This window comes from Hermetia illucens, unplaced genomic scaffold, assembly GCF_905115235.1.
Source record: "Hermetia illucens unplaced genomic scaffold, iHerIll2.2.curated.20191125, whole genome shotgun sequence".
Lineage (NCBI taxonomy): Eukaryota > Metazoa > Arthropoda > Insecta > Diptera > Stratiomyidae > Hermetia > Hermetia illucens.
This window is the reverse complement of record NW_024037037.1, coordinates 65499-137587: the sequence shown is the minus strand read 5'-3', so window position 1 is coordinate 137587 and position 72089 is coordinate 65499. Positions and strand designations below refer to the sequence as shown.

Sequence of the window (72089 nt, the reverse complement as noted above, 5' to 3'; positions counted from 1 at the left end):
ATGAATGGTCTTGGTTAGTACTTTCCGACTCCGGTCTCAGTTTTGACATTTGTTGGAAAGGTGGGGAACGCAGGGGTCGAGAGTGATGATCTCTTTAACAGAAACATTCTCAGAAACTACTCAACTGAAAAATCTATAAAAAAGTCAAGAAGCTGCCACTTTATGGTGCCTAGCTTCCGAAAAACCAATTCGATATCCCTAAAAGCTGTCTGGCGTCCTGACCTACGCCATCGCTCCATCTTAGGCAGGGTCTGCCTTGTCTTCTTTTTCTACCATAGATATTGCCCTTATAGACTTTCCGGGCGGGATCATCCTCATCCATACGAATTAAGTGACCCGCCCACCGTAACCTATTGAGCCGGATTTTATCCACAACCGAACGGTCATGGTATCGCTCATAGATTTCGTCATTGTGTAGGCTACGGAATCATCCATCCTCATGTAGGGGGCAAAAAATTCTTCGGAGGATACTTCTCTCGAACGCGGCCAAAAGTTCGCAATTTTTCTTGCTAAGAACCCAAGTTTCCGAGGAATACATGAGGACTGGCAAGATCATAGTCTTGTACAGTAAGAGCTTTGACTCTATGGTGAGACGTTTCGAGCGGAACAGTCTTTGTAAACTGAAATAGGCTCTGTTGGCTGACAACAACCGTGCGCGAATTTCCTCATTGTAGCTGTTATCGGTTGTGATTTTCGACCCTAGATAGGAGTAATTATCAACGGTCTCAAAGTTGTATTCTCCTATCCTTATTCTTCCTGTTTGACCAGTGCGGTTTGACGTTATTGGATGGTTCGTTTTCGGTGCTGACGTTGCCACCATATATTTTGTCTTGCCTTCATTAATGTGCTGTCCAAGATCTCACGCCGCCTGCTCGATCTGGATGAAGTTTGAAAGTTTGTACTTAAGAGGAACATGGTTGAAAGTTATTGCCACTGCTCAGATGACATGACAGGAACCAGATTACAAGTCAACCGTCGCCTGTCGCTGCTTTGTCAACCACTTATATTACATATTAGGCAGCATCTGTACTATAGCTACCAGCGTGGAGAACCGAAATCTTGTTAGCCGTTTCCTCATCTTATATGTGCTATTTCTATCTGTCATTAGCAACTTTCATTTCGTACAGATAGAAGAAGATTGCTTACAAATTCGTTTATACCAGAAGAATCAACCCAAAGTGGCAGCCAATGGCCGCGGAAAACAGCTGACGACCTGGCATAGACAAGAGGCAGAAAAGTCAGAACTCTCTCTCGATCTAGATGGACGAGGCCTATAAGGGCAATATCTATGGTAGAAAAAGAAGGCGAGGCAGACCCTGTCTGAGATGGAGCGATAGCGTAGGTTAGGACCCGAGACAACTTTGAATTGGTGGACCTCCTCGCAAAACCGGGATGTTTGAAGCTCCTTATTAAGACAGACTAAGACCAAATACCGGTTGTTCCGCCGTTGACGATGAATAAGAAAACTGTATTTTTGATCTTGTAGTCTTATATTGTAGTAATAATGGTGTATTTAAATTGAAATAAATGGAATACATTGTGAATTAATAGTTTTTTTTGGGTTTCACAAAAAGAGTTCCCAAAAAAATATAAATTTAAACGTTCAGCAGTTCAAAATGCATGTGTCAGAACCAATAATTTGTTTCCCAGTTGTTTACCCGATAAGGCACCGCTGAAACGGAAATAAGGAAATTATTTTGCTTCAAAGGAAAAGATTTTCCCAGCTCCTTGTAGGAGCTATACACGCTACGCCCCGGGGCAATATAACAAATATGCAAGATACTTTGAAGTACTGCATTTAATTAGATTCCCTTTCACAATCTTGTCTCCACAGAATTCTGAAGCATCATCGAAGTATTCGAATCTGAGCATTCCCATATGATGCAACAAGTGTCAGGACTGCAGGCACATATGCATGTCACTTAAAGATAATTACAGAACAATTTGGCTAAGTCATTTTGATTCTATTCCAAAGCATCAACAAGTCCCAATTGTATATCTGATTGGTTGGATTTAGACTAATTTGTTGTATTAATGAATGGATAAACTGGAAACATGATGGAAGACAATTTAATCACGTAATTGAGTACTTCAGCTATCGAGTTAATTAATGATTATGAGATATGTGCGATATAATCTCCTTTTGATATTGATGACATCCATGTTTCGTTATCGATCTTGATGTGTGCTAATTTAATGAGAAATGAATGATTAGTAATTGCGACCTCAACTGCTATGTACATGGGATCCATTTTATAATATTTTGAAAACTTCACGAAAACATGCACTTATTAAAATGGATTTACGCTCTCCCTATATGTCGTATGTCAGCCTATCCATTTACTATGTTAACACATTCAGAGACCACGCGACACTTTGTGCAATAGCAATTTATTGGGATTGCGATTAGTTTTGAATTCATTTCTTTGGTTTGACTTGTCAATCCAATTCAAGCCTGTCTCACGAAACTTTAACATTTCAAAATAGACATTGCTTCCTGTGGGTTCTAATTTGGCATGATTCTGGAAAAGGCAACGAAGTAGGTGGACCACTCACAAAAATATATATGCACATGATCAGAATTCCAAATTATATCTTTTATCGCAATTTGAATCGTTCCTTACTACTGAGACTAGGGAACAACATTTTCGAAACATTTTTCAAAAATGATCGTTATTTAATTTGAGTACTTTAGTAACCGTGGCTTTCTAACATGTTCAATATTTTGCTCGCTTTGTCCAGTGACAATCTCATGAAAGAGTGCATTCGCTACTATGCAGCATTTCTTTATTTTTTCATGTAAAAGGCACCTTTTTGCTTCTTTAATATACTCCTTCCAATGTCCTAACTTCCATCTCAACCTTCGTTTATATGGGAGAAAATTAAATTTTATTGGCCGAACGAATTTTGATTTTCAAAATTTTGTTTGCAAAACCTGCCACCCGATATTTTTCCGCGTTTCGGGCTCACGTATCGGCTATGGACAAGCGAAGGTTTCTTAAATGACCCGTCAGTTACCGAAATGTTCAAAGGACCCCCTTGCATTCCCGCGGCTGGCCAGCATAGAGCAAGTGTATGTCGACAGAACACTTCGATGGAACTTCAGGATTTGCGAGCGGGCTTTCAGGATCACGGTGATGATCACGGTTTAGGCCAACAATTATTGTCCCTGTTCATGGATGGCCAGAAATACTTTGTGGTGACTGACCGATCTGTTGTCCGAATGGTTGGGTGCGCTAAATCGTGAACAGCGTGAAATACTTCCTTTCAGAAATTAGCCGGAATACATAGCCCTGGTCCTTTGTCTGCGGTCTCGAAGCATATGCTAGATGTCTAGCCGAAGATAGGAAGCTCCCTATAATTGAATTTGTCCTCAAGGTCTCAAGAACTGCGTCGTCTTTCTGCGCCTCGGCGATTGCCGGAAAATTAACGGTGGCGAGGATGTTGACCTCTGTAACAGCTGACAAAGTGTTAGCAACCACGTTATCTTTTCCAGACACGTGTTGAATGTTAGAAGTGATCTGGGTGATAAAGCTATAGTGTCCAAGTTGGCGAGGGTACGCTTCATCGGGCTTTTGTTTCAAAGCAAAAATGGGTGGCTTATGGTCCGTGAATAATGCCAACGACCTACCTTCAAGGAAATACCAGAAGAATTTAATTTCGATGTACGCGACTAATAACTCAGGATTGTAGTTACTATTGAACTATTGAACTATTTAGAGAAGAAGCTCAATGGCTGCCAGATTTGGTTCACTTTTTGGTGAAGAGCAGCATCTACGGCCATGTTTGAGGCATCGACGAGTACAGCTAAGATTCCATCTTGCTGAGGGAATTCCAGAAGTGTAACATCCACCAGCTGTTGCATGGTGGTCTCAAACACCTGGATAGCCTATGGGAACCACACAATCAGACGGGAGTGTTTGGGTTTCGACGACAATAGAAGTTTAAAATGCCCAGATCCTTAACAGTTTTTGGAAGCGGGAAACTGAAAATCGATTGCACCTTGACTGGGTCCGTTTGGATTCCTTCAAGGGTAATCAGGAGAAATCTCACCTGTGATAGTAAACATTTGAATTTCTCAACGCTAAGAACTAGACCAGGCTGAAGGAGACGTTAAAAAATGCACTCGAGGTGTTCTAAATGCTCGAACTCAGAAGAAGACGCAACCAGAACATCATCCAAATCTACGAAACAGAAGTTGAGGTTTCGTAGCACAGAGTGGATAAATATTTAAAAGGTTTACGCCGCGTTGCTGTGAACTCGAAGAGTCCGAAAGGGGTACACATCGCCGTTTTCGGAATGTCTTCAAGAGCCACAGGTATCTGACAGTATGCCTTGACTAAGTTCAAGGTTGAGAAAATATGGTAGTTTGCAATAAATTGCGTAACATCATGGAGGAGTGGGATTGGGTATGGGTTTGAAATGGTCTGAGCCTTTGGACGTCTGTAGTCACCCATTCGCCATTGGGTTTAGGGACGAAGGACATCAACTGTCTGAAAGCCAACAAATACCCTACTTAAGAAGTTCTTCGGAATTTTTCCGCTCAACTGTGCGCTCCTGCGGTGGTAATGGACGCACCTTAGAGCAAAATGGGGGGACAGTAATGTTGATGTGGTGCTGACCATCATGCTTAACGGGCTCAGAGAGACTACGCTCGGTACTGATGTTGCGGTATTTTTTATGAACTGTTTGGTCAATGAGATACCTCTTATTAATATCTACTAGCAAACCATAATGGCATAGGAAACCCGCGCCTAAGATGAGTATACTGATGTCTACGAGTATGAAGTGCCAAGAAACTTTCGCCGAAGTCTTAAACTCGATCGACGAAGAATTTGCTGCCGCGAATTTCAACGTTTGCGGTGTTTGTTATACCGGGAGACGGGAAAACCGGAAACATCAACGCCTACATCGACAAGCAGGTGCTGCATTTCGGGTAGCAGTCGCCAGAGCTTCCCGGCAAGTCTGATTTATTTGGAGAGAAATTTAGGGGCTGGTACGTTTTCTCAGTGAACCTATGATGGTACAAGCATGCCCTAGTTCTTTCTGAAGGTCGCGACTAACCGATCCTCCATTTCGGGAGGCGGATCTAGACCTTGATCTAGTCCTACTTCCCTAACGCAGAGCACAGCATCTCGCCAGCTCGTACAAGGGTTTAATTCCCGATTATCCGAGCTAAGTAAACAGAAATACCCAGTTTAGCCGAGGTGTCCTTTATCCAGGCATTCCTGACATGGAGCGTCAACACTGCGCAGCATTTATCAACGGCGGACGTTTTTCGAGCCAGATCCACAACGGGTTCTATTACATCGACCGTAGAATAGGCTACCAATAGCTAAACTGTTGTTCCAATCGACCACCTGTCAACCCGATGAATGGAAGCAACCTTCATCCGCAGCCCCATGTATCGAGACAACAGCCTGTTAAACTGTTTGCTTTCTTCATCTTGTGAGAAGAGAATTAAAATTGTTTTGAGCAAAAGCCGCAAACACGTCACTTGGAGTGTTTTTTGCCCACGAATCTTGTTCAACGCAACCCTGTAGAAAGCGCCAGATGGGATCGTATTTGCTTGTACCAATTTCGCTTCGTTTTTGGACGGCATTTTTAAGGCTACTATGAAGATCGCAGTATTGTTTATCCAACACCGAATGTTCTGGCCTCCCTTTTGTCATTTAGAAAAATCTTTTGACTTGCTGACAAAATGACAATAACGGCAAGATTTTCTGCTTGCAGGAGTTTGATTTATTACTGTGGTTGGGACGTTGTGACAACCATGTAGTGGCGCATGCCCCAGTTACCCGCTAACATCGCTACCTCAGCTTTTCCGAAACCTTCTACCAGGAATGATATTTTTTCTTGTCTGAAGTGCCCTCCGAATGTCCATATCTTCGCGTTTTCACCGTCCACATTCGGTTTTCGAATGATTTGGGGGAGCAGGTATTAAACTGTTTCGCATTAGTTGAAGTTGAATTTATGTCAAACTCATTTAGCTCTAGGATTCACCTACCTCTTATATGACGGTCATCTATCTTCCTTTTGCTCAACATGCATTGTGAATCGCCAGGGCAATATTTGATGATGTGGTCCTCCTCCCCACATTTCAAGGGATACTGGCTCCCTAAGTCGGCAACACGATCCAACCTACTTTTACCATACTCGCGATAATCAGTTTAACCACTAATTCCACCGGTAAGCTTATAAAAGTGGTCTACAAGCCTCATATGCTCTTCATTCTCTTAACTGCACTCTGTTGTGTTCCGCCAAAATTGTTCAATGGGCGCAACACAGATATCCGGATACCTCCCATGCTGCTACAGCTTTCACTTCTGATTGCTCACCTAGCGCCATTTCCACCTAGCGGCGAAAAATATCCGCTTACTTCTCACAGAATTTGATTTGCTCCAACATTGAATGCCCGTTCTGCGTTCGCCTGACAGTACCGCCTAAATCAGTGACTTCTAAATCCGCATTCATTTTTTAAAGGATATTTACGTAGGACGTATCTCCTTCTTTGGAAATAATGACTATTTCCGGACGCATCTTTTTTTTCTCTTTTAGCTGCCCACATTTTACCATTAATCAGGTTAAGGATCGATTGATTCTTCTGCCAGCTTTCACCTCAATTTTCGCGGACTTAACTTGTTTCAGTGAAGAAGCTTCGTTTTTCTTGGCCGCTTGTTAGGCAACAAAGGGCCCACTAATATCCTCCTCGCTCCGTTCCCCAGGATTTTCACCTACTTTATGCTTAGGAGGTGCCACCTGCATTTCCCGCATGGCTTCTTTCCTAATGCCCTAATATAAGACAACTTGATGTCCTGTATCAGAGCGCTGATATTTTGGTGGATATTCTGCCCTCCTTGATAGCGAAAGAGACGCTGTTCCAGTTTGCAGCCCTCTACCTTCATCCCTTGCAACAGCAGCATTAATGTCCATCCGGAAGCTTTCTGTATTCTTTTCCGAGTCTTTCGAGGAATTTGGACTGCCGAAGGATAACGCTCCCGCCGCTGGTGACTGTTCAAGCTTCCAAATCTCACACAAAGGATCCAGTATGATTCTTATTTTCACTTCACTATTCTCTCTCGTAGCACTAGATGCCACAGTAATCAAATTCCCGACTATTGATGCAGTGACAATCAGTTTTTAAGGTTTTGTTTGTAAAACAAAACCTTATTAAAATCGGTTCAATGTCTGTCTGTCCGTCTTTTTTTTTTTTCGGCGTTGGAAGGTGGAAAGGTTCAAAACCTACTGCTGGCTCCTGCCACGCAGTTATGTGAGACTTCTACTCACTAAAACCACCTCCTTCTCTTTCCACTCTCCCAACGGAACTCCTATCAAGTATTGCATCGCGGGGCTGGATCAGCTTTTAACTGCGGCTCATTATGGTTCTCTCCCTTCCTTGTTTTCGTCGTAGTTCTTCCTGCCTAAGCTGTTGGTGAATAGCTTGCAGTTCCCTTACAACCTGGTTCCAGGCATCCGTTGACTCCAGCATAAACTCCACAATGTTTTTGGGTGTTAAACGCCTGTCTGCGACCGCTTCCATTCTTGTTCGGTGCGCGGTGAACCTGGGGCAATCAAATATGACATGCTCCGCATTCTCAGCCACGTTACCACATTTTGGGCAGCATGGTAATTCGTCGTGACCAAATCGATGTAAATAAGCACGATAACCTCCATGTCCACTCAAGAATTGTGTTAACTCGTAGCTTAATTCCCCATGGTTTCGTTCAAACCATCTCCGAATATCTGGAATGATGCGGTATGTCCAACGACCAGTTTGGGACTCGTCCCATCGCTGTTGCCACCGTTCGATAGATTCCCACCGTGCCAGCTGCCGTCGAAATGCGCTAGACTCTCCAGCTGCATACGTTTTGTCGTAGATTCGCCGACTTTCCTTCGCCAAGATGTCTATGGGGAGCATCCCTGCTAGTACATATGCCGCTTCTCCTGATGTTGTCCGATATGCACTGCATACCCGGAGTGCACTTAACCGATACGCCATTCCCAATTTTCGGCAGTTCACTTTGTTATTCAGAGCAGTTGCCCAAACTGGAGCTGTGTAGAGTAGCACGGAGCTGACTACCCTGGAGAGCAGAAGACGTCGACTTTGTCTTGGCCTACCAATGTTCGGTAGTATCCTCGAGATCGTTGTAGCGATGGAAGACGCTTAAGTTGCGGCGTACTCATTGTGTCTTTTGAAGTTGAGTCTTCTGTCAATAATTACTCTTAAGTATTTGAGCGATGGTTGGGAGTAAATTGTTTTTTCGCCAACTTTGATTTTCACAGTTGTGTTCTTTCTTTTCTTGCTAATGAGAACTACTTCTGTTTTATGCTCGGCGAGTGAAAGGCCAGAATTTCTCAACCAGGAATTGATCTCCCATATCGCCTCATTTGCATAGATCTCGATCTCGTCTTGGTGCTTTGCAACCACCGTTATTCCGAGATCATTGGCGAAGCCAATAGTTGTCACGTTGTCCGGTAGGCGTAGCGTCAACACTCCATCGCACATAACTAACCACAGCAAGGGACCCAGGACAGAACCCTGTGGCACTCCGCAAGTTGTCGGGAATATTTTTAGCCCATCGCCCGAGTCGCAGTAAAGTCTTCTCCCAAGGAGAAACTCGACCACAATGCGTACAATGTACTTCGGGGCCTGTATCTTGACGAGTGCCTCGATGATTTTTTTCCATTTTGCACTATTGAACGCATTTTTTACGTCGAGGATTATTACTGCACAGCATTTTCCTTCTTCTATTGCAGTCTGAGCCAAGCCAGTCAGCATGCTGATTGCGTCGACAGTTGATTTTGCCTTACGAAATCCGAATTGTTTGTCGGAAAGGCCTCCTTCCTTTTCCGCAACAACGAGCAGTCTGTTATATATTACTCGTTCAAATAGTTTGCCAATGGTATTGACCATATGTCTGGCCTATATGAGGAGGGGTCACCCAATGGTTTACCTACCTTCGGAATGAGTATTAGCTTTTGTACCTTCCATTGCTCGGGGAATTCTCCTTCCCTAAGGCATGCCGTGAAAACTTGGGCAAACATACCTGGTGCTGTCCTGGCGGCTACCTTCAGGGCAATGTTAGGGATTCCATCCGGTCCTGGAGTCTTTTTTTCAATCAATCTTTTTTGCTGCATCTAGAACCTCCTCATTTACCACTATCGGAACTTCGTCGGGATTTAAATGTATTGCAGGCAGACTTGTAACATTCAGATCCACTGGGAATAGAGTGTTCACTATATTCTGCAACAACTCTGGGCAAGTAATCGGTGGGGAGCGCTCGCCTTTTAGTGATGACATCGCCGACCTATATGCGCCACCCCATGGGTCAGAATCAGCTTTAGTACACATCCGCTTGAAATGTTCGGATTTGCTCCTTGCGATAGCTACTTGCAATTTTTTCCTCGCATTTTTATATTGCACGTGTAGCTCCTCGAACTCAGGTCGGTTTCTTCTGCGCTGGGAGCGTCTCCTAGCTTTGAGACATTTTTTCCGGCATTCCTCAATTTCGGAATTCCACCAAAAATTAGGATTTCGTCTTCGGAAAGTGCTACGTCGAGGCATAGCGGCATCGCATGCCCGCTGCAATTTTTCCACGACCTGTGAAACTTTGTTTTGTGCGCTTCCCGATAGCAATGTATCTTCCAGAAGTACCTCCTTAAACATTTCTGCATCGAATTTCTTAGTTATCCAGCTCATCGTTATTCGTGTTAATGGCTTCAAATTATTCCTTTGCGAGGTTTGAAAGATGATAGCCTGATGATCGCTGTGTGTGTACTCCTCGCTGACACGCCACTCCAAGTCTCTGATTAAGGTATCACTGACGAAGGTGAGGTCTACCACCGATTGCAATTCTCCCCTCCGGAATGTGTTGGCTCCCCCAGAGTTGGCAAGTACCACGTTCAAGCGCGAGAATGTCTCCAGCAATATTCGTCCTCTTGCGTTGGTTTCTCTGCTACCCCATTCTTTTGCCCATGCGTTGAATTCGCCGGCTATTACTTTGGGGTTGTAGCGACTTGCATTGAAGGATAGTTTCTCCAGCAATGACGTGAATTCATCTAATGTGAGGCTCGGTGCTGCGTAACCGCTATAGATATATATCCCTCCAATCTTGGCACGGGTGAACCCGTCTTCTGGATGTCTTTTCGCATCTACTATAGCTTGGATTCCGCAGCTCCATATCGCCGCCTTACTGGTTTTGTCTGCTATCCATACTCCGCTATGCAGATTTTCGTATTGTTCAGATACAATCGCAACGTCGACGTTGTTCTCGAATACGCTTTGGGAAAGTAGGTCTTGGGCCGCTCGACAGTGATTCAGATTGAGTTGCATAAACTTCATTTGGCTTTATTTATGAACGCCTTTCTGAACACTGGGCATTTACTGCTTTCTGCAATGTGGGCGCTGTCACTACTTTTTGCTTCCACACAGAATACGCACTTGGGCATTCCGTTGCAGTCCTTTGCCAAATGGCCTTGTTCTCCACATTTGCGGCACAGATTTGATCTGTCTTGGGAGCTAGTGCAAGCTTTCGCTATATGACCAACCGGCCAGCACTTATAGCATTTATGTACTGGACTCTGTTCCCGTAACTGACAGACCACCCATCCAATACGTACTTTGCCCACTGCAATCGCCTTTTTCGCTGCTTCAATAGGAAGACTTATCGACGCTATCTGCGTGTCCCCATACGCTTTTCTAAGTCGTAGCACATTAGACTCGCTCACTGATTGTAATCCCAATTGGGTTTGCAAGGCCTCGCAGATCTCAGATTTTGTGGTGACTTCATCCAAATCCTTGCATTCGATCACCACCGAATCCTTACTCATTTTGACCGCCGCAGCCTCACCTAATGATGCTTCAATTTTCTTCCGTAGGTTTTCGCCTCCGTCATCACCGGTTTTAAGTTCGAACAACAGGTCGCCTTTCTGTGTTCGTCTTATCCGCGTGACATTTGCACTCAGATCCGTCAAGGAGGCATCTGCTTTAACCTTGCGTAGGATTTCCGCGTACGTCAACTCGCTGGTTTTCGTTATCATCTGTCTGTCCGTCTGTCTGTCTGTCTGTCTGTATGTCTGTCACAGGCACTTTTCTCAGAAACGGCTATACCGATTGACACGAAATTTGGTGAGAAGGTGGAAACTGTGGACCCCCAGACATGCAGTGAATAATATCCCCCCACGTTGAGATTTAGGGGAGGTCCCCATACATGTAAAAGGGGGTGTAAAAATTTTGTTCACCAAATATAGTCATGTGGGGTATCAAATAAAAGGTCTCGATTAGTACTTTTCGAAGCCGCTCTTAGTTTTGAGATGTGTTAAAAAGGCGGGGAGTGGGAGGGGTGCAAAGTGATGATTGATTCAGAGACTACCCAACCGAAAAATCTGAAAAAAATCATGAAGCTGCCTCTATACAGTACCCAGGCCTCAAAATACTCTCTATATCGATATCTGTTTAAATTAAGTTAATAATAGTATAATACCGTATTTTTGGAAAAATTGAGTAAAACCCCCCTTAAGTTTATCTCAGAGTTATAAAAGTTCGTAGTAGTATAAAATATAATATGAAGCATATTATCTCCAAGTTTGATAAAAATCATACTATTAGTAACAAAGTTTCAGTAGCTCAAAGTTGCCTTACCGTGTAAATTTACAACCCGAAGTACTAAATCTGATATGCTAACGGGCTACGGGCAACGTATGATCACGGTTTAGGCCAACAATTATTGTCCTTGTTCATGGACGGCCAGAAATACTTTGTGGTGACTGACCGATCTGTTATCCGATTGTCTGGGTGCACTAAATCGTGAACAGCATGAAATACTTCCTTTCGGAAATTAGCCTGAATACATGGCCCTGGTCCTTTGTCTGAGGTCTCACAGCATATACTAGATGTCGAGCCGAAGATAGGAAGCTCCCTATAATTGAGTTTGTCCTCAAGGTCTCAAGAACTGCGTCGTCCTTCTGCGCCTCGGCGATTGCCGGAAAATTAACGGTGGCAAGGATGTTGACCTATATAACAGCTGACAAAGCATTAGCAACCACGTTATCTTTTCCAGACACGTATTGAATGTTGGAAGTGATTGGGTGATAAAATGTTGTGTGTGTGCCCAAGGTGGCGAGGGTACGCCTTATCGGGTTTTCAAAGCAAAAGTGAGTGGCTTATGGTCCGTGAATAATGCCAACGACCTACCTTCAAGGAAATACCAGAAGAATTTAATTTAGAGGTACGCGGCTAATAACTCAGGATCGTGGGTACTGAAATTCCCTTGAGCGGGACTGAGCTATTTGGAGAAGAAGCTCAATGGCTGCAAGATTTGGTTCACTTTTTGGTGAAGAGCAGAACCTACGACCATGTCTGAGGCATCGACGAGTACAGCTAGGAGTGCATCCTGCTGAGGAATGCCAGAAGTGTAACATGGTCTCAAACACCTGGACAGTCTCTGGAAACCACACAATCAGACGGGAGTGTTTTGTTTTCGACGACAATAGAAGTTTAAAATGCCCAGATCCTTAACAATTTTTGGAAGCGGGAAACTGAAAATCGCTTGCACCTTGACTGGGTCCGTTTGGATCCCTTCAAGGATAATCAGGAGAAATCTCACCTGTGATAGTAAACATTTGCATTTCTCAACGCTAAGAACTAAACCAGACTAAATGAGACGTTAAAAAATGCACTCGAAGTGTTCTAAATGCTCGGACTCAGAAGAAGACGCAACCAGAACATCATCCAAATCTACGAAACAGAAGTTGAGGTTTCCCAGCACAGAGTGGATAAATCTTTAAAAGGTTTACGCTGCGTTGCACAGCCCAAAAGTCATCCTTGTGAACTCGAACAGTCCGAAAGAGGTACATATCGCCGTTTCCGGAATGTCTTTGGGAGCTGATGGTGTGCCCTGACTAAGTTCAAAATCGAGAAAATATGGCAGTTTTCGATAAAGTGCACAACATGGTTGATGAGTGGGATGGGGTAACGGTTTGGAATCATCTGAGCATTTAAACGTCTGTAGTTGCCTCAAGGTCTCCCTCCGCCATTGGGTTTAGGGACCATGTGGAGTGGCGAAGACCAACAACTATCTGAGAAAAATGAGGAGCCAGTTAGGTTGATGTGGTGCTAAACATCATGTTTAACGGGCTCAAAGAGACTACGCGCGGTAGTTATGTTGCGGTATTTTTGAGGAACATCTTCAAAAACGATGGAAAAAGAGGTGAGTGTGGATGAGAGTTTTCCTGATGACTTAGGGAATTTTTTTGGTCTATGAGGGACCGAAAATCCGCGCCTAAAATGGGTATACTGATGTTCGCGATTATGAAGCGCCAAGAAAAACTTCGTCGAAGTTCAAAACTCAAGTCAATCTGCCTGTAGACATACGTGAGGATCGACGAAGAATTTACTGCCCCGAGTTTCAACGATTGCGGTGTTTCTGATTCTGGGATACGGGAAAACCCGAAATTTCAACGCCTGTGTCGACAGGTAGTTGCGCCGGCTTAAAGGGTCGTAGATTGAGAGGCGATGTGGCGAACTCCCGGCAAGTCTGATTTATTTGGTGAGAAATTTAGGTGCCAGTACATTTCTTAGTTTTTTTCAGCGAACCTTCGATGGTACCAGTATGCCCCGGCACTTGTCGAAAATCCCGACGACCTACTAAGCCATCGCCCATTTCGGGAGGCGGAACTAAACCTTAATCTACTCCTACCTCCAGAACGCAAAGCACCGACGGCCTCTGCCAACGCAGAGACGGTGGCTATTAATGCTGCCACCATCTGCTGCAGCTGAGCCACCTGACTTAAGTTGTCGCAGGACACCTCATCAACCAACGGCATAGGCCGCACGTGGACTTCATTGATTTTGTCACCGATGACAGCTAACGTATTCAGAGACAGTGAGACAGTGAAGAAACCAATTCTAATTTAACTATACTAATTGCATTTAAACATTTTTAATATTTATTTATTTATAATTTAATTTAAATAAAGTAAATTATAGGCGAGGAGTTCTCTTTGATGCCGTCTGGAACTCCGACTGGGACCGAAAAATAATTTCACTGTTAAAAATTATTTTGACGAACGCCTCGGATCTTCTCCTCACGAGCACGTCTTTTGGTTATCGAAAACGGACCATAATTGGTTTCTGGAATGTGCATATACTCCTCGACAACGATAGTTATGGTCTCCAGAATCCTCGCTCTTTTCAACTCGAACGGAATTCCAGCGATATAAACTGGACATTGTGGTCCTAAGAGAAATAAGATGGTAGGACTCTAGAGGGTACCAAAATAAACATAACAGGCTCCACCCTAAGCAGAATTATATTCTACGGCAGGACACTTGGCAGCTGCTAAGAATATAAAATTGGTGGACCTCGATACAAAACCACTATCTTCCCAGTTCCTTATAATGGCAGTCCTCGACTTCTTCTTGTTCTGCATCTTTTTCTTTAGCCTTTGCACAAATTCACAAGCGGGGTAGGCTGGTCTTGATCGGTTGCGCCATTTTGCTCTGTCAAAGGCATCATCTCATCATATCGGGAAATACTCCTTCCACCATGCACGAGTTATTGATTTTAACAGCCAATTTCAAAGTTGATTTGTTCGGAATCTCGACTAATCCTGGAGTCTAATTATGCAGTGTAGATGAATGCCTTTGGACTCCCTCAATGGCACGTCGTCGGATTACCAACCAAATACTTCCCCATCCTCTGCAAGCTAGCCTGGAACCGTTTGTCACATTACGTCTCGCCTTGGGAAGCCAGCAGGGAATTCCTTTCACCAGCGGGAGGGGAAGAAGAGAACTGTTACTTCAAAGAACACCTGCCATCAAGCCCCTAGACCGATCGAGCTCTATCTTTTTTGAAATGTGAAGAACCTGAAATTAATGCGCAATACCGCTCTACCTATCAGCACTCTTAAGCATCTCCCCGCCAATGTTGTCTGGAGGAAGATCCCCCGTGTTTTGAAAAAGTTGTTGACGAATCCCATACACCTTCCATAAGACAAAAAGATGTAATTGGCGTCGTCCACACAATCAAATTGCAAAACACACAATCAGGAGATCAAGCCTTCCCAATCTTATGCAGGTAAGACTGAAAACCTCCCCACCCACGTAGGAGCTGGTTAAGGAAGCGTTCAGTCTCAAAATGCTTCCGATACAGCTGCATACCTAAGTTACTAATGAGCGGGGAATCCATTTGCCTCTTGTCTCATTTTGCCAAGAGAGTTGCCACGCCTGTAGTGTACTTTGCCTTTCTATACAGGTAACCACCTCTCTTGGCTTGTCTCCCTTGCTTTTGTATATAGATTTACCCCTCTTAGCTGAAAGGGTAACAGAAATCAGTCCCGCAATCACCACCACAGCCAGTTCCGAGAAGCTCCCTGCACTTGCGCAAGGCGTTTGCGATATACTTCCTTGCTAATGGCGTCGGCTCATACCTTATTAAAAAACGTTGCCTGCTCGGCACGAAACCCACAATGTTTGTCATAAGCCGGTTTAAAGCCGAAAGTCTAGCTGCAACCTTGTCCGCTGCTGCTTTGATTTGCTCGAGAAAGCTCATCTTTGAAAGAGGCGTCAGTGCAAGGTACTTCACCTTAGGTCTTAACTCAATTATCGATTCTCCGATCGATATTGGACGGAGGGTCGGGGTTCTCTTTTTAGTCAGGTACACTATTTCGGGTTTTTCTAAGGCAAGGTTGAAACTTTTCTCATCAATATACCAAGTCTGCTTTGCGCCTAGTCCACAGCGGGTTCGGCAACACGCGCCGCAATGTAATCTGCTTAACCGACCAGGTACGACTCTTCTGGCATTTCGAGTCAAAGGAGACTACCAAAAGAAGCGCTCTAGAGATCCGGCCCTGCGCTACTCTTGACGTGGCCTGCATCCTCTTCTGACTCTCTAGCGTCTCAAAGAACAGATTGCTCCGCACATCAAAAGCATTGTCTAGCGACGCATTTATGTTATAAAGTGTTACGAGAAACACCACCCATCCAGCTCGGCGGCTATGTACTTCTGCTCGATGAACGACATCCACGACTTGCATGACTGTGGGTATCATTGCTCTAAGGCCGAACTGCCGTGGGGAAAGGTTACTTCTGATGAGCTTTTCAAGCCCATTCACGGCAGTACAGTGTTAAGCACACAAAGTGATCAGGACGAAGAGGGCAGCCTTTCCATTTGCTGATAAGCGCAAGCCTCGCCACCTTCCAATGAGCAGAAAAGATATACTCTGGCCAATGTTGGAGCACCAGTTCTCCTGATGCTGCTCACACTTCCGGTCACCGTCCTTTTGCCGCTTTTTGGTTCCCACCCTTATCCATTGTTCAGAGACGCAAGCTGCCGATTCTTCCACTTTTGTCAATGTTAAAGTTGTAGTCGAAGAAGTACCAACTTTTTAGCAATTTTTACAGGCTTAGCTTTCTTTGTAAAAGAGCCTTTTTTCTTCTTGGCCGCTTGCTGAGCACTAATGGGTTTACTAATGACATTCCTACTTCGTTTCTTCGCATTCTTACCGACTTTTTGTTGAGGAGGTGTCATCTGCGTTTCTCGCATGACTGCCAACTTGTTGCCCCACATCAGATCCCTTATATTTTCGTAGATAATCCACCTCTCCTTGATAAATCCGCAGAGTTCGTTTATGCGTTATTCCATCAAAAGAAACCCTGTTTCGTCTCGGCCTGTTGCAACATTAATTATCATTAATTATCCGTATTCCTTTCGGATTCTATAATGCATTTCGTCGGCCGAGGGGTAACATTATCCTTGGTAGCTTGGAGCTATTACGAAAGGGATCCGGCCTCTTGTAACGTTAGGTGCCACAATAGTCAAGTTTCCCAGTAATCCCGCACTGTTACTCAGTTTATTCCTTTTAAAATTATTGTGTTTTGTTTACAATATATGAGTAGGCATTTTTGCTTAATAGTATACAAACATACATAAATCTGCACATGTCATTATTGCAGATTCGCAAACAGAAGGGCGCAAAAAAAGTTACGAGCTGCAAACATATGCCTTCATTTTCAAAGCTATTTCATTTCCATGGTAAATACCAAAAGAGGGCGAGTTATTGGCAGTTGTTTTAAATTACATTTTTCCACTAATTTGAATCCAGGATTTTGACCACGGATCTACCAAAAATTGTGTGCAGACAAGAATTTTTCATATGCAGCCTTTAAAGCTTTGGAAGTACGCTCTCCATTTGACTGAAATTTCAACACAGTTTCTGAAAGGATAGTGTAAAACAGATACAAAGTTTTCCATAGGAATACTGATTTTCAGATAAATAATATCGTGTTTCCCACACTAAAGTGACCACCCCCCAAACCCACCCCCAACAATTTATTTCATAACGAAATTCCCCCTCAAAAAATGTACTTTATTGAGATACGTGGAACTTGTGTGACCTTCAATTTTAAAGTTCATTTATCCATTGATCTGCACACATCAAGTTCCAATTGACCGAATATTTTCGCTGAGTTGGAATTAATTGACATTTTTTTGAGTTCGATCCAGTCCAATTCGCTTGGATATTCTGCAGGATTCATGCAGTATTCAAATGCCTTTTTCTATGCATTTCATGTTCAGAAATAAACCTAAGCAAAAAACCCATAGATTCAACATAATGGACGCAGCAATCTTCAGATACCATTTATAGGGGGATATCAAATGCTCGGTATCCACCACAGAAACCAAGAAAAAAGTTACAATTCCCTTTACTAACAAAAACAAATGCCAGTAACACTGTTCTTCCCGAAAATTGTAAAAAATCAATGGTTCGGCTTTTAATATACCGCGTGAAAACGATGTGTCAGCACCAATATTCCTGACTAGCGAGATGGAAAAATGGGAATATGTGATACAGCAGCGGAGGAGGGACACCAACGAAAACCTGAACATTCAAATGATTACTGAGGATATTGAATCGCAGAATTCTATCCGGAACAATGCATCAGGGATTGCAAAAAACTGCATCATGCTCCATCCTTATTGAACAACATTGATGTGCTGAAAAAACTATCTGAAAGCGCTGAAAATCTATCTGGAAATGGATTGAAAAAATATTTTGAAATAACTTCAAGAGTGAATATAAATTTTAAGAAATATGTTGCCGGAATAATTATCTCTTTAAGCCTTAATAAATTTTTAAATCCTTTACAATTATAGATAATATCAGGATTGATTTTATGTATCTAAATTTGATTAATAGAAAGAAAATTCATAACCACCTCAGAGCTTTATTTTTCATCTTTAATCCCTGACCTCGGATGGTTGGTACTCCCTTAAATATCCTGTTTCATAGTGAATTAGGTCAACTAGGAGTTTTAATTGGCGGAGATCGAATTTATAACGTAATTGTTCCTACTCACCCTTTGAAATAGTTTTCTTTGAAGTCATGGCTACCATTAATTGAGGATTTAATAATTGATTGGTTCCTTTAATACTATGTCGGAACTCCTTGCATTCTCTTCCCTTGAATAAACAAATAAGCTGCCCTTATAGAATAGATACCGGGGTTAGAACTGTCTGAACCATTTACTCTCACGCACTCCTGTGTGAGGTTGCCAAATCTCCCAACGAACATGTCCCTTCGAGCGGATAAGGGAACGCTCGGTGGATACACCCATCAGGAGATGTGCGTGCATGGGCACGCTTATGCGCCGTAGATAAAAATTAGCTATGGGAAGGACACTCAACGGACAAGAAAGGAAGCTTTTTTTGGTGAAGGACCTCGGAAACCACTGGTCAATCCGCCGATATCCAGACACCGCAGTACCTCAGTAGTGGGAAACTTAGCTTCTCTGACATCTAAGGCTGCAAGAAATCTCAGTGAAGCTGAAATGAGATCTACACCGGATCCTTTTCGAAAAAACTCAAAACTTGGAAGGTTAACACTGAGGGTACAATGGCCCCTAGTTAGTTAGTTTAGTTAACTGGGGGGAGCTGCAGCTCCGAGCACTCAGGCCATTATTAGGCCCATTGTACTATCCCCGTAACTTGCCTATTCAATGGCTTCCCGCCTACGGTGTTCACAGGCTTTAGCGAATCTGAGAACATTCTCAAGAGGCAGAGAGTGTGCAGATTCTTCATTGAAGAAAACCTTGCCAAGGTGTCTTCGTCTGAGATCTGATGATGCCGGGCAGCTGCATAAAAAGTGCAGGGCCGTCTCCTCCTCCTCCTCACATTGGCTGCACACAGCCGAAACCACTACCCCAATGTTTTCCATATGGTAGTTTAAGGGGCAGTGTCCCGTCAAAAGCCCTACTAGGGTTTTCATGTCCGATTTCTTAAGAGACAAGAAAAATGCCGCTCTAGTGGCCCTAGGCTCCTTCACAAGGATTTTCGCTTGCCGGCAAGAGTCCAAATTTTTCCACTCGGTTGTGTGAATCCTTGCAATTTCACCCTTCAGAGTAGACTTGACAGTAGATGGTCGGATTCCAAGAGCTGGTTCTGGCCCCACCATTGTGGATCCAGATCCTCGGCGAGCCAGTCTGTCAGCCTCCCCATTACCGGCGATGTTAGAGTGCCCCGGCACCCACATCAGGAATGTTTCGTTCAGTCGGCCAAGTTTCAGCAGTACCTGATGACAACTCCACATCAACTGGCTTGATATGTCATTGCCATTTAGCGCTGATAATGCCGCCCGACTGTCGGAACAGATTCGAATGGTGCGACCCCTTCATTTTTGTCAGAGACATTCTTCTGCTGCCAATGAAATGGCATATATCTCCACCTGGAATATGGTCGTCATTTTTCCGAGGGGTCGGGCTAGTTCTATAATCGGATTCTCCGAGAACACACCTGCACCCGATCCATCCTCCATGATTGACCTGTCGGTGAAGATTATTAGGTCTGTAATCTGAAAAGACTCATGGCCACTTGTCGACCATTCTTCTCTTTCGGTAATTATGACAGTGCATGTTTTTTCAAAGACGAATCTGGAAACCATATGATCGGTCGGCATCAGGGCTACCGGATGTTTTTCAAGGAATTTCCAAATAGACGCATGCCCGTTGAATTGACCGCCTTTCCACGCCCCAATGGTATCGAGCCTATATGCGTCGTTGGCCGCTTTCCGTTTCACCTTCAAGTAAATGGGGGGTAAATTTAGGATGGCTTCAAGTGCCGCAGTCGGCGTAGTACTCATTGCTCCAGTAATACTTAGGCAACCAAGTCTCTGAATCTGCGTTAGCAGCTTCCTGCTGTTAGCAAAGTTCAGTCTTGGCCACCAGACGATGTATGCATACATCAAAATGGGTTTTATTATGGATGTATACATCCAGTATATCCGTTTGGGTGAAAGTCCCCAGGTCTTACCTATCGCATTCCCACAGCACTAGAACAATCTGCAGGATTTCTGATATTGTTCCTGGATATGATGCTTCCACGTTAACTTGGAGTCGAAATGTACTCCTAAGTATTTGACTGTTTGTGCCAGCTGGATTTCCGCCCCTGCTAAGGTGAGTAGCGTATAGCTGCCCCACCTGACGTTCCTAGTGAACATAACTAGTCCAGTCTTCCTAGCGTTCACCGTGAGTCCATTGCGGAGGCACCAGCTGTGGATTACATGCAGAGTTGCATTCAAGCGGTCACATACTGTGTCCGCAAACTTGCTGGTAATTATTACAGCTAGGTCGTCCGCAAATGCTTGCGCAAAGACTTTTTTGTCCTCCAGGAGCCACAGCAGGGTATCCATCACCAAGATCCATAACAGTGGAGAGAGAACCCCTCCCTGTGGGCAGCCCCTGAGACATGCTGCTTCAATAGACTTCTGGCCGATCGATATGTGGATTTTTCTCCACTCTAGCATGTGAAGGATCCAACTGATTAGCAGCGGTTCGATTCCATGCTGTCTTGCCGCATCACAAATTGCCGCGAATGAGGCATAATTGAAGGCACCTTCGATGTCCATGAATGCGCCTAAGACGTATTCTTTTTCGGACATCGCCTTTTCAATTTTTGCCTTAAGTTCATGGAGTGCTGTCTCCGTGGATTTGCCTTTCTGGTAGGCGTGTTGCCTATGGTGAAGTGGCCACTTAGGAATGTGTGTATCCCTTATGAACCGATCTACTAGTCTTTCTAGTCCTTTTAGCAGAAAGGACGTTAGGCTGATCGGCCGAAAGCTTTTTGCGTCTGTGTAGGTGGGTTTTCCTGGTTTGGGAATGAACAACACCTACACATCCCGCCATTTAATTGGAATATAAGCGTGTGCTAGGCATGCGCGATATATATTCCGAATATGTAGACCCACGGCATCAATTACTTTTATTACTAGCGCAGGGATGATGCCATCCGGACCTGCAGACTTGTATCTGTGGCCCCTAAGCAGTCGAGATTCGTCGCGAGACGAAGGAACTTGGACAGTCCAGCAAACTGCAACAGCATTTATTTCACTGTGGGGACGCCTAAATCAACCCTGTGAATTCATCAAAGACAGGCGGAATATCCACCAAAATACGCCTAAGTGTCATGTGGCAAAGTAACGCAGGAGGCTCAGGTGACGCCTCCTCAACATAAGGTAGGTGAGAACGCAGGCAAACGGAGTAGGTACGGAATAAGTGAACCCCCTGGTGCCCAGCAAGCGGCCAAGAAAAAAAAAAGCCTCTACGCTGAAGAAAGCTGCGCCTGCGCCGGAGAAAGTTCCGGGTAGTTCTTTGACTATGACCCCAACTTTGACAAAAGAGGAAGAGTCTAGAGCTGGTAAACCCGAGCAATAGACAAAGGTAGGCGGCAAAAAGCGGCAGAAGGAGATCAAGAAGATTCGTCCTGAAATAGTCAAGCAGATTGAATTAGATAAGAAAGCAGATATGTCCTACGCTGATATCCTTCAGAAAGTCAAAGTCGAACCGGAACTGACAAACCTGGGCGGCAATTTTATCATACAACGATGCATGTTGTACAAAAAGGGAGTGGACAACCGACACGTTACAGGTGGTGGCAGGTGCCCGGCATTCAGAATGGAGCTAAGTCTTATGGCCAAATGAAGTTGATACAAATTAACCTCAACCATTGCGAGACAGCCCAGGACTTCCTGTCGCAAACGATTCGAGAGTAAAAAGTGAGAGTGGCGGTAATATGTTAACCTTACCGAAATTACAGCAGTGCTACGTGGGTGAAAGACTCATCTGGAAACGCGGCGACATGAGCGTGCGGGCGGCAAGTCATTCAGGAAACATTGGCATTTCCGGGAACCTATTTTGTAAGGACAAAAGTCAACAGTTCTTATCTGTAGCTGTTATGCTCCCCCAAGTGTAGCATTAGCGCAATATGAGTTGACGCTGAAAGGCTTGGTGTTGGATGCCAGAGACCGCAGCCCCAAAATCATTGCGGGGACTTCAATGCGTGGGCTTTAGACTCAGGAAGTCGAGTGCCGAAAGCCAGAGGCCAAATTTTATTGAAACGTTTGCGGAGCTGGACATCATACTAGCCAATGCTGAATGCGTATCCACCTGCCGAGGCAGAGGTCTAGGCTCGATCGTGGATCTGACTTACCTCACTGTCTCGTTGGCGAGAGGAATGGTCTGGCGGAAGAGTGAACACTATACCCACAGTGACCACCAGGCCATCTTCTTCGACATCAGAAACAAGGGAAGCGACGGTCGAGTGAGCAACAGAAGTAGAAAATCGAGGTTAGATGGGTGATCCACCGCAGCTTTCATGGAAGAAACTTTCCTGGCAGCTTTAGAAGAAGGTCATTACCCGAAGGGAACGACTCTGGAAAAAGTGAGCCAGCTATGTAAGGGAGTAACTGAGGCATTCGACTCTACAATGCCACGACGGAAGCTCCACCGCAGCACGAAACCAAACTATTAGTGGAACCAAGAAATCGAGCTGTTGAGAGCAACAGGAAGAAAGTCGACCTCAACCAACGGTGCAACAGGAAGTCTTCACAATCCCAGGGATGACCGAGGAGGAACTAGGAGAGATTTGTGGACGAATTGAGAATAATATGACTCCGGGATTGAATGGGATTCCGAACAAATCCCTGAAGTTGGCTGTTAAAATCAAGCCCGCATGGTTCACAAGCACATTGAATTGTGAATGGCGGAAGTTTTGTTTTCTGTCCAGTGGAAAAGACAAAGGTGGATTCTACTGCTGAACCCCAAAAACCACCTGGCGCAACCTCTTCATATCGCCCTATCTGTGTTTAGACACTATGGCGAAGATGTTGGAGAGAGTGATATACAACAGGCTGCTTCCGTTCGTCGAGCTAGCGGGTGATCTCTCGGAGCGGCAGTATGGGTTTCGCAGAACACGGTCCACTGTCGACCCAATAGCAACGGTCATGGACTTGGCTCAGGAAGCATTGGCGGCTGGTAAGTGCTGCGCGGTGGTGACACTGGATGTCAGGAATGCCTTTAACTCAGCCAACAGTTAGGATAATCGAGAGTTACCTACGGGAGAGACTTCTTTGGTGCAAGACGGTGTTCTCCAAGGCTCCTACTGGAGCCTCTGCTGTGGAACATTATATTGGACGGATTGCTCGGCCTTCGCGTGCCAAAGAAGGTAACATTGGTTGGTTTTGCAGACGACCTGGCATTGTTAGTAGTTGCGAAACACCCCCAGGACGTGGAACCGTATAGAAGTGAAACTATTCATGCCATCAAAGCATGGCTCCGAATGATGAAACTGCACCTGGTGGAAAATAAGAGGGGGGCAGTCCTTATTACCAATGGTAAGAAAAACAATTCTGTCAAAATCCGGGCTGGTCGTTTCAAAATAGAACGTAAGATATCTGGGGGTAACGACCGATGCCAGCTTGAGCTTCAAAGAGCGCCTGGACTATGCGCCCGAAAAGGCAGCAAAGGCTACCTCATCTCCAGCAAAAATGATGCTTAATATTGGAGGGCCAAAATCTAGTCGCAGGCTATTTATCGCAGGGGTGCTGAAATCCATCATGCTATACGCGGCTCCTGTCTGGACGTGCGCACAAAGACAACACAGTGATTCAGGGAAGGGTAAATTCGACATATCGGCCAATCGCGCTAAGGGTGTGCAGTACATATAAGACAGTATCTGGTGAGGCAGTGTGTGTCATTGCAGGGATAATTCCCTTGGATCTTCTAGCGAATGAGGCACACTATCTCTAGCGGAGAAAGAGAGTGAATACGATCAAAGTGACTGCAGGCTTACGGGACACAGTCGATTCAGGAAACACTTACATCACTTCGGAATGGATGAGTCTCCAAACAGTTCCTAATGGGCCGCTACAGCCGAGGACCCGGAGTATGTTATGTTCCATTGTACGAGATTCGCGAATGACTGATTGACAAGAATATTTTGAAATTATACCATTTTTAAGTAAAAATAATAAAAACAGGTAACCTGGATGATGGCATAGGATGGCGTAGGAACTCTCGTAATCGCGGCTATGTTATAAGCGGGCCAAATCATCCTTGACTTGGCACAGGTGGTAACCTTCGCCATCTACGGCCCGCCGTTGGTAAGTAATGCAAACAGATTCGGCCCTTGACAGCCGTCTGCGATACACCGACTGTACCCGCTGCACGCTCATTCACCTCTATGTTCCTATGCCCGGGAACCCAGAGGAGGGTGACGTTGAGCGTACCGCCCAGACTGTTCAGTGCGTTTCTGCACTGCCCCACCAGCCTGGAGAATGTCGTCGCTGAGTACAAGGCCTTAATGGGCACTTGGCTGTTGATCAGATTGGCTATGTTACGCTTGGGGCTCGGATCGCTGTCCAGCATCCGGACTCACGTAGTCCGATGGCACTGCACGCTACAACGTATTTAATATGGAGGTCTACGGGGAGGAAATGTAGGAGTACATTGAAAGCATGTGCCCAGCAAGACTGCAGAGCCCTAGTCGCACCTACCCAGGCAGTTCTTCGAATCCTATTAAGCTTTGTTCTGCAGCGGGATGATGGGCGATTTAAAGGCAAGTGAATCGCAATTTGCACAAACTGCTAAGCAGCCCTAATGGCGCTGTGAGCAACGCAGACCTCGTTTTAACTCTATACCTAGAGCCAATCCGATGGAAATTGTTCAATCGGTACCAGATAACTGCGGTTATCAATGCTATTATTAAAAACTAGAAAAAGGCTTTCAGAGGGACAAGTGGCAGAGACTTAGCCTTTCTTTCAAAACCAAATGACCATTGGACAAACGCCGAAGTGACAAAAAATCAAGAAGATATGCAGACAGTCTTACTGACTGGATATATATATTGAATAGAAGCGTACCAAGAAGGTACCAAGAAGCAGAACCCATAGGGACTGTGGTATCCCATTTACTAACAAAACACCGACGGTACGTAAGCCAATTTATATATTTCGTTCTTCCTGGTCATCTATCATACATGACTTCACGTTCCGTAGTAAAGACTGTAAGAGAAATCACTGCAGCGACCACCATCCCAGCCGGTTCTAAGATAGTGGGATTCCAAAGATGTCACCCGTAAAGTTTCCTGCTTCTGTACTTGTGACAGGCGCTTACGATAAACTTCTCTGCCAAGAACATCAGCCCATAACTTCGTGCCGTATACCAGGACGGACGAACTAGAAGACATCTTGTGCTAAATACAGGACTCCCTATGTTTGCCACAAGCAGGACGGATAAACTAGAAGACATCTTGTGCTAAATATTGGACTCCCTATGTTTGCCAGAAACCGACTTCAGACCGAAACTCCCGCTGTAACTTTGTCCGCTGCCACTTCGATTTGCTTGAAAAACTCATCTTTGAGGGTCAACCCAAGGTGCTTTGACTTTATTATCAACTCGTCGATTGAAATGAAACGAGATTCTCTTTTAATGAGTATAACTACTTCGTCTTGGGCCACTTGTCGATAACATCAATATGCACCGAGTCTACTCTTAATGAGCTTTACCAGGTATTTCCCGAATGGGTCAAGGATGCGGGGTAGTCCGTATGCAGACGCTCGTTCCCGATTTGCTTTCCCTTTTTTAATAACGACAAGTCTCGCCAACCTCCAACGAAGAAGGAACACGTATTCTTTCAGCCAAACTTTGAATAAGCCGAGCAGTACGTCTGAACGATGGTAAAACGCCAGTTTATAGACCTCATCTTTTGGTTTTCCCAGAATATCGACCAATACATGTAAGGTTTGCCTCGGCAAAGTGGCCTTCTTGACGTGAAAATCATTCATGTTGTCGTTACCAGGTTTCAATTGAATTTACAACAGTATCAGCTGCAGCGCAGCATCCGCCGAAGTATCCGCAAACACGGCTCTATTTATTCCAAGAGGTTCGACAAATCCCCTTCATCTTCGCGATGTTCCACAAGCTCACCGTCAACCACTTCGAACGTAATGTGTTCATAGTCGTTCACAGCGAAGTTTTCCAAAACCTACCATCCATTCACCAACAGGTGCTCTTTCTCAACCTAGGCACCAGAACGTTGGTTTAGAACTCGTATTTGAAGTTAAGAATCCCGTTCTGGTCGCCATTTATAGAATCCATTTCCTTTTGTAGTCTAGATGAGGCATGCCGTGCCACCGAAGTCACCCCCAACCAGGTTCCGCCCCTCCTTGCCCAAGACAACATCGTCCGGGGCGTCAAGCCTGCTTCGAAAGTCCGAAATCGACTCATTGGGAGTTAGATAGGCGCTGAAAAACGTTATCCTTAAACACCAAATCCAAACAAAGCCATCCCCCCAGCCTTGGACAAAAAACCGAAGTCGAGTATCGTCCTGAACCCAAATGGCGCCGATATTTGTTCCCGTACTGTTCACTAATTATAATAACACTAGATCGCTAACTGTGTGAGCATCCGGTGAGCGAACACATCTCTCGTTTGCTTGGAGTTTCCTCACGTATTGCTCGAGAACTTTTAGCACAGTGAGTTTCTGGCTTCGACAATTTGCAGAGGCGATACCCATCTGGGTATTGGTTACCTCTAGCATTCAAACGTGATGTCCTCTTCTACCTCTGTCTTTTTGGTAAGACAGTCAAGATCTCGCATTTCCAGAGAGTTCCAGATTGTAAACTAGGAGTATCTCTCCCAGTAGTCCTCTGATAGCCTCGCAATGCATTCCCTTGTTAATTATGTTCGAACCTATTTCAAAAAAGATTCCGTCACCCACCGTCTTCCGAATGGAAGACACTTCTGCTCCATTATCTTGGGGCTTGATCTTATAGAGGATGTCGATGAAGACTTCCACAAAGGTCTTCCCTCCCGCCACTTTAATGAACAAAACTGACGGCCCGCTTCTCCTACGTCTCCCCCTTTTTTCCTTTGGTGAACCACCGTTTGTATCCGTCTTGACTGTAGACAGACCGTCTTCCTACGACGCGGCTCGCTGTTTCCTCTTGTGTTTCTTTGCCTTCTTCTTTTGCACAGTAGAGATTACCTGGGTGGAGTCTCCTTCAGATGGGTCCTCCTTTTTTCACTATTTCATCAGTTCGTTCTGTAACGAGCTATTTGCGACCCGTTTGGCACCTATGATGCTTTCAGCATGATGCGAAATTGTTTTTGTTTTTGTGCATCTGTTTTTACAGCCCATGTCTGCATTTCAAGGAAATGATGTCCAGGAGTTCCCCCAGCTTCCCCAGTCCATTTTTCGCCCTTTTTTGGAGGCACCTTGCACATCAAATGCATATCCCAACTGCCGCGAGTTTTCAGAAAAACCTTTCTTTCTCGGCCTTCGCAAGGATAGTCAACTGCACTTCCAGTCGGCTTATATCCACCTATCCGGTTTTAGCGATTTGCTCTGGGCCTCTTTCCGGAGCAAAAAGGCTACAAGGTACTCTGGTTGTAGTCCCTGCACAGGCAGCTGCATTACTTTATGAGACTTTCTCTGTATTTGGCTATGCAACCCGGTGTCTCGTCGGGTGTCTCAACCCCAATGCTTCCTTTGCTGGAGCAAATAATCAGGATTACCCATATAGTTTGAGTATAACCCAGGGGCCAATTTTTGTCTGAATTATTATATTTATGTTCTTATATCTACACAAGGGATAGGCAGTGATAAAGACCAGGTAACAGGGTCAGCTGTAAAGGATTCTTGAAAAAAAGGCCATGATTGATGTGCCGACCAACGTGATCGAAAAATATCTAAAATAACTTATATGTGGCTGAGCACCATTTCCAAAAGATTATCCAACTGAAAATAATCACGGAGACTAGGGCTAAATTGCGAAATAATGAGTGCATCTCCTTCCTGTTATTGTGTTGTCCTCATAGCATACTTTCCTTGTTGTCTCTAAAGTCAATCTCTCATAAGATCAAACGTTTGGATGTGGTTGGCGTGATATGTTTATTTTAATTCAATGTATTTTTATGTCTTGACGTCAAAACAGCTAAAGTTCATATTCTACCGGGTATAATCTGAATTTCATCATGGGATATTTACATCCTCTTAGTTCATTAAGTATTCTTCTCAATACCAATGGTTGGAAAAATTATAAAATGGTACTAGATATACCCATATCTTTAAAGCATCTCTACCTATATGCGTAAACCAGATAATTTAACTTCCGACCTTGATAATCCGTCGGGCAACAAGTTCAATAGGAATGAATAATCTTCCGTAAGATCCTGGGAATTATTCGATTTGATAGAAAGAAAATTGATATGCTCTGCACTCCTTTTCTTTTGAGTTTTTATATTAAATACGCTTGTTGTGACCATCTTGAATTAAGTCCTTTATGTTCACATGATCACATTGGTTTCATTGTTTTTTACAGCTTATTCAATAATTCGCCTAGGAGAGTTGTCACTACGAATTCCAGGCTATTTACATCTGGCCCAAATGGTTCTAGATTAGGCGATAAAAGCAAACAAGGCTATAGATAAATAATAGATAGCAAATCAAGGCTTCCTCGACGATTTCCTACCTTGTCGTGGTGAGGGAGCTCAGTAAGGAAGATCCTCTAAGAAATGAGAGGTTACACCTGAAGCCAAGCGGTAAGCAAAACCTCAAGCCAAAGTGTGACTACCGTGCCGAGGGCTGAATGGTCGCAGAGATTAAGATGCGGCCGTAAATGGTGAACTCTGGGTACCTGTCGACCCCCAGTTTCAACTAGGGGAGTCTAGACTCAGATTCTTCACTTACTCGAGTAGGAACCAATCTAATTGGGATCCAGTCCTTAACGGTCGAGCCAAAGCAGGCTCCTTTTGTCAGCACTCCTGACCCCAGGCTTCAATCGGTGCTACTTGCTGAGGCTGAAATCTCGCCTATGGCTAAGCATCTGTCCACGGACAGCAAACAGCCTTCGGGCCAACCGCCTTGGGGCAAATCGCCTTCGGGTAAATCGCCTTCGGGCAAATCATAACCCACGGGCTCCAACTGGCACAAGCAGTCAAGTATTTACGAACACATCTCGCCTACAAGTTAACATGGAAGCACCATATCCAGGAATAATATCAGAAATCCTGCAGATTGCTCTGGTGCTGTAGGAATACGATACGTAAGACCTGGAGACTTGCACCAAAACGGATTCATTGGATGTATACATCTATAATAAAACCCATTTTAATATATGAAAAAAAAAAAAGACCTCGCTAAATACCAGGCGATTGTTGATGAATACAACAGCAAACGCCGGGCTGACGAGCAGAAGGCGAAGCCCATCGCTCTAAAACGCAACCGATCTCAAGACGAGGTCGAACAAGATAAAAAGCGGAGTAGAGTGGGCAAGAGCGCAGACGCCAAGCAACATACGAGGGAAATTGTTCAGCAACCGTCAGCCGGCGGGCCACGTACTGCGAAGACCTTCAGCGATGTGGCCAGGAGTCACTTATGGGTGGCGCTGGCGGATGGCAATTCTGCTAGCGGCAAACTAACGCTGGAGGTGTGGACCAGTGTTGAGGCTAGGCTGTCGGGCATGGTCTATGAACATCTCGTGGAGACCGGAGGCAAACACCCAGGACTCACTCCCCACTTTGAATCATCGCAGATGGTCCGTGGGTTCCACGTAATAGCTTGCATGGACCAGTTCTCTAAGGACTTTCTCGGCTCGTGTGTCGCTAAGATCAGCGACGTCTAGGAGGGCGTTAAGCTCAAGATTATCCCTTGCGACGAGATTCCGAGGAGACCGGTCCCTCGCATCTGGTTGCCGAAGATCCGCATGGAAAAGGACAAGCTCGTCCATTTCCTGCGTCTTCACAACCCCGGGATTCCCATGGACGACTGGGTTGTTATAAAGGAGGAGGAACCTCAGATAAACAGCCAGCCCGTACTACTCCGCATAAACGAGGAGTGCCTGGAGGCACAGAAAAAGGCTGATTATAAAGTGTGGTTCGGAGTCAGGAATGCCAAAATAAAAGTGTTCCGCTCCGCAAAACCGGACGACGACCTTGACCCAATCGACGCCGCCAACGAGCTGTTGGAGGAGATGACGATCGACGGTCCGACGGGGGCTGACAAACCCCCCACGCAAGCAGATCATGCTGAGAGTAACCCAGATAAATCTGCAGCACTCGAAGTGCGCCTCGGCTAATCTGCTCGTCTTCCTCTTAGAGGAAGACATCGACATCGCATTAATACAGGAGCCCTGGGTCGGAAGTGACCGAAACATCAAAGGGCTCCAAAGCAAATATTTTAATTTATTCCACAGCACAGGAGACGCTGATCAGGCTAAACCTAGAGCATGTATTCTTGCGAGGAAGAGTCTGCACGCTTACCTGCGCCCGGACCTGAGTTCCAATGACCTAGTTGTGATCAAGCTGGAGCAGGTGGGGGCAGAGAACGTGTATATTTCCTCGGCGTACATGGCTCACGACCGATCAGCTCCGCCAGAAGAACTACAACATCTGACGAACACCATAACAGCAAAGAAAGCCAGCTTGCTGATAGGCTGCGACGCAAATGCAAGGCATACGCTTTGGGGCAGCTCCAAAATCAACGAAAGAGGTGAGTCATTCTTTGATTTTATTATTACTTCAAATCTATCGTTGTGCAACAGGGGCAGTACACCAACCTTTCATTTCCCCTGCTCGGAGAACTGTGACGGTTGGAAGGAGGTCCTTGATATCACCCTAATAACCGACAACGGGATTCTTAGGGTGGAGGACTGGAGAGTGTCTGACCAGAGATCCTTCTCTGACCACAGTTGGATACTCTTCAGTCTAGATCTCGCCGCAGAGGTCTCCAAGCCCTTTAGAGACCCCAGGAGGATCGACTGGAGAAAGTTTGGTCAGGTAATTAAGAACAAACTCTCCGGTCCGCAAATTGGTAGGATTGGCACGACAGACGAACTGGAGTCAAAGGTGGGGGGCTCTGGAGAAGGCTTTTGATACCGCCTTCAAAGTCTCGTGCCCTGCTAAGTACAGCAAAAAGACCCTGCCACCGTGGTGGAACGATGATCTCTCTAGTCTCAGGAAGCTGACCAGAGAAATCTTCAACATCTGCTACAGGCAAAAATACTGGCAGCCATACAAGGACTGTCTAAAGAAGTACAAGTCGGCCATCAGGACCGCCAAGAGGCGGTCTTGGCTAGACTATTGTCAGAACATTGAAAGCACTAGTGAATCCGCGAGGCTCAATAAGATTCTGTCCAAGCAACATAAGAGTCCATCCTTTCTTAAAAAGTCGGAAGGCTCCTGGACGGAATCTTCTAGTGAAACCTTGGAGCTGCTGGTGCAAACGCACTTTCCCTCCAGTGAGGAGGACTGTGAGTCAGAACCTCGCTTGGAGGGTTTGCGGCAACCCCAGCTGTGCGAGACTATCAAATCGGTAATTACCGGGGATAGGATCAGCTGGGCTATAAACAGCTTCTCCGCATACAAATCCCCAGGCCCAGATGGCATAATGCCAGTCATGCTATAGAAGCAGCGGGAAAGGGTTGTGCCGTGGCTTGTTGAGATTTACCGGAGCTGCATGACTTTAGGATACGTACCGCAGTCCTGAAGGCGCGCACGGTTGGTTTTCATACCGAAAGCGGGCAGGTGAGGTCATGAGTCCGCGAAGGACTTTCGGCCAATCAGCCTGACCTCTTTCGTGCTGAAGACCCTAGAACGCATCCTGGACATTCACTTAAGGACGATTATGGAGAGAACGCCTTTCTCTAAGTCCCAGCATGCCTATCTTAAAGGAAAATCCACAGAAACCGCCCCGAACGAGGTAATTGGCACGGTTGAGCGGTCGCTGCAGTACAAGCAGTATACCCTTGCTGCCTTCTTGGATATAGGAGGAGCTTTCAACAACGTCAGTACCAACGCCATCAAGGAAGCCTTGAGCGGTATTGGATTGGAAGGGTATCTCACGCATTGGATTATATCCATGCTGAGTACCAGGATAGTCCAGACCGATCTGGGAGGCAACCACTTGACCAGAGCTGTGAACAGAGGCACGCCCCAGGGTGGTGCTATCTCACCGGTGCTCTGGTTAATAGTAATGGACAAAATTTTATGTACATTGGACAGCAGCGGGGTGAAGGTGGTGGCGTATGCCGACGACTTGGTGATATTAGTATCAGGGATGTTTCTGTCCATTATGAGCAACATCACGGAAGGAGCGTTGCGAAAGGTGTGCCTGTGGTCCGCAAACTGCGGACTCAGCATAAACCCAACCAAAGCGCAACTGATGCTATTCACCACCAAGACAAGGATACCTGAATTAGATCTACCACGGCTAAATGAACAAAGATTGGTTCTTTCCTCTAATGTAAAGTATCTGGGTGTAATCCTGGATCCTAAGCTAAATTGGAGGTTGAACATAGAACTGAGGGTTAAGAAGGCCTGTACAGACTTCTATGACTGTAAGAGAACCTTTGCCAAGAAATGGGGTCTCCGGCCAAGGATGGTTCTCTGTAGTGCGTCCAATCCTGACGTACGGATCTATTGTATGGTGGCAGGCTTTGAAGAAGAAATACAATAGAACGAAGCTTAATAGGATTCAAAGAACCGCGTGTGCAGATGCTACGGGGGCTCTGCAGTCCTGCCCGGCAGATGCTCTCAATGTACTCCTGCATCTCCTCCCCCTAGACCTCCACATCAAATATGTTGCAGCGTGCAGTGCCGTCAGGCTACGTGAGTCCGGATGCTGGGCAGCGAAGTCCTACGGCCACAGCAACATTCTAGATGAAATACCTCGAGAAATCTGGGCATCCCCCACGGACTATGTCACACGCAAGCTGGACTTCACGAGAAACTTTGCTGTGGACCTTGCAACCAGGGCAAAGTGGAAGACCGGCGGCATGTTGCAAGACTATGATACGGTATTCTTTACGGACGGATCAAAGATGGCCTATGGAGTCGGCGCAGGGGTTTTCTCGAATACACACGGTGTATCCAAGTCGTATGGTCTCCCAGGTTTCACCAGTGTATTCCAGGCGGAAGTACTAGCGATATTGGAAATCTGTCGATGGCTGGAGCGTGATTCGAGCCCCGAGCGTAACATTGCCATTCTGACCGACAGCCAAGCGGTCACCAAGGCCTTGTACTCAACGACAACATCTTTCCGGTTGGTGGGGCAGCGCAGAGACACGCTCAACCATCTGGGTGGCACGTTCAAGATCACTCTCCTCTGGGTTCCCGGGCATAGGAACATAGAGGGGAATAAGCGGGCTGACGGATTGGCCAGGCAAGGCTCTGCTCTTGGCAGTCCCTCGGCAAATACAGTCGGTGTTCCGCTGGCGGCTGTCGGGGGCCGAGTCTACTCGCACTACCAAGCAGCCGCGGGCCTGAGATGGCGAAGGCTTACAAGCTGTGCCAAATCAAGGAGGCTCGGCTTACCCTACAACTCGCATTGCCGAAGCTGCGGAGAAGGAAGGGAAACCCTCATGCACTTTCTCTGCGATTGCCCAGCTGTGGCTAGAGTCAGGCTGCGGACACTGGGTAAACCATTCTTTGGGGACCTCAGAGAGATCTCTAACTGCAGGGTCGGAGAGCTGCTTTCCTTCGTGAATGCTACGGGCTGGCTCTGAAAATCCGAGCCGGCTGGACTCTGCTTCCCTGCTTCCATAACAACAGTCACGGTCTTAGGAGTTTGTGGCATCAGAACGGCGCACCAAAGCGCTAATTGGGCTCCTCGGAGCGGCCACTGATACCTACCTACCTACCTACCCTTGATATGCATGAATGTATCGTTTGGTGGCCGTGGCTGAACTTTGCGAACAGCAGGAAGCTGCTAACGCAAATTCAATGGCTTGATTGCCTAAATATTACTGAAGCAATGAGTACTACGCCGGCTGCCGCACTTGAAGCTATCCTAAATCTACCCCCCATTCACTTGGAGGTAAAACTGAAAGCAGCCAACGATGCATATAGACTCGGTACCATTGGAGCGTGGAGAGCCGGTCAATCATACGGTCATGCGGCTATTTGGAAATTCCTTGACAAACATCCGGTAGCTGTGATACCGAAAAGACATACACTGTCGTAATCATCAAAAGAGAAGAATGGTTGATAAATGGCCATGAGCCTTTTTAGATTACAGACTTAATAATCTTCACTAATGGGTCAGTCATGGAAGGTGGATCGAGTGCAGGGGTGTGCTCGGGGAATTCAATTATAAAACTAGCCCGACTCCTCGGAAAAAGCATGACCATATTCAAGGCGGAGATATATGCCATTTCATTGGCAGCAGAAGAATGTCTGCCACGAAATGAAGGGGTCACGCCATTCGAATCTGTTTCTACAGTCAGACAGCACTATCAGCACTAAACAGTTGGCGTGGAGTTATCATCAGATGCTGCTGAACCTTGACGGACTGGACGAAACATTCCTGATGTGGGTGCTGGGGCACTCAAGCATCGCTGATAATGACGAGGCTGACAAACTAGCTCACCAAGGGTCCGGATCGACAATGGCGAGGCCAAAACCAGCGTTTGACAACCAGCTATCCACTGTCAAGTTTACTCTGAAGAATGAAATTCCAAGGATTCACGCAGTCGAGTGGAGAAATTTGAACTCTTTCCGGCCGGCAAAAATCCGATAGAACCTGGGTTCGCCAGAGCGGCATTTTTGGTGTCTCTTACGAACTAGGGTACGAAAACCCTAGCACGGCTTTTAACGGCACACTGCTCCTTAAACTTCCATATAGAAACGATTGGGGTAGTGGTTTCGGCTATATGCAACCACTGTGAGGAGGAGGAGGAGACGAAGATACCTTGGTAAGGTTTTCTTCAATAAAGAATCTGCACACTCTCTGTCTCTGGAGAATGTTCTCAAATTCGCTAAAGCCTGCAAACGCCGTAGTTGAGAAGCCATTGAATAGGCGATTTACGGGTATAGTATAATGGGCCTAAGAATGGCCTGGCTCCCCCCAGTAAACTAAACTAAATAATTTGCAAATCAAGGACTTTGGTCGGTCTAGTTTGTCCCGCTTTAGAATGAAACCAGTCATTCGGATTTTCTTGCTTAAGACGGTTGCTGCGTACGCCGAAAGGTATATTTAGAAGAAGGTATGCGCATATGGACGCAATTCGGGGGATCCCCCTTTACTGGTAGATTGAGGACGAAAAATTCGAGCCGTCTTTTCTACGAAAATGATGAATAAGAAAACTAAAATAACAAGAGATTAAGATGATGCAAACGGAATCTTTGACATTGACATGAAAATCTACGTGAATTGAATCTTCATTTTTTAAATACAATTTAATCTTTCGAGAAACACATCGCGTATCTATTTCAGATGAAAACTCTGATTACACCGATAGCTAAAAATATGATAGAATCGTGCTCGGAAAAACTTTTTGAGATGACTCTTCCGACTCATACTTTATGCATTGACAGTCTCATGTTATCAAATGCATGGAAAACATCCTGAGTCCTGATAAGATGTAGCAAATATCGACTTTGTCAGTAGATAAATTTATTCAAATTTGTGTCTACTTTATATAATATATTCTAACATAAAATATTTCTTAGTATGAAGCAAAAGCATTCACTTCATTTTGAAGCATGGAGAACCCTCATGCTTCAGATACTCTGAAATTGACATGTAAATAAGTAGTTCTAGAGAATTTCATATGCATATGAAGTATTCCATGTTTCGGAAAATTCAAATTTACTTCAACGTACATGATACATACCTACATAGATATAGTACGTTCCTGAATATCTTTCGATGAATAAAAGTGAAATGTATTAAACTTGACCAATGATGTAATATCTAAATATATGTAGCTACGTATGTGGTAGTCCGAGACGGAACGACGCAAAATAACATTGATTATGATAATGGGAACGGAGCTGCTATTTTATGTTTTCGGAAGGATATTTCATAAAAGTATCCATAGGACCTCTACGAGAAGAAGGTTCACCTATAATGTGACTTTTCAAGTTTCACAGTATAGGTGAACAATCGGTTTCCATGACGAAGATTATGAACCATATATAACCCAAGGATAGACACGTTTTAAAGGACAATTAGGAACATGGAAATATAAGAGTACCAGGTAGATACCTATCTATCTACTTTCTTGTCCATATACATGATATATAGTTGCCATTGTTCCACACTTAAGCGCCAGTACTGCCGGTTCGCTTCAGTTCTATCTAGTTTTCCTGAGGATCCTACATGTATCCTTGGATGTTCCGAGTCCTGGGCAACACTCTAGGATGGTGGTTTCCAGAACAGCATAATCAACAATTGAGTCCGTCTTCATTTGCCTCCTTGCCCAAATCTATGTCCATAACTTGGTAAAAGAGCAAACGGATGTCATCAGGGTGGTCGACAGGTTTCAAGCCCTCCACATCCTCGGAACAAGGAAGCATGGAGAGCCTCACCGACAGCAATAAGAAATAGTTTAAACGGCAGGAAGCAGCTTTGTTGAATTCCACTCATTTTTTGCCCTCATAATTGCTACTAGTTCTTCTGGGATGCCCCTCCTGCGCAAAGCTCTATAGGCAAACTCTTTGTTAATGCTGCTGAAAACCGTCCCGAAATCGACGAAAAGCAAATGAAGCTGAGATCTGAGCTCCTCACACTATTCCAAAATAATGCCAAGGATATTGAAGTGATCAGCTCAGCATGATCCTGAGCGGAAACCCGACTATCCTCAGTGACTCCAGTTTTTTACTTGTTCTCTGATGCACCCAAAGTATATTTTCGTTATTATTTTTACTAGAAGAGGAAGCAAGAAAATACCTCTCCTATTTTCAAATTCAAGGGGATGCCCTTTCTTAACTCCGCCATGCTATAAAATATAATGAACGGCGTCTTGCGGTAATGGAGACGAAGATGCTACGTTGGACTAGTGGCGTCACACGTTTAGATCACATCCGAAATGAGGATATCCGCGATCGTTATGGGGTTGCACCGATCGTGGAAAAGTTGCGAGAGAGACACCTTCGATGGTATGGTCACGCAATTCGTGCCAACGAGAATTCACTTGCCAAGATTGGTCTGAACATCGAAATCGATGGTAAACGACCAAAAAGCCGACCTAAACAACGGTGGCTTAACACGCTAGATGGGGATTTGAAAGCCTCGAGATTGCACCCAGATCAGGCATTCGATAGAGCCAAATGGCAAAGCCGATTACGACGAGCCGACCCCGCTTGTGAACGGAACAAAGGCTGAAGAAAAAAAAGAAAAGAAGAGGGATACCCTTTCTTGAAATCCGGACGATTACTCCCTTCTTCCATTCGCTGGGAGGGATGTCAGGCTGCCAGAATTTACAAATAGTTGAAGCAGAAGTTCGGCACTTTTGCTGCTCGTCGTCGTAGACGAGGATTCAAGCGGAGATTCGTCCGAGCTTCACACCAAGAAGTGGAAGCTCACCCACGTGTATAGTTGGCCTACCTGTTGACAGCAGGTTGACAGCGACGAAGCTGGCGGAGCAACCTGGCAGAAAAACAGTATGCCGTTAACCAAAAATAAAAAGAGTCAATTGTAGTTTGGAGAAAGCTACTGTTTGTTCATTAATTTTAGGCTTAACTACAAGTAGAACACGAAAATCAAATCTCTTCGACATCCTTCAGTTTCTTCAAAAACACCCCCATCAGCGAGCCTCATAAAAATCACCGCCACCGCAACATGCAAATCAATGTGTTACTGGACCTATGCTTCCTACGATAGCACCACTTAGTTGTGAAGTTAGAATACCGTTGAGGATAGCATTTATATTGACACCTGCGGTACCAGCCGGTTTGAGCAGAACCGAATTCGTTTGAAGATTAGAATTATTTGGAAATCTTTAATAATGTCACATCAGTAATTAGTTCCTTCATTGGGTACTACCGCAACTTGCGCAACACTCTGAACTGGAGTAACTTTAACCGGCGCCAACGCCCCTATGTGGACTATTCAGATCAGTGACAGAAAATTCGGCAGCACCAGCTACCCCGGCTCAGCCTCAAGCCCAACAGCAACATCCTACATTTTTTCCTTCATTAGCAACAGGAGGCAAGAAACAAAGAAACAAAATCTGGCGTTCTGTTGGTTTTCTCCATCCTGTGGTCAGCATTTGGGATCGAGTTGTTCCGCTCCGAGGGTGAATCCTGTTTCGGTCGTGATTAAGTTTGTACGTCTTTCAGTTGGACGACTCTTCGTTTTCTCCAAGTAGATCCGTCGTTTGATAACAGTACGGCAAACGCCTTCGCGTGGTCGCAAAGGCAGTAGGGCTCCAACCGTTTTGGCGACGTAACCCGCAGGCCTGGTTTCGCCAAATGGAAGCACAGTTCGCGCTCGCGGGCATCACTACTGGTGCCGCTCGTTTCAATCATACACTCCGCCTGGACGAGGAATCGATTGAACTCGTCGCCGACGTTCTGAAGGAGTGCTCCTACTTGAAATTAAAGGGCCCTCATCAAGCGACTGTCAGTAAGTGAATCAGCAAAGCCAACTTCTGCAAGAGATAAAGCAGTGGGCCGGAGATAAGGTCGGGGTTGAGCTTCTGAAGCCGCTGTGGTTGCAGTGACTTCCGGAAAGTACCCACGCCTTCTTGGCTTGTGCGCACTTCGGATTTTTAGAAGTGTTAGCAAACACTGCTGACAAAATCCACGAGGTGCAGTGAAGTGTCGCGGGAAGCCACGGGCCAAATTGCTGAGCTTCAGCGGACTGTGGCAACCCTCGCGGTTGCCGTCTCCAAACTAGCGGGAACGGTAGGAACTTTGCATTCAGGAGGTAGGTCTCGAACTCGTTAGCAGTCCTCCAACCGAAATGGTAGTCGTGCGTGAGGAGCCTCAACGAGTCCTGCAATTTGCTGGTATCACCGCATCTTCGTGGCCAAAGCAAAGAAGTGTTCCAGCCCGTGCACGTTCCCATCTTCAAAAAAATGAACTCGTTGGGAGCTCCGGCGGCGACTACCCAGAACGCAGCTCCACGCCGTCTAACAATATATGATCACATTGAGCAAGCGCCATTACCTGGTCAATACATGCGCAGACGTCTCAGTTCTCCCAGTATCGCGGAGTCACAAACTGATTCCGCAACAATTCAAACTGGTGTCGGCAAACTCCATAACCATACACACTTATGGTTACATACAGATAGACGTAAGTCTGGGACCTCAACGAACGTTCTTATGGCGTTTTGTTGAAGCGGATATCAGCAGTCCCATATTAAGCGTAGACTTTCTAGGCCACTATGGATTGCTAATGGATCTGCAGAATAGGTCTCTTATAGAGAGCTTGCCCCCTGCTCTACTGTCAGTCTGTCAGTCATTGCTGAGGAAGTAGCAGACCCTCGCATTCGCGCGCTTCTTCAAAAATGCAGCAACATAACCACCAAAAGTAGTCGCTCGCAACCAGCGAAACATAATGTACAGCATAAAATCTGCGCTACTGGCTCCTATATCTTCTCGAAGGTGCGTCCATTACCACTCCAGAAATTCGCTGTTACTAAGAAAGAATTCGTCATCGAATAGCTGCTGGTCTTCTCCACTACACATAGTCCCAAAGCTCAAGGCCGAGTGGAGACCATGTGGCGATTACAAACTTCTGAATGCTCAGACCATTCCACACCGCTATCCCATACCACCCATCCACGATTTTCGCAAAACCTCGCTAACTGCCATATTTTCACGACCTTGGACTTAGCCAAGGGGTACCATCGAATCCTTGTAGCTCCAGAAGATATTACGAAAACAGCAATATGCGCACGTTTCGGACTCTTCGAGTTTACACGGATGTCTTTTAGTCTGTACAATACAGTGTAAACTTTTCAGAGGTTCATCCGCTCTGTCCTGCAAACCCCTAGCCTTTGTTTTGTGTACTTGGATGATGTTTTGGTGACTTCCTTCTCTGAATCTGAGCATTTCGAACATCTCGAATGCATTTTTCAACATCTCCTTGAGGCTTGTACTTAATATTGAAAAATTCAAATCCCTTCAATAGCAAGTGAAGTTTTTAGACTACACGATTTCCGCTGAGGGAAACGACCCAGATCCAGACAAGGTTCAGGCCATTACAGACTTCCCACAACCTAAAACAGTTAGGGATCTGGAAAGGTTTTTGGAGATAAGAGATGAGATTAAGGATGTTGCCCGGGAAGTGCATTTCAAGAAAATTGTTCGCCTTTTTCTCATCGCTTTCAATATACCTACCACTTTGTAAACGTAGATAACCCAACTGTTTGCTAAGTTCTTCGACAAGGATCCGCTTCAGCTTTGAGGATGCCTCAAAAGAGTTGGTCTTTTCGAAAAAGCATCTCCATGATGATCGTTTCACCAACCAACCAAACTCTTATTTAGAGCTCTTTGAGCCTCTTTGTACCGATTCCAGCAAGCGGCTAAAACAAACTTTAGAGCTTGGTTGAGGAGCATCCTTACTGTTCTCTTCTGTTTCGCCAAATCCGAGTTCCAGCATGGTGTTGTGCACTTCTTTGGCATCATGAGTGGACAGATCTCTTCGAAAGCTTCTCTTATGATGGTTTTGATCATATGGGCAGGTTTCTCAATTCGAGCAATGGATTGAATGCGTCTTCCAGGGATCGTAACTCGGGCGCTCAGTTCTGTCTTGTACGTCCCTCAATCTGTCTTACGTGGATTCCGAAAGGGAGTAGTTGGAAGTAGATCCATGCTCATTACGAAATCAATGCGCCTGTGATCCGAGAGGAAGATATCGTTTGATACTCTCCGACAAAAACCACGTCGAAGAAAGTAGGTTCATTAGCCAATTTGAGGATCAGCAATTCGGTCCCTAACAGATACTGCAGTAGCCTCGATCCTCTCCCGTTGATGTTGAAACTTCTCCACTATATTCCCATGCCTTTTGGCATTATTATTATTATTCGGTTAAGGGAAAGTCGCACCACGTCCTTGACGAACTATTGTGCCCCTTTTATTGGTTATAGTGTACCTGTTGATCATAGTATCTCAAGCAGGCCTGTAACCGTTAGGAACTTTAGTATGTTCCCCACTTCCAGAAGTTTCAGCTTTGCATCTGGTATTAAGTGTTCTCCCAGATGTATCGACCTACTTTGCAGTGCCGGACACTGTCCCAGGACGTGTATAGAGGTTTCGTCCTCCCCCTCACAGAACCTGCAGGCAGTATCCGTATATATCCCTAGCTTCCCTAGGTGATAGTTCAGGCGACAATGACCAGTGAGAATTCCCACTATGATTCGGAGGTTCTTTTTGGTGAGGTTTAAGCAATCCTTTGTACGCATGGGTTCGTATCCCCCAATAAGCACCCTGGACTGCTCCATCCCTAGTAGGCCCGCCCAATGTAGTTCCCTCAACCGTTTCTCTTTGTTTCTTAGATTCATAGCCATGAAACCGTTTCCGGTTCCACAGAAGGGTTCTGGCCCGTGTAAAGGCATCCCTGCTCCCTTCTTGACTAGTTCATCCGCTGCCTCATTGCCTTCCAACCCAACATGGCCTGAAACCCAAAGTATCCAGACCTTGTTGGACGAGCCGAGTGTATTCAGTCTCTCAAGGCATTCCCATACCAGTTTAGAGTTCACCTGGTTGGACCTAAGTGCCTTGATCGCTGCTTGGCTATCGGTGAGAATAACTATGTTCTGCCCCCTGTAGTTCCTTTGCAGATTAAAGGAGGCACATTTGCCTATGGCGTAAATTTCCCCCTGGAATATGCTAGTGTACCTGCCTATTGGCTCAAAGTACATTTTTCTTAGACCAATGATACCGGCACCCACTCCCTCTGCCGTGAGGGATCCGTCAGTGTACCAAGTAATCAGTTGCTGGTTTAAGCCGTATGTCGCAGACACGCTCTCCCAGTTTGCCTTGTTACTCCAACGTGTTTCAAACTTCTTATCGAAGTGAAACCTCGTTGTCATGTTGTCCCTCGGTATCAGTAATTCGGGATACCGCCTCGAAAGGATATCAATCTTCCTTCGATTTAGGCAGCTCCCCGCCTCACTCATACTACCGACCATCCTGAATATTGATCTCCTTGCCTGCATCTGTATGTGCAGATGGAGAGGGGTTAATCCCAGAAGGACCTCCAGGGATGCCGTTGGGCATGTCCTCATTGCCCCACTGATACACACGCAAGCCAGCCTTTCGAGCTTATGTAATTCCCTAGTTTGTGTGCTGAGTTGGGTTCTTTCTGCCCAGATTACCACTCCATAGGTAATCATTGGCCTTACAATTGCAGTATATATCCAAAGTAGTATCTTCGGGCTGCAACATCATTTTTTTCCTGCTATGGATCTGCAAGTCATCAGAGCCCTCGTGGCTTTCCGACAAGTGTTTCCGACATGTGTCTTCCAGAGTAATTTTTGGTCTAGCCTGATTCCCAAATATTTGACCTCTGTTTCTCGTTTCACCTCCATATCATGTAATGTTATGGCTTTCAGGTGATCCAGCTTACGCCTCCTAGTGAATGGTACTATGGTGGTTTTGGTTGGGTTGATCCGCAGTCCCACCTTCCTGCACCAGGCACTAGTAACCCTTAATCCAGTTTGGATTCTATCACATGAAGATACCCTTCATATTTGCCCCTACAGATTAAAACAATGTCGTCCGCGTAGCCCTGGACTTGTATTCCAGTATTAGTTAACACGTCCAGGAGTTCATCCACTACCATACTCCACATCAGCGGCGATAGTACGCCACCCTGTGGACAGCCTTGAGTGGTGTTCATGATAATAGAATTTGTACCTGTTTGTACCTCTATTTGTCTGCTTTCTAGCATTTTGCCCATCCAGAGTGCCAGTGTGTTTCCCACTCCTTTGCGGCTCAGGGCATCCTGTATATCTGTGTGCGATGTGTTGTCGAATGCTCCTTCGATATCCAAAAACGCGCACAGTGCAATTTCTTTTGTTTCTATGGCGTCCCGTAGTACCTCTGTCAGCTGATAGAGAGCAATTTCAGTTGACCGTCCTGCCCGGTAGGCGTGTTGACAGTGATGTAGGGGATTACGCTTTAGAACGTTAGTTCTAATATAGTTGTCTATGACCTTCCCCACCGTTTTGAGTACGAACGATGTTAGGCAGATTGGTCTGAAAGATTTAGGGTGAAAAGGATCCTTTTTACCCGCTTTCGGCATAAAGACCACTTTTGCCCGTCTCCATGCCCTTGGTATGTAACCCAGTGCTATACTCCCCCTTACCACTCTCAGAAGAGACTCTACGATAATTCCTAGGCCTCTCTGGATAAGTGCTGGGAAAATGCCATCTACTCCGGGAGATTTCATTGGTTTAAAAGTTCCCACTGCTCATCTTAGCCTAGCTTCTGAGCATACCTCTTTTGCTAGTTTCCAGCTCTCTTTCCTTCCCCTTTTATTCGTTGTTGGGGTGTCAGGCAGATTGTTGTCGCCTGCCGCCGAGGGGTAGAACACCGAGAAATGAGTTCTGAGAATCAGGTGTACCTTGTCCTCCTCATTCCCGGTAAATGTCCCATCTTCCTTTTTCAAGCAGACAGAGGATATTCCCCCGTCTTTGGCTACAGCCTTGTACAGCCTGGTTGCTTCTGTGATCTGTTCAATCCCTTCACACAATTCCCTAAAGCTGTTCCGTTTCGCTTCCCTGATCGCGTTACAATACACAGTCAGTGCATTTTTATACCTCCGCCAGTCCCCGGTTTGTTTTGCCCGGTTAAAGAGTTTTCGTACCTCTGTTCTCATTATGGCATTTTGGCATTTTGGAGGTATTTTGAAACTACCATGCAGGAAAGGGGTCTATCACTTCCATTTGCATACGACAAATTCGCATGTTTAAGCCCCTAATTACCCCAACAACAACCCATGAAATCCCCGATCGAAATATCCTTATATGCCAAATAAAAATGACTTCTAAGGATGGAGACGGTGTTGTCAAAGGAAAATCAATATGAAGGACTTACATTGACATCACAAAATTTTAAACATTACCTACTCCTGCCGTCCCGAACTATTGGCCTGCAGGCCATTTAAAAAATTCCAATTATTCTAACTTGAATGAATGAACTAACGTCCTTCGTCAACGTAACAGCATCCTTCATTCGCAAAACAAAAGGATGCCCCAGATGCTGAAATCTTCCTGCCAACCAGAGGAGGGAGGATCTCATAGATCAATTTGCTTTGCACTCCAGATGCCGAAGGCCAACAGTTGTTATTTCCTTTTCCCAGACTTGGAACCGTACAAAATTGATGGATATATCAAGGATCGGCCACAGTTACGCGAAAAAGGAATCGATTGAAGCGTATACGTAAATCCCATTCATGCATTTACCTTGCATAACTGGAAAGATTCAGATAGAAATCCGGAAATCAATACTCGCACAGTTTACATCAACTCTGCAACAATATGAAGGAAAGGCTTTGGAAATCCCAAGTCATGTTCCAGCCTCCACAATGCCATCAGTTTCATGCTAGGCATCCTTCGTCAGTATCCCATAAAATAACCGCGCAAAATACAATTTTTATTCATGTCACGTTAATGGCATTGGCAAGCATTGCACTGTCAACTGAAAAAAACAAGCGTATTGTCTTACGAGCTTTTGTTTCGCAAGCTAGAACCGAACCCCTGTCGACAATGTTTAATTAAAATGCATGTCATGATATTGAATTTACAACGCGTAAAGGGCACTGTCACTAATTACTTGCCTACGATTCGACTGTAATGATAAGTGCCCGCAAGGTCTGCTCCATATTGTTCACAACATTCTGGTATGTCAGCTCTACGGTGCTGAAATTCAATTAGTTTTTGCTTGATTTTCTCATACCGGGGTAAATCGACTAAACCAGACAAATCCAAGCTAGCATCCCTCAACGTCAAATGGAGAAAGGATATGAGGATTCGCAAACGCATCTAACAGATTGAACATTACTTTTCAATCCCAATGTTCACTTCCATGTAACAACTCCCTGAATTTTATTCCAATAAAATTCTGTCCTCTCTCATGCAAAGTGACCTAAAAGAGGCAAAAAGAGTCTCACCAAAAACCTCCTCCTATCTGTATCAATGGACCAAGTTCAATACGTGAATCCATTTTATATCTGAGTATAATTGTTACTCCCGATGGTGGCTCATAATTCGTTGTCACTCGACCCGTCCAAAACCTAGAAATGCAGATACCTCGACACTAACCTGAAGTTAAGCACCTGGAAAGTGACCGCTATTGTTACTAAAAAGGCCCCAGTCATCGTAAGCATTTGTCTCCGTCGTATCATTGAGGCACTATGATCCAATACAATCTCAAACAAAAGGTTACGACCCCGTATGACCCAAATGACCACAAACCTATTGACAATAAGGCGTAGGCCAGGCCGCAGGGAACTGGGGTAGGGGCTTTGTTCCCGAGGGTATACCCATTCCCGAATATTACGACCTTGCACACGATGCGCTCGTAAACATTTAAAAGGCGTGTATATGCAGCACAAAAATGCGTCGCTCGCTCCATCCTCCAGCGAAGGACGCAGAAAGGGCTTAATTACCCGGTGAGCCATCGAGATGCGCAAACAAAGAACAAGACTCGCTAAGTGATTCGGCACCTGCAACGGAGGCAGCAACCTAGACAATACCAAGTAGTGCAATAGTTGCGGAAACAGGCACAGTGGAAACTCCTGAAACTAACTAGATTATTCCCAATGTAAGCCAAGTGGGAGCGCTGTCGACTTCTCTGGCACAAGCCGAAGAAGAAAGGCTTGTCAAGAAATGCGCAGCAGTTGTGAAGCGCATGTGATCTGCTACGTTCCTCCAGAAAAACGTCAGCAAAGGGATAGAAAACGAGCTGATGGAGCTGGAGGACAGAATTTGCTATTGTAGCTGGAGAATTCGCGAGAAGCAGAAACCGCCTCGCCTCCCAATGAGAACACTGCGTGCGCCAAACGGATTGCAGATAGCCCGTTGCAGAACGAATTGGACATTTGAAGTAAACTTCACTCAGATACTCTCCAGGGCTCAAAAGAAGAAAGCAAAGAGACAGAAAAGACAACAACAAGCCGCGTCATCAAAAAAACGTCTGCTTAAAATTAAGGCGTACACGAGGGATGGGATAGCAAAAGAAAAGTTGGGGAGACGAAAGAAGACTGGACCGCCAGCTCTGCTTATTGAGCCGAAGGAATGCAAGACTTTTGCGGAAGTCCTCAGTGAGATCATGGAAACCACGTGCTCTCTAGAAATCCAATACGTTAACTGCCTCACAGAAAAAAAAAACGAAGTAGAAGAGGCCATGAAACGCGACTGTCTGGTGGTAACCCATGTCCGGATTGGTATCACCTCTGCCACCACCTCGCTATGGTGGAAGTTATCAATACGCGAGGAAGCTTCTAAACAGCGGGAAAATCAGAATTGGTTGAATAGTGTGAAGGATACGAATCCGCCCTCCGTCCCCAATCAAATGTTACAAAATGTTTGAATTATGAGCACACGTTTGTAACCTGTCGGGAACCTGACAGAAGGGCAACATGTCGCAAATGCAGTCAGGCAGGCCAGAAAACAAACCCCTACAACGAAAAGGAGAGCTGCGTCCTATGCAGGGATCGTGGCGCATATGATGAGAATGCTGTCCATACTGCTGGCTTGGGGCGGTACCCAGTCTTCAGAGCAGAACTGGAGAAAGCTAGGACGCGGTCAACATGATTCGCATCCTACAAATCAATATGCACGAGAGTGGAACCACTCAAGAGTTGCTAGCGCAGTTCGCTGCGGAAACCAAAGCTGATTTAATGCTTATCAGTGAGCAGTACCGAAACAACGACCCAACCTCAAGGCACCCTGACGTATCAGATACCACTGCCATCTGGGTTCTTGCCAAGGCCAAGGAAACGGCTTTGTCTGGATTCGATGTTTAGGGATAACGTTTTTGTCTATCTAACGCCGGACGAGACAAAGCCGGTCTTTCAAAGCAGGCTTGATGCTCTGGAGGACGCTATTTGGGGTGTGGAGGGGCGGATCCTGATCGGATCCTGCGAGGAAACCTTCGCGTGGGAATCACTGGTGTCGCTAGTGTACGAGTGACGAATTCTGGAAGATTTCTCGGCAAGCGACCATCAACATATTGCCTTTGAAATGGTTAACACAAACTCTTGGTGTGCGCCACCCCGGCGCTCCTTCAGTGCATCCAACGCTGCGAAGATGAACACCGGGCGTTTTGTTGAAACTCTTGGAACAGATAAGGCCGCGCTGAAGGGTACTCTTGGTGGTGGTCGCACTGACGCTGACACTGTCGTAAAGTTAGTTATGAATCTGATAATGACAACCTGCTGAGCTTCCATGCGCAGAAAGGCCGTTCCATTCACCACATCCTACAGAACATTTTGGAACACTGCCCGGGGATTTTCTAAATTTAAAGCCTGTTTCAAAGGAACCTAGGATAATAGGCTCTCATTTAAGCCTCACGTCAAAATACCCTAAAATAACCAATCAGGGCCAGAGTTTTCCAAGGCCCCGGAGTAGAAATTTCATGAAAAAAGGGATAATAGCATAATTTTTACACAGAACCCAAATTTCCTGCAAGCTCTTTACCTCCAGCCCAGATTTCCTATCCACGTCTCCGGGACCAACATATAGAAAGTTACCACCACTGGCACTCGGAAGCTCTAAGCCTCTGGTAACACTTGTCTCCGACGCATCTCCGTGAAAATGTAATAAACGTTGAATTGAGGGTGGCCAAAATCACCATCCGGGCTGGCTATGGCTAACCACGAAAGCAAAGGTATCCCAAAAATCTAAGGATAAGAGTGGCGACGGGCGAAACCGCGAGAGTTAACCGGAAAGGTAACCAAGCTAAAATTAGAAAATAAAAAAATTCCAACCCGACTATACTCGTGGATCTGGGAAACTGGGAAACAATCTGAATTCTGCGATCAATAGAGAAGATCCACACATGGATCATATCCTCAACCGATGTCTCTCTTGCCTCAGTTGTTGATGAGGCATGGCCTTTGGGATTCCCTCCCTCCCTCATCATCTGCTAGAATTCTATCCACGATAAGGTCGGTTGCTCCTCCACTTCCTAGTGAATATAACTAGTCCACTCTTCCTGGTATTCGCCATGGGTCCTTTCCAAAGGTACCGATTATGAATCACAACAAAGTTGCACTTAGGCGGTCACAAACTGTGTCGTTGGTCTCTACGCAAAAGCGTGGTTTCGTTCAGAGCTTGGTCTTCAGAGCCCAGTTAGGGCGTGCCCTTGTCTTTCTCCTCTATTTTACTAAATCCCAGTTCTGCCATGGCACTTTACCTTTTTAGTGTACTGAAAGGATAGGTTGTTTTCTCAATTCGCCTCCCGATTTTACACGCTCTCCAATCTCTCTTCCGCTGATTTCGAATGTTCTCTCACAAAAGCCGCTATGCCAGGCAATTCGACCATGTTATCAATGGCTTGGCTGGAAGTTTGAACCTGTTTCTTCTATAAATGTCTTGCAGCAATTGATCCACCAGTTGATTAGACCAATAACCGATTTACACGATGGCAAAGTCAACTTTCCTTGCTGGCGCCAGCAAGTCGACTCGATTGCAGCATAGTACCAGGACTGCTGACAGAAGGAATCTGCTTTCGTTATAATGTTAGGAACTTGCTCTCAGTTGCTTATTTTTAAGTTGAGAATGCTGGGAGTCCTGAGTCCTCATCCACTTGATGACGGGCCGGACCACTTGGGAAGCAACTTACTCCCTCTCTTGTGGTTCTCTTTTTGGGTTAAATACTCAAATTTTCCAAAAATCTTGACTGATGGTTTCGTCCAGAGCAGAGGCAGCTCATCAGACACTGTCTTACCTCTGCCCTGGGAGCAGCGCAGAGATCTGGATGCTCTGGAGGACTCCGTATTGACCACGGAGAGGCGAATCCTGGCAGACGGTGATTTTAATGCTAGGGCCCTTGAATGGGACATGCCTCAGCCAAACTACTGAGGGAAACGGATTCTGGAAATGGTGACGAAAACCGGGCTCGTAGTTTTAAACACCGGATCCGCGCCAAAATTTCGGCGCCCAGGCTGCAAAAGCATCCCTGACATCACTTTTGCGTCGGAATGTCTGGCACCATCAGTGAACGAGTAGCGACTCTTAGAAGACCTCTCGGCAAGTGATCAGCAGTACATCGCGTTCAGCAACGTAACTGACGCTATTTGCTGGCGTGCACCAACTCGGCGCTCCCCCTATCTGTGGAATGTTGTCAAGTTGTCGAAGCTCTTGGAACAGGCAAAATCGCGCTGGAGGGCGCTCCGGGGGTGGTAGCGTTGCAGCTGACACTGTCATAAACTTGATGATGAAGCTGATACTGACAGCGTGTGGGGAAAATCCCGGCTCTGCGGAAGGTCTGCATACTAAGTACCGACCAAATAGACATCCTGTACGGGTTGATGTCAATAGCGTGGAAAACGGCGAGGATTGTCCCCTTTTCACAATGAGAGGCTAGAAGAAGCAGTTCCCACCATGGAAAACAAGAAGGCGCCACGTCCTGACGGTATCCCGGCGGTAGATTACAACTGGTGTTCCGCCAACGGGCAGGCTTGCTGCTTGGGGCATTCAACGCTTGCTTGAAGGTGGGTATTTTTTCTTGTCGCTGGAAGGTAGCCAGTCTCGCGCTGATCAGCATGGGAAAAATAGACCCGGAGCACCCGTCTATATACTCACCGCTGTGTATGCTTGAAACGGCCAGGAAAGTGCTTGAAAAGCTCATCAGGAGTAAACTCACTGAAACGATCCGTGTTGCCGGGGACTTATCTCCAATGCGGTTCGGGGTATACCCGTTCTTGACTATTGCGGCCCGCTCCCTTGCACACGATGCGCTGGTTACTTTTTCATGGAGAATATTCATAAACTTATAAAAAAACAACGACGAAACAACAGGCAAGGATGAAGAGCTCAATGCGTTTGGGCGGAGCACAAAAATGCGTCGCTCACCGCAGCGAACAGCAAAAGAGGCGACGAGGACTGACATACCCGATGTGATACCGGGGCGCCCAAATAAAGAGGAAGCCTCATCAAGTGGCGCGACTGACCGTGCGAAGATGGCAACTCCAATACCTTGCAGTGCCCCTGTTCTGGAAGTAAGCTCAGTCAGAATCGCTAGTCCTGAGCAGATGGATTTGGACACAAATGTGAGGGAAGTGCATTCGACCGTTCTCGCTAGAGCCGAAGAGGAAAGGCACATCAGAAATTGTGCAGCAGTGGTGAAACGTATGCGGTCGGCAACGTTCCTTCAGAGGAACGTCAGCAATGGCGTCAAAAACGGGCTGATGAAACTGGAGGAACTACTGGACCGCATTTCCTTTTATAGACGAACGTGGAGAGCAGCGGAAGACGATTGTAAAGAAAAAACAGTCGCACTCCCCGCTGAGAATGCTGCTTGCGTCAAACGGACCGCAGATAGCCCGCTGCAAAGTGAACAGGGGAAAAAGCGGAAAGAGGAGAACGTGCCTCAAGGAGACTTTATCGAAGTAGTCTCCAGGGCCCAAAAAAGGAAGGCCAAAAAGGAAAAAAAGAAACAACGGACTCCGTCGCCAGAGAAACGTCTGTTCAAAAACAAGGAGGCTGCCAACCAAAAGCCAGGAGCGGAAAAAACGAGGAAGCGGAGAAGGACTAGACCGTCGGCTCTGCTCATTAAGCCGACGGAAGGCAAGACATTTGCGGAAGTCCTTAGTGAAATCCACTACAGGATGAAACCCGAAGAGAACGGAGAAGAGGTGTCTTCGATACGGAAGACGTGGAGTGGTGGAGTTCTCGTCGAACTGGGTCCAAAGACGACCAACAAGAGCACGTTCTGCGAAGCGGTCAAGGAGCTATTGGGAGAGAAGGCTCTTGTTTCCAGCCTAGAACCCATGTGCTCTCTAGAAATACGGGATCTTGACTGCCTCACAGAAAAGGCCGAAGTAGAGGAGGCGCTAAAGCGTGAATGTCCCGAGGTAACCAATGCCCGGGTAGGTATTACCTCTGTAAATACTCGAGGCCAAAAGCTCGCCGTGGTGGAAGTCCCCGAGCAATATGCGAGGAAACTCCTTAACAGCGGGAGAATCAAAATCGGATGGGTAGTATGCAGGGTACGAATGCGGATAGTCCCCACCAAGTGCCACAGGTTTCTGGACTATGGACACACGTCAGCAGCTTGCAAGGGCCCGGACAGGAGGACAGCATGCCGGAGATGCGGCCAAGTGGGTCATCAAACGAAGATTTGCAAGGAAAGCGAGAATTGTGTTTTCTGCAGGGATCGTGGCGCGTCTGGCGAAAGCGTCGCACACACTGCGGGCTCGGGACGGTGTCCGATCTTCAGGGCGGAATTGGAGAGGGCTAGGGTGCGAACGCCATGATCCGCATTTTGCAAATTAACATGCACCGGAGTGCAACCACTCACCAGTTGCTAGCACAGTTCGCTGCGGAAGTAAATGCTGATCTAGTGCTGATTAGTGAGCAATACCGAAACAAGGACCCGTCCTCATGGTATCTCGACTTATCGGGCACCGCTGCCATCTGGGTTCGGGACGACGTTCGACTTCGTGTTCTTGCCGAAAGCCGGGGGGACGGATTTGTCAGGATCCGGTGTTTAGGGATAACGTTTTTTAGCGTTTACCTGACGCCGAATGAAACGATTCCGGACTTTCGGCGCCGGCTTGATGTTCTGGAGGACGCCGTTTCGAGCACGAAGGGAGGAATCCTGGTTGGCGGTGATTTTAATGCCAGGGCTCTTGAATAGGGCATGCCTCAATCAAACTCCAGAGGGAAACGGAAATGGACTCCAGAGGGAAACTGGAAATGGCGGCGAGAACCGGGCTCGTAATTTTAAACACCGGATCCACGCCAACGTTTCGGCGCCCACGTTGTGAAGGAAGCATTCCTGACATCACTTTCGCGTCGGAATCTCTGGCATCATCGGTGGACGGGTGGCGAGTCCTAGAAGACTTCTCGGCAAGTGATCATCAGTACATTGCGTTCGAAGTGTTTGACGCTACTTGCCGGCGAGCACCAACACGACGTTCCCCCTCCATGTGGAATGTCGCGAGGGTGAACATCGGAAAGTTCGTCGAAGCTCTTGGTGCAGGTAGGGCCGCGCTGGGGGGCACTCCGGGGGGTAGTAGTGTCGCAGCTGACACCGTCGTAAATTCAGTGATGAAACTGATAACGACGGCGTGTGAGGCTTCCATGCCCCGGAGAGGCCCCAGGCACGACAAGCCTTCAATGTACTGGTGGACGGCAGAAATTGCCGACCTACGGAAGGAGTGTCATAAGCTCTGCCGTTCGGTACAACGTTTGCACGCCAACGAGGAGGCATGTGCCATAAAGGCACAATATAGATCAGCAAAAAGGAGACTCTGCAGCGCTATAAATAAAAGCAAAGCTCGCGGCTGGCAGAATCTTGTTAATGAGGTGAATGAGGACCCGTGGGGACTTGGCTATAAGCTTGTCACCCGGAAAATCGGGGCTCTCCGGAAGCCCTGCATACTGAGCATCGACCAGATGGACCGCATTGTGCGGGCATTGTTTCCCAGACACCCTGTACGGGTTGATGTAAATAGCGCGGAAAGCATGGTGGACTGCCCCCTTTTCACAATGAGAGAGCTCGAAGAAGCTGTTCTCACTATGAAAAACAGGAAGGCGCCAGGTCCTGATGGCATCTCAGCGGAGGTTTACAAACTGGTGTTCCGCCAACGGCCAGAGTTGCTGCTTGAAGTGTTCAACGCGTGCTTGAGGGAGGGCATTTTTCCTTGTCGTTGGAAAGTGGCCAGACTCGCGTTTATCAGTAAGGGTAAAGGAGACCCGGAGCTTCCGTCTGCATACCGACCGCTGTGTATGCTTGACATGGCCGGAAAAGTGCTCGAGAAGCTCATCAGGGGTAGACTCGCTGAAGCGATCCACGCTGCCAGGGACTTATCCCCAAGGCAGTTCGGGTTCAGAACAGGGAAATCTACAGTGGATGCTGTTATGGAGGTCGTAGATGCGTTTAATCGAGCCGCCGATCTCGACGGATAGTGCTCCTCATAACGCTTGATGTCAGAAATGCCTTCAATTCCGTAAGATGGACAGATATGCTAGACACACTAGAGAACTCCTTTCACGTGCCAAGCTATCTCTTGGAGATATTGAGGGATTATCTGAAAGACCGCTCCCTGCTCTATGAGACGCTAGAGGGCCAGAGGAGGATGGAAATCACGTCGGGAATAGTACAGGGATCCATCCTAGGGCCGGACCTCTGGAACGCTTCTTATAATAGTCTGCTGAGAATCGATATGCCCGAAGAGTCGCGTCTGGTCGGTTATGCAGACGACGATGCGGCACTTGTTGCCGAATGCACTGTTGAACAGGCGCAAAGCAGACTTGGCATATTGATGCGACGGGTAAGCGGATGGATGACTGCTCACGGTTTCAACCTTGCGCTGGAAAAAACCGAAGTAGTAATCTTAACCAGAAGGAGAATCGCGACCCTGCGTCCCATATCGATCGACGAGTTGACTATAGAGTCAAAACCAGCGATTAAATACCTTGGTTTAATGCTCGACTCGAAGATGAGCTTCTTCGAGCAAATCAAAGCCGCAGCGGACAGGGCTGCAGCAGAAGTCGCGGCCTTGAGTCGGCTAATGGCGAATGTTGGGGGCCCTATATCAACTAGGAGACGTCTTCTCATGGGAACAACGCAGTCCGTTCTTCTCTATGGTGCGGAGGTATGGGCTGATGCCCTTGACAAGGAGGTGCATCGTAAACGCCTCACTTAAGTGCAGAGGCGGGGAGCTTTGCGAGTGGCGTCTGCTTATCGCACCGTCTCCGAACCGGCTGTGATGGTGATTGCGGGAGTGATCCCCGTTGCCCTCCTTGCCAGGGAGCGCAAAGCTATCTATCGCCGTAAAGGCGAAAACTTAAGAGAAGTGGTTGCCCGTGAAGAACGTCAACGCACCCTTAGCGAGTGGCAACTTTCTTGGCAAAATGAGCCAAGGGGCAAGTGGACTGCGCGGTTCATCAACAAATTAGACCCATGGTTGAACAGAACGCACGGTGAGATTGATTACTTTCTTACCCAACTTCTAAGTGGGCATGGAGGTTTTCAGTCTTACCTGCACAGGATTGGGAAGGCGCGACCTCCTGATTGTGTGTTCTGCAATGGAGTGGCGGATGACGCTGAACACACCTTTTTCTCTTGCGAGAGGTGGGATGGCCTCCGCCAGCAGCTTTATGCAGACACACGGGAGCTCTCTCCAGACAACATTGTGCGAGAGATGCTGAATAGCGCTGGCAGCTGGAATCGTATTGCGCATTATGTTCGGGCTTTTTTTATTACGAAGAAGATTGAACTCGACGGCGGAGGGATCCGACGGTAAGGGGTTCCCTGAACTAACAACAACTCCCTTCCTCCCCTCCCGTCCCGTTGGTGAAAGAAATTCCCTGACTTGAAGGCTCCCAAAGCCGGGTGTGTCAAACGGTTCCAGGCTAGTTCTCTGATGACAGGGAGATGTTTAGTTGGTAGTCCGCCAGCGTACTGTTGAGTCCAACACTCTGTGCGTAAACGCATTCACCTACCCTACTCAAAAAAAAAAAAAAACAAATGCGGTTCGGGTTCAGAACGGGGAGATCCACAGTGGATGCTGTTATGGGGGTCATGGATGCGGTTCATCGAGCCGAAGCACACAGCCGCCGATCTTGACGGAGAGTGCTCCTCATGACGCTTGATGTCAGAAATGCCTTCAATTCCATAAGACGGACAGCTATGCTGGGCAGATTAGAAAACTCATTCCACGCGGCAAGCTATCTCTTGCGGATATTGAGGGATTATCTGCCCAGCTCTAAGAGACGCCAGAGGGCCAGAGGAGGATGGAAATCACGTTGGCAGTAGCACTGTGGAACAGCTGCAAAGTAGACTTGGCTTTTGATGCGACGGGTAACCGGATGGATGACTGCTCATGGTTTTAGTCTTGCCGAACCGAAATAGTCATCTTGACCAGAAAGGCAATCCCAAACCTGTATCCCATATCTGTCGACAAGTCGGCTATAGAGTCAAAACCAGCGGTTAAATACCTTGGTTTAATGCTCGACTTGAAGATGAGCTTCTTCGAGTAAATCAAAGCAGCAGCGGACAGGGCTGCAGCTGATGTCTCGGCGAATGTTGGAGGCCATAATCTGCTAAGAGACGTCTCCTTATGGGGGCAACGCGGTCGGTTCTGCTCTATGACGTGGAGGTATGGGCTGGTACCAAGCCCATGACAAGAAGGTGCATCGTAAGCTCCTTTCTCAAGTACAAAGGCGGGAAGCTTTGCGAGTGGCGTCTGCTTACCGCACTGTCTCCGAACCAGCCATGATGGTGATCGCGGGGGTGATCTCCGTTGCCCCCCTTGCCAAGGAGCGAAAAGTTGTCTACCCCCGTAACGGCGGAAACTTAAGACAGATGGTTGCCCATGAAAAACATCAACGCACACTTACCGTGTGGCACCTCTCTTGGTAAAACGAGCCAATAAACAGATGGACTGCGCAACTCATCGACACTTTAGACCCATGGCTTAACCGAACACACGATGAGATTGATTACTTCCTTAGCCAACTTCTAAGGGGGCATGGAGGAGTCTTACCTGCATAGAATTGGGAAGACGCGATTTCCTGATTGTGTGTTCTGCAATAGAGTGGCGACGTTGAACACACCTTCTTTTCTTATGGAAGATGGGACGGCTTTCGTCAGCAGCTTTATGCAGACACAGGGGTGCTCTCTCCAGACAACACCGGACCGGATGGCAAGGGGTTTCCTGAACTAACAACTCCCGTCCTCCTCCTCCCTTGGGATTCCTTGACTTGACCACTCTCTAAGTCGGGAGAGCAGCAGAGCTACCCCGAAGTAATGTGTCAAACGGATCCAAGCTAGTTTTCTGATGACATGGAGGTGTTTAGCTAGTACTGTTGCGGGAGTCCAATACTCTGTCCGTAAACGCTTCCACCTACCTTATAAAAAAGGAGATATACACGTTCTCCGTTCGCTGCAGCAACATATTAAAACAGAGCAGTTGCTGCAATATTTTATTTCTTACTTAATGGAAACCTTCAATCTTCATTAGTTGATTTTGTATTCATTTCAATGATTTGAAGACTGTTGCTACCGACGGCGGAGCTTTGATGTTGTCTGTCTGCACTTGGTCACTATGAAATGAAAGGAAATTTCTTTAAAATGAGCTTCTTTTAATGAAATAAAACTTACCCCCTTTGAAGTGGTGATTGTGTTGAGGAGACTACTACTTCAGCGCGGTCAGCAATGTTTGGGAAAGCAGATTTTAGACTGACGGTTTGCACATCCTTTCCGAAATTCATCACAACCAGGTAAGTATCACTACCAGCAAGCTCCCTTTTGAAATATGGAAAAAAAGGATAAATTACCCGTAGTACCTTAACAGGAATGTAATTTAAATGTTGAGAAGTCCTTCAGAAGTTTGTTGCTATTTTCCCTTCAAATAAATCAGCTTCCACACTTCCCGTGAAGATTGACACTTTCTCGAGAATAAGTTTTCATCATAAATATTTCGCCACAAAATTTTCCACTTAGTTCCAATGCTTCCACAAATATGGGATACTTTCCCTGGCAAAGTGTAAAACCATCCGAACCGTGAATAAAATCCCACCCCAAAGGATACCGTAAAGCTTCATGCACGTCATTTCTCTTCGTCTAACCATTTGACTTCATCTCGTAAAATACTCAAAGGGGGTAGTAAAATAGAAAATGAATAGTGGGTAAGTGCAGACTGCGCCACGGGGTTCATTTTAACGCTGCACATCAAAACGGATTTTTACCTTTAATTGGGGACACCCGACACGTTGAAGGGTTGAGAACGAATCCTTCTTAGTTTAACTAAGCGAAAATGGAAGACGGGGGGGGTTGTAAAGGAAGTAGTTACCTTTAGGTTAACTGCAAGATAATTGGGTTGATTAAAGTTTACAGCTGCAGTTTTGGGGGATTGAATTTCCTTCCATAAAGTCGGAATTATGAAAGCAGATCCAATGTTTTGCTCGTATCCTGCCAAGTGCTGGAAGATTATTGAAGATGCGCATTATTTCGTGGAAGGATTGCATTAAGGAAATTGCTTTTATTGTTGCATTCAGCATCATGACTACGTCTGTAGTGGCTATTGTGCTGCCACAATTGAAGAAAAAGCATTACGTGTTGGAGATGAGGTCCTCTTTTTGTGAAAACTACTTCTCTCTGGCAGGATAAGTTAACTTGGGAACGATTACTCCTTTTGATATGAGATTTTAAGGTAGTTTGCGAAACTTTGAATGGAAGTATAAAAGTGAGTTATAGGGATGCTCTCGAGAGCTATCGAATTGGGCGATGAAGGACAAAGAAGGCCTTCAGGAGCACTATTCCTGGAGGAGTCAAACGGGTCTCAGAATCTGATGATACTTGGTAAGCTAGCTAAGAGCGGGTGACGTAGACCCAACTGGTCCAATACTGGTATATGGAAACAGATCTATGCAACCCAGGCATGGTAAACCTGAGAAGTCTCCAAGCCCACGACAGCGGGAGGTATGCGAAAAATGGGTCGTACTGTAAGGCCTTCAATACGAAAAAGGATATGGTACTGATTGGCCGAAAGTCCTTCACGGTATGCCCGCTTTCGGTATGAAAACCATGCACGGGCAGTCCAGAGGTACGGTACGTATCCGGTCAAAGCACAGATCCCGGTCAATCTCTACAAGTCACGGTACAACCCTTTCTTCTGAGTTTTCCCTTCTGAGTTTTTGCGAATGAGGACATGGGTGTTGCTACACCACCAAATGCGGCAATATCCAAAGAAATCTGACAAGAGAAAGCAAAACTTTTGGCGGAAGCTGAGGGCAAGGTGAGATCCATACTGCATGCAGCAGATTCTTCAGTTAGCGGCGGTATTCATAGTAGACTACACTTATGCCTATGCCACAACATAAGGGCCACTAATCGTGAAAAATGTTGAACATATATGTACAGTCTCCAGAAAGAACCTGCGCATCATTGTGTGTGCAAAAATGGCTTCTAGCGCCCTAAATGTTATCAAATTGGAACAAGCGGGAGCGGCTAAGACGTACACATCATCGGCTTACGGAGCTTACCAGAAGAATTACATCATCTGACGTCCTTCGTCGTAGCAAAGAAAGCCAACCTGTTCGTAGGTTATGATACCAATGCGAGGCATACGATCTGGGACAGCTGCGGTTCAACGAAAGAAGTCTTACTTTGACTTTATTATTAACTGTTAGCGGTGTCTAGCTTCGGGATGGCTCTAACCACTAGCTAGACAGGAAGGTCACGGTTCAAATCTCACCACCAATACCAGAGGGACTTTTATCGTAACCGGATGTTGGATATCAGTCATCTAACAGGGATAGTACACCAACCTTCCCCAGCTCGGAAAACTATGACGGTTAGGAGGAAGTCCTTAATATCAACCAGCTAACAGCCAATGGGATTTTAACGGTGGAAATCTGCAAAGTAACTGAACGTGAATCCTTCTCAGGTCCCAATTGGATACTTTTCAGTTTTAATCTCAGGGTAGAATTGGCCACTCTTTTTAGAGATCTCAAGAAGATCAACTGTAGGAAGTTCGATGAAGTTCAAAGTGGTAATATTGGGATGGGCAGGAATGCAAGGTCGGGGTTCTGGTAATGGCATTCAAAATCGCCTTCAAAAACCCATGCCCTGCAAAATTCAGCAAAAATCTAACCTTAAGATGGATGATGGAGTCTGTGAAACTCAAAAAGATTCTAATCAAGGAGCGCAGGAGCCCATATTTTCTTAAAAAAGTCCGAGGGTCCCCGGGCATAATATTCTAGTGAGATCCTGCAGATCCTAGTCCATAAACACGGCAAGTTGGATTGTGATTCAGAATTTTATCTCAGTCGTATTACATGATCATATCAATAATTACCGAAGATAAAACGGGAAGGACTATAAGCAGCTTTCGGCATATTAAACCCCAGAAACAGCGAAAAAGTTGTGCCGCATCCGGAAGACATTTACCGGAGCTGTATTTCGTTCCATGAGACGTACGCGTGATTTTCATATGGACAGAAGTGACCATGAGTCCGCGAAGGACTTTCTGCCGGTCAGCCCTTTGTGTTGAAAACCTTAATCCGCGGTTAAATGGACAAAGTTAGGTTATCTGGGATTGAACATAGAACTGAGGTTTAAGAAGGCATGTATAGCCTTTTTTTTTTTTTGTGCGTACACGGAGGTGGAAAATCTTAGAGAGACACGTCCGCCGCAGCTCCGCCGCCTGAACGGCGGAACTACAGCGGGCGCGTGTGGTATTCACACCCACTAAAAACCACCCCCGGTCTCTCCAGCCCCAGCCCCGCGGGACCACCATTGAGGTATTACTTCGCGGGGTAGGTTTGCTCTTAGGCACTCATCCTTCTCCTATTTGCAGCTTTCCTCCTTCTTTGTTCCTTTACCAACTCCTCCTGCATTTGGATGATTGGCGAGCCAACCGCAAGCCACTTCTCCTCGGACTCCAGCATCTCAGTAACCAAGTTCCCCGGGGTCCCGCTCCTGCCCAGCACCTGGTTTAAGCTCCTTCTCTCCATCGCAAATCGTGGGCAGTGAAACATCACATACTCTGGATCCTCCGGTATGCCATCGCATCTGGGGCAGTTCGGAGAATCATCCAACCCAAAGCGGTGCAGATACTGCCTGTAGCAACCACCGTGCCCCGTGAGGAACTGGGTAATGTGGTAGTTGGTCTCCCCATGTTTTCGCTCAAGCCACACCCTAATGTTGGGAATGAGCCTGTGCGTCCACCGACCTTTCGCAGACTCGTTCCATCTGCGTTGCCAGAGATCAAGCGACTCTGACCTTGCCGCATTTCTACGCTGTGCATGCCCCTCCATATGTTTTGCACTGTACAGGACACTCATTTCTTTGACCAGAATGTCAACCGGGATCATGCCTGCCACCACCAATACTGCCTCATCTGATGTGGTTCTAAAAGCACTGCAAACCCTCAAAGCCATCCGCCGGTAAACCGAGTTCACCTGCTTCCGTCTCTGAGAGTTTGCAAGCGCCTCTGCCCACACAGGCGACGAGTAGAGCAGGATGGAGAGCACCACTCCGGCTAGCACCAACCTCCGGCAATGTTTCGGTCCACCAATATTTGGCAGCATTTTTGCAAATGCCGTGGTGGCACTGGCTGCCTTTTGGCATGCATACTCTAGGTGTTCCCTAAAACTCAATTTGGTGTCAATTATTACTCCCAGGTATTTGATAGCCGGCTTTGATACGACCGTATGTCCACCGACCTCCACTTTTACAGTGTTATTTTTCCTGCGTTTCGTTATTAAGACCGCTTCCGTTTTCGCGTCCGCCAAGGTCAGCCCGGCCTTTTCTAGCCAGGACTTTACCGCTCTCACTGTTTCTGTTGCGTAAACCTCCACATCTTCTGGGTGTTTTGCTGCAACAACCACAGCTAGGTCATCAGCAAAGCCGACAATCGTAGTCCCCTCTGGGACGGGAAGAGCAAGCACCCCATTATACATGATATTCCACAATAGGGGACCAAGTACCGATCCCTGTGGTACCCCGGCTGTGACAATGTACTCTTTGGGGCCCTCATCCGTCCCGTACCAGAGAGTCCTCTCTGAGAGGTAATTTTCCACCAAATTCACTAAGTATCCGGGGACACCTATGTCAGCCAACGCCCCTTTAATTCTATTCCAGTTGGCCGAGTTGAATGCGTTTTTGACATCCAACGCCACCACGGCACAGCAGCCGCCAGAAATCAGTGCACCTTTTGTCAGGTTTACCACCATGCCAATTGCGTCCACCGTAGAGTGGGCGCGTCGGAAACCAAACTGGCGTTCCGACAAACCATTGCTGGCTTCGACGATGGGCAGGAGTCTGTTGTAGATGACTCTCTCCATCATCTTCCCTATTGTATCCAACGAGCAGATAGGACGATAAGACGCTGGGTTTCCAGGTGGCTTGCCAGGTTTCGGAAGCAACACCAACTTTTGCTTTTTCCACTGGGCAGGGAACATTCCTTCTTTTAGGCACGCCTCGAAGGTGTTGGCGAAAAGTTCGGGCTTAGTCTTCACTGCCAGTTTCAAAGCTCGGTTGGGGATGCCATCCAAACCTGGGGCCTTGTTGTCACCGAACCTACCACATATTTCCCGCAGCTCCTCCACAGTTACAGGCGGTATTATGCCGTCATTTAGGTGGACCAAAATTTGCCTTCCCCTATTTTCGTTGTGAGGGAACAGAGTGGTAACAATCTGTTTGAGGAGGCGCGGACAGGTCACCTGGGGTGATTTCCGCAGCCTGTTCATCACCACTCTGTAAGTCTCGCTCCAAGGGTTTATGTCAGCATGGTCGCACAGCTGTTTGAAGCAGTTCTTTTTGCTCCTCCGAATAGCTTCCTTTAGGCGGCCATGCAATTGCTTGTGTGCCTCCTCTCGACCGTTGCCACCGGGTTTTCCCCTGAGCCTCTGGCAAAGCCTCCTTGCCCGAAAACATGCGGCTCGCAAACTTGCGATTTCGTTGTTCCACCAGTAGTTGGGATGCCTATTGGGGAGCAATCGCCTTCTGGGCATAGTAGCATCGAATGCTTCCGTCACCCATCGAGTGATCTGGGTGGCTTTCTCTCCAGCCGTACCATTCAGGGATATGTCGGATTTGAGCACCGCGGAAAACGTGTCCCCCTCGAACGCTTTCACTGTCCAGCCAAGCATACCACCCGTCATTCTGCGAAAACTCTTTTTCGAGCTCGATCCGCCCTTGATCTGTATGCAGATTGCCTGGTGGTCGCTGTGAGTATAGTCCTCACTGATATGCCAAGCGATTCTACTGGCTAAAGTGGCACTCACGTATGTCAGGTCCACTATAGACCCCAGGCCCCTTCCCCGGAAAGTGTACGAAAACCCAACATTCGCCAGTACCACGTCCAGCTCCGCGAATGCTCCGAGGAGAACACGTCCCCTCACATTAGTTATCCGGCTGCCCCATTCAAGAGCCCACGCATTGAATTCGCCTCCTATTATGATCGGCCAACGTCCTCTTGCATCCAAAACAAGAGCAGCAATCATCCGCTCATACTCGACGAGTGTAGCGCTGGGTGGAGCATAGCAGCTGTAGATGTGGATGCCCTTCACCTTCGCTCTGATGAAGCCCTCCTCCGGGTGCTCCATTATTTCCTGGAAGGCTTGTTCTCCACAAGTCCACAGCCCTGCTTGGCCCGTTTGGTCTTTGACCCAAACGCTACCACCGCGGTTTCGGTATGGTTCACTTAGTATGGCCACATCGATATTTTTCTCGCGGATGGTTTGCGCGAGTAGATCCTGCGCCGCCTCGCAGTGGTTGAGGTTGATTTGTATCAACCTCATCTGCGATTCGTGCTAAGAGCTCTCCTGTATTCCGAGCACCTGCTGCTGCCCGCAATGTGCCACCCATCTGTGTTTTGCGAATTATAAAAAGGAGCATATAACACTGTGAACCGCTTCGGTCACGTTGCTCCCAGGGCAGAGGTGAGGCAGCGTCTGATGAGTCGACTCTGCCGTGGTATGAAACCGTAAGCTGCCTTCGCAGCTCTTTTAATTTTTCAACGTTGGTAGTTAAGCCCAAAAGAGGAGTCCGTGGACCACAAAGACTGGGAGTAAGTTGCTCTTCATTGGGTCCGGTCCGACATGCAGACTTAAGACTCCTCAATCCCTAAATAAAAATTGTCCAGACACTTATGGTAATAGTATGAGAAGGTACAATCCCGGCTGTGTGCCTCGGCTCGATGAACCGCATCTACGACCTTCATAATAGCATCAACTGTAGATCTCCCTGTTCTGAACCCAAACTGCCTTGGGGGTAAATCCCCGGCAGCGCGGATCGCTTCAGCGAGTCTACTCCTGATGAGCTCTCGATCACTCTCCCGGCCGTATCAAGCATACACAGCGGTCGGTATGCAGACGGGGGCTCGGGATCTCCTTCACCCTTGCTGATCAACGCGAGTCTGGCCATTTTCCAGCGACAAGGAAAAATGCCCTCCATCAAGCAAGCGTTGAACGCCTCAAGTAGCAAGTCTGGCGTTGGCAGAACACCAGTTTGTAAACTTCCACCGGGATTCCATCAGGACCTGGCGCCTTCCTGTTTTTCATGGTGAGAACCGCTTCTTCAAGGTCTCTCATTATGAAAAGGGAGCAATCCTCGAGGCTTTCCGCGATAATGGCAAGAGGAGAAACGTCATAGTTGCCTCTGCTTACTTATTCTTCCGCCGACGCAAGAACTAAAGGATCTGGAATTGTACGCAGAATCAGGTTTCCTTGAACTCGTAATAGATTGTGATACGCTCAGCATGTTTGTTGAGGTAGTAGCAAATCCAATCCGGTGTTTTTGCCACAGAATTTGGCGAGGCAATGGCTCACCTGCGTACACTTGTAAGTGGCTCCTCATTCCTGATCCGGCTGCGGGAATTGGCTGCATTGAATTGAAGGAAATGTCCAATTTGAAGCACTAGATAAGGAGGAAATGGAAGCTCATTAGGAGTTTCTGGACGCAGTTGAATTGTAATACTTGGAGCTATAAGTTGCGATTCGCCAGGCCCAGGAGGCTTTGGCGGCGCCCTGAAGAGAGCCCAAACTGAAGTCACCGGACACTTTTGAACGTCAAGACGTTCAACTTGATCCGTTGGCGATTCCTCCCTTTGGCACGGAACTACACAACTGGCTGAAGTTTAAAGACACATTCACGACGATTGCCTACGATTTGCATATTATCCCGGAGGCATATAATCTCGGTAAGCTACTCCCAGGCATCTAGTCATTGTAACATCAACAGCCATCATTCGAGCTCCATCTATTTCTGCTCAAGAAGTCTCGTTCCTGGATCGACCCAGCCAGTTTCGGCACTTTTTGGGCATTAAGTCTGGTGTACAGCTTTCGATTTCTTTACAGCGACACCTTCTTGGCAGCTCGATCGTTAGCGCTCAGCAATTGGACCAGGCACTTAATTGTCGTTATGTGGATGTCCTGACCACTATAGTGATAATAGTACGGCGTTCATAGTCACGAATAGGCTCCTCCAGCAAAGTTTGCCTATTTTTGCATCAGACCGGAACCAGTAGGCTTTGGAAGATCTTAGCACAACCTTGGATTTAATATCCGCGCGTGTCCCTCACCAAAGAAGGTTATGGAAAACAGTGGTAGAATCAGCCAAGCAACACTTGACCTGGGACAACTTTGCACACAAGCTCTCCCCATCGAGGCTTGCCCTAACTCCAAGCCTATTACATGTTTACGAGAGGATTCAGACGAAGAATTTGCGCAATCTCCAATTGATTGTTTCCTCGGAGGATCCCTTCTTGCTGTGCGCGATATTCCTAGTAATCGGCTCAGACACTAGCACTGGCTTGGCCACATTCATCTAGATTTTCGATGGCACTCGCACGACGAATATTTGGTGATACTACAGCTCCGTAGCAAAGGGCGAAAACGATTCCCCGACTTGCGGGTGGGAGATGCCGGAAGATCCCCTCATTGGCAGATAGGCCGAGTTGTGCAGCTACATACGGACAGGGATGGTCTCCTGCGTAATGTCACCCAGCAGATCAGCAATGGATCTGCTACCCGGACTTTACGTAATTTCGGAGCAACTGCTAGACCGGGCAGAATGTTGGCGATAATAGCGGCATGGAAACGCCCTTCTGAAGTCGTGACACCGAAAGAAACCCAACCAGGGTTTGACGTTTTCCGCTTTTCTGTTGGTGGCATTTGCGAATATTTTGAATAGTGCAGTCCGTACTCGAACAAGTATTATTTACAAAAAGGAGGAAAGGAAGGATTTTAGAGCTAGAGTCTATCTTTGGAATAAAATCGCGAAGTGCGCCTCCACAATATGGAACGGTCATTCTGGTTGAAGTGTATACGATCATAAGGGTAACAACCTACGTGATTAACGAAATCTGTAGCAATTGTCAAACTCCACTGAAGGCGTTGAGTAGTCCTTTGATCACTTCAAAACGTTCTGGAGCGTAGAAACCGATTGAACTCTACTTCAAGTTTCAATAGGGTCGACCCACTCTGGGTACCTGGTCATTGTGGTATAGAGGAAAATGAAATCTTGGACGTACTAGCAAAAGAGGGCTCAATTTCCCGCAAGTCCGGACCACAACCAGGGATTAGTGTGTCAGCAGAATAAGCTAATGCTGTTATCAAAAATTGGGAACAAGCTTCCCATAGTGACAGGTACAGAACCTTAATGCTGCTTACACACAAAGCTTTTCTTGTCAAAATCAAACAAACATACGACAAAGTTTATCCTGTCGCGAAGCAGGAGAATTTGCAGGAGTTTTGTGGGCATTCTGACTGGTCATAATTCACTAGATGGACGTATGTTTAGGATAAGCATTCTCCAAGATTATACGTGTCCATCCTGTAATGAGGAAGCATGATCCAGGAAACATTTTCTATGTGAGTGCCCAACCTAAAACATTGGACTTTTGATGCTAATGAAGAAGGTTTGATTGCTCAGAGACTTTGCCTCTCTCCTACAGACACAAAATACCTATAAGTTTTTTTTTTAATGTTAACAGTAACAGATACTAACCTCTTATAGACGAAAATATCATCAGATAATACTTTCTGTTCAAAACTTCCATCTTGCATGGTTGGCTCCATTTTTAATTTGGTCAGAGTTTTGAAGATGTTTAGATGACTGTTCGGTATTTTTTCCTCCGCCTTGACATTGGTTTCCTTATAATTGTTGGAGACCGGTAACCAAGTCTTTGAAGCATTGGAGAAACCTTACAATAAAATCAAAAGATAATGGAGGATTACTTTATCATTTCTTTCCGGGACAAACATTCATACCAGCGTTTGGTGAGTCGTCCCACTGGAACGGTGTGCGAGCAGGATCCCTTGAATAGGGTTCGTATGTCAGCGGTGATGCTCCACAAGCTTGAGGATCAACCGTATCTTCCCAAGAAATATGCACATCTGTCATGCCAATTTCTTCACCCTGGAAGGAAAAATGACAGCCTAAAAAACTAAACCACTCTCAAACAAGGACTAATGTTGTTACATAGTAGGTTACTGCAACTCCTGGTAGGGTCTGAAGTAAGATGTTAATTAAATCCATTCGATCTTCACCAAATCGTGTAGATACTCTCTTGTTGTCATGGTTGCCCAAAACCCAGTTAGGTTCAGACCCTTTGGGTACTTTGGACAAATATTCGGCTATGACCTGGGAGAAGTCTTTTGCGTTGCTGTTTTTGTTTAGTCGTTGGATCATTTCAAAGTTGAATGGGATATTTGATCCTTTATGCGTACTATTACCGTAGTAACGGATAATATTATCCATGCTAGCATAAGCTTCGGTCATTATGACTCGGGGTTCACCACCATGTTTCTGCGAGTACTCATCAATGATTTTTCTCCACGAATAGACTACGTCATAAGTCTCAGGCTGATCCTTGACATAGATGTGAACTGTCCAGCAGAAATCATCAGGGTCTGCACAATCGGGATTACGAGGTTCATCAGGGAATTTACCACTAGCATCCTGATACTCATATAGGTAAGGAACAGCATCAATTCGGAACCCACCGATCCCTTTATCCAACCAAAATTTCAGGACGTCTTCCATGGCTGCACGCAAATTGGGATCACGATAGTTGAGATCGGGCTGTCGAACCCCGAACTGATGGTAATAGTATTGCTGCCGTTCTTCATTCCACTCCCAGGCACTGTAACGAAACTCGGAATTCCAATTATTTGGAGGCAAGTTGCGTCCACCGGGATTTTTAGGATCTGGAATTCCATCCTCCCAGATGTAGAAATTTGTGTAAATCCCTTCTCGCTTGATCGACTTTTTAAACCACTCGTGCTCGTCGCTGGTGTGATTAGGGACAAAATCAAGAAGGATCTTCAAACCAACCTCTCGAGCTTTTTCAATAAGTTCCATGAGATCTTCTAGAGTACCATATTCTGGTTGGACTTGATAGTAATCAGATATGTCGTAGCCGAAATCGAACATGGGTGATTTGAATATTGGTGAAAGCCATGCTCCATCGATCCCAATGGCCTTGAGGTACTGGACCTTTTGGGTAATTCCTGTCAAAAACTTCTGTTATAACTGGGACCACAATGCTTCACTCGGACTTACCTTTGATATCACCAATCCCATCTCCATCACTATCCATAAATGACCTTGGGTAGATTTGGTAAAAATTGCCACCTTCCCACCATTCCTTTGCGGTACCAACTCCAACAATCAAAATAAATAGTAAGAAGGACTTCATCCTTGCGTCTGCATTCGAAATGATATTGAGATGCAATCTTCAGCCCATTTTATACAGTTCAGATCATTATTTTAGAAAAAAAGCGCCGGAAACAGTTGTTCAATGTTTGTAAGACTAAGTCATGAACTTCTATTGTCTCTGTTGAGACAATGTAACATTCATGTGGTGTTGGAACCTGATCTGAGTCAACAACATAGATATTATAGCAGATGCGGGAAATAATGAATGCAATGATAATATGTTGTTAATTTACACAACAGTTATCGAACTCACAATAAAATCCTATCGGAAGGAGACATATAATGGTTTACAGGGTTTATACCCTTTCTGTGGTTTATTGGAATCAGCTTACTATCTCTCTATTTGTCCGCCTGTCAATCGTTCGTCTACCCATCTTTTTTCAGGATCCAGTCTTCAAAAGACACTGTACCCCTGACTCCTGCTGCTTCCTTGCGGAACTACACCATAGCACTCATTGCCAGACTGAGATAAGTCTAACTTCCCCCCTCTCGCTCGTCAATTCCGATCTCGCATCCGTGCCTTCCCTGTCTTTTCTGCTTCTCCCAGCCTACCAGAACAACGCCCTACTGTATGGTTAACTGCATTCCAATTTTCCTTAAACGCAAGGATTTCCCGACTTGGATTTTTAGCTCTAGCGTCCTATCCAATACCTCCTCCAAATCCATTCTCTAATTTAGAAATCTAGGTCAAAATAAGAAGACATGTTGTAGTTCTTCCGGGACACCATCGCAACTGGGTTAATCCAGTGAACTGTTCAGTTTAAACTGCAACTATCTGCGGTATCCTCCATACCCCGGGAGAAATGGGTTAAGATTATAATTAACCGCCTCATGCTATCTCCGTATCTAAGTCCTGACGTTAGCAATCAGTCAGTAAAGAAAGAAACTCAGCAGACACAGCCTCACGTCTGCCCTTGAAGTAATAATCGCAAACTGGTCTTGTTAAGGCCTACGATACAGCGAAGCCTGTATCCACTTGATGTCTGATTCGACCTATTAGGAAGCTAATAATTAGGAGCAAATTGGTGTTTGCGATTATATCGAAAGGATAATTTAACGAGGGATGAGTCTTACATGACAACACCAGTACCAGAAGTTTAGACGGAACCTGGAACTTTGCCAACGAAACCACCAGTAAGTGGGTCAGGTGGTACTGGTCCTCCCCCAACGATTTAAGGTAGTTTTGAAAAAGTGCTTTCTCTGGCTTCGAAAGGAGGTCCATAATGGCGCCGAGGCTCCTGGTATCCATAGTGCAACCAGGCGAGACAACCAAACTGAATCGGATATTAAGAAGGTTAGGGAATAAACGCGCTGCTGACTTTACTACGGGCTTTGGACCGTAACACTACGAGTGTCTAAATTTGACAAATCAGAGAGCCCCCCTTGGTGAAGCTCAGAAGTCCCATTCAGCTGTTGGGTGAAATCGGCACAAAGAAGCTCAGAAAGCTTTAATGAAGAACATAAGATCTCCGCATGTGCAGGTGTTACCGGAGCTTTGCAGTCCTGCCCGGAAGAAACTCTCAATTTACTCCAACACCTCCTCCCCCATGACCTCTACATTAAATGCGTTGTAGCGTGCAATGTTGTCAGACTACGTGAGTCCGGGTGCTGTTCAACGAAGCCCTACAGCCATCTTGAGGAAGTACCTCTGGGAACCTGAGCATTCCAGATGGACTACAACACACGCAAGCCGAACTTCACGAGAAACTTTGCTATGGACTTTCCACCCAGGGCAGAGTGGAAAACCGGCGGCGTGTTGCAAGGCTATGGCACAGTATTCTTCACCGACGGATCAAAGATCTATCTATTCATCGACTTTAAAGCCACCTATGATAGCATAGCCAGGGTAAAACCCAGGGTAATGACCATGAGAGAATTCGGTATTCCGACGAAATTGATAAGGCTGACTAGGCTGACCCTGACCAATGTGCGAGACCAAATAAAAGCAGCAGGATCACTCTCAAGACCATTCGACATCAACAACGGCCTTCGACAAGGGGATGCACTATCATGCGTCCTCTTTAACCTGGCCCTCGAGAAAGTGATCCGTGATGCCGAGGTAAATGCAAGAGGTACGATCCTCTTTAAGTCTACCCAACTACTGGCCTATGCTGACGATATCGACATCATGGGAAGAACCACCCGAGACGTACAAACTGCCATCCAGATCGAGCAGGCGGCGCGAGATGTTGGGCTGCACATCAATGAAGACAAGACAAAGTATATGGTGGCAACGTCAGCACCGAAAACCAACCAACCAACAACATCAAACTGCACTGGTCAAACGGGAAGAATAAAGATAGGAGAATACAACTTTGAGACAGTTACAAAAACTACTCCACTCAAAACGTCTCACCATAGGGTCAAAGCTCTTACTGTACAAGACAATGATCTTGCCAGTCCTCATGTATTCCTCGGAAACTTGGGTTCTTAGCAAGAAAAATTGCGAACTCTTGGCCGCGTTCGAGAGAAGAAACCTCCGAAGAATTTTTGGCCCCCTACATGAGGATGGACGATTCCGTAGCCTACACAATGACGAAATCTATGCGCGATACCATGACCGTCCGGTTGTGGATAAAATCCGGCTCAATAGGTTACAGTGGGCGGGTCACTTAATCCGTATGGATGAGGATGATCCAGCCCGGAAGGTCTATAAGGGCAATATCTATGTTAGAGAAGGAAGACAAGGCAGACCCTGCCTGAGAGAGATGGAGCGATGGCGTAGGCCAGGGCGCCAGACAGCTTTTAGGGATATGGAATTGGTTCCTTATTAAGGCACGCCTAGACTGGATACCGGTTGTTGCACCGTTGATGATGATGATGACGGATCAAAGATGATCTGTGGAGTCAGTGCGGGGGTTTTCTCGAATATACGCAGAGTATTCGAGTCGTGCGATCGCCTAGGTTTCGCCAGTGAGTTCCAAGCCGTAGTACTGGCGATACTGGAAGCCTGTCGATGGCTGGGGCACAATCTGAGCCTCAAACGTAACACAGTCATTCTAACTGACAGCCAAGCGGCGTTAAGGCCTTATAGTTAGTGGCGACATCCTCCAGCCTGGTGGGGCGCTCAAAATCATACTCCTCTGGGTTCCCTGTCATAAGAACTCAGAAAAAAATGAGCAGGCTGATGGACTTGACAGGCGGCGCTTTTGGCAGTCTTTCCGCGGCTAAGTGTCATTAAGGCCTTGTATTCAGCGACGGCATCCTCCAGGTTGGTGGGCCACTGCAGACACGCGCTGAACAGTCTGGACGATACGCTCAAAGTCACCCTCCTGTGGGTTCCCGGGCGTAGGAACATAATTGTGAATGAGCGAGCTGACGAATTGGCCAGGCTCTACTCTTGGGGCCCCTTCGGTGGGCACGGTCAGTGTCTCGCTGGCGGCTGTCAAGGGCGGAATCTACTTGCACTACTTAGCATCCACGGACCTCAAATGGCGAAGCCTCACCACCTGTATCAAGTCAAGGAGGATTTGGTCCGCTTATAACAAAACCTGATAGGGAAAGTGCGTGCAAATGCATATAACATTACGGTCTGGACGGGCCCCTAACCTCTAGACTCGGCATAACCAACAATTCGCATTACCTGCCATACCTCAGCATCACGGACCACTTTCTCCAAGGCCAGATTAAAGAGGATGCATGATAGAGAGAGTCTTAGACCGATGTCGAATGGTCTACCGTTCCGTTGCTAACTTACATTCATTGTCAAACCAACCATTCCGACTCTTTTTGCGGCTTGGACCAAGTATGTTTGTGGTCATATTTATGATAACGTTCTTCCGGTGATTTGTTAATGCTTCATCTCCAGGATTTCTGTTGACTGCGGGTCTTGCGGCATCCATTTTCCTCTTATAGGTGTTGCAGAGGGCTGCGTTGTGGATGGCTTCAGTGTTAACTCGCATCTGATTGTCAGAGTGGATTTTAGGTGGTATTGTTATTCGAGCTCGTACCACCACGCCAAGGAAATAGTGATACGAGTCTATATTGGTCCCCTTATATGTTCTGACAATCATCAAGGCTGAGAGGTGGCGGAGTTCAATGTGCCATTTTATTGGCAGCAGGAGATTGTTTGCGACAAAAATGGCAGGGTCTCACATTTGGTGGGGTGGTGGACGACTTGGTGATATTGGTATCAGGGATGTTTCCCTCTATTATGAGTGGCATCGTTGAAGGAGCGTTGGGAAAGGTGTGTTTGTGGGCCGTAAGACGCGGGCTTGCCATAAATCCAACTAAAATGGAACTGATGCTATTCGCCACCAAGATGGCTCTTTCCTCCATATGGGTGTAATCCTGAATCCGAAGCTAAATTGGAGATTAAACATAAAACTGAAGGTTAAGAAGGTCTGTATAGCGAGAGGACCGAGAGGACTTTTGCAATGAAATGGGTTCTCCGCCGAGGATAGCACTCCAGATGTACATAACTGTGGTGCGCCCAACGTACGGCTCTATTGTATGGCTTTGAGCAAAAAGTACAATAGAACGAAGCTACCGGGGCTCTGTAGTCCTGCCCGGCTCTCAATGTACCCTCCCTATTCCTGGACCTCTACATTAAAAACATTCTAGCGTGCAGTGCAGCGATGGATCAAAGATGACCTGTGGAGTCAGTGTAGAAGTTTTCTCGAATATACGCTGAGTATCCGAGTCGTACGGCCTCCTAGGTTTCAACAGTGTATTCCA

General features: G+C 46.4%; 1 protein-coding gene across 1 annotated transcript; it reads right to left on the bottom strand.

Annotated features, from left to right (window-relative positions):
- Positions 1 to 56154: 56154 nt before the first annotated feature.
- LOC119661089 (maltase A1-like) lies at positions 56155 to 67392 on the bottom strand. Its single transcript, XM_038070278.1, has 6 exons — positions 67257 to 67392; positions 66174 to 67204; positions 65963 to 66110; positions 65700 to 65895; positions 56346 to 56489; positions 56155 to 56287 (listed from the first exon to the last, which is right to left on the bottom strand). Exons 1-6 carry the CDS (start codon positions 67390 to 67392, stop codon positions 56218 to 56220), a joined length of 1725 nt encoding a protein of 574 aa, XP_037926206.1. The 3' UTR covers positions 56155 to 56217.
- Positions 67393 to 72089: the final 4697 nt, after the last annotated feature.

Excerpts from the sequence above, each read along its gene's own strand:
- LOC119661089 (XM_038070278.1), bottom strand. The coding sequence starts at position 67,392 with ATGAAGTCCTTCTTACTATTTATTTTGATTGTTGGAGTTGGTACCGCA. Across the intron at positions 67,205-67,256 it reads TGGGATTGGTGATATCAAAG|GAATTACCCAAAAGGTCCAG; the intron begins GTAAGTCCGAGT and ends AGTTTTTGACAG. Across the intron at positions 65,896-65,962 it reads GGACGACTCACCAAACGCTG|GTTTCTCCAATGCTTCAAAG; the intron begins GTATGAATGTTT and ends TTTTATTGTAAG.